The sequence below is a fragment of the Ochotona curzoniae genome, unplaced genomic scaffold, assembly GCF_017591425.1.
Source record: "Ochotona curzoniae isolate NIBS_2020 unplaced genomic scaffold, NIBS_Ocur_1.0 scaffold_4506, whole genome shotgun sequence".
Classification (NCBI taxonomy): Eukaryota; Metazoa; Chordata; class Mammalia; order Lagomorpha; family Ochotonidae; genus Ochotona; species Ochotona curzoniae.
In genome coordinates, this window is record NW_024467119.1 from 62,897,982 (window position 1) to 62,970,070 (window position 72,089).

Here is a 72,089-nt window from a genome sequence, read left to right on the forward strand (position 1 = left end):
GCATCCAGTTTCAAATATCATTATCATAACTTCCTGAAAAATAAAAACAATGTAAATTTTGTTCCACACATACTTGGCAAATAGTTCCTATTTGCTAAAAGAATTAGAAGATTCAGGAAAATCAATGCCTATAATTCTCAACAAATATTCATTTAAGAACTATCCCATTTAAACCCGATTATTAACTTAGAGTCTACTGTAAACTTGGATTTAAGTCTCACAATAACTAAACAAAGTGAATACATTATCATATTTAGCAGACATTTAAAATGACTGACACACATTCACAGGACTTTAAAGGGGTTAAGTAATTTGTCCAAGTTCAAATATTTGGAGAAGAGTGGATTTGAGCCCAATTTGGTTTAATTCCCGAATTTATGATCACTGTAATTTACTCTATCATTTCTTGCCACAGTTGGATGCTTTCAGAAATGAATAAGAAAGATGTATAACCCACCATGTAGGGCTCACATTACATATGCTTTGATTTACTGACCATACTTGTAAAGGAATTATTTTTCTCTTTTATGTCTTCTCTTTTATGTCTTCCTACAAACCTACAAACATAAATTTGCTTATAGTAAGTAAATACGATGCCATAATTATCTTCCTTTGATTTGTTGAGTTTAAAAATGATTTTTAAGTTGCATTTTCCTTGTATAAATTTGTTTAAAACTTTATAACAATTTCTTACAATTTTTCAAAGCATCACTAAGATTTTTTTAAATAGTTAAATTTCACTTTAAATACAACATCGTTTCTCCTTTTAAGAAAAAAAACAAAGTTATAAATTATTATAAAATAAACACAATGATTGCATTGTGTAAAGTAGGTTCACTTCTGGTCTTTGATTTTAATGTCTGATAAACTAGACAGAACAAGAAACAATAATTTTGATGAAGTGATGTATCTCAGGAAGGGAAGGAACAGGTGACACCCTTTTGGCCATACTTATTTAGTCAATTTCCATGTTTGTCATTAAAACCTGTGACTCTCACGAGAATATTCACATGACAAGGAAACAGATGCTTGCTCTCTCACTATCTTGTCGAAAACATTTCCAAGGTTTGGGTTTCTTACCAATCTAGTAAAAATCCCCTCATAAAGAGAAAACTTCAAATTTACTTATGAATTTCTCTATAAATCAACTCAGTGATATACTAGACACTTTTAGCCCAGATACAATTAGCATTCCTGTCAATCCCAAATCTGGATGACTGGAGTCTTTAGATTAATTCACTTTTTTTTTCTGCTACCCAAGTAAACACCATGCAGATAAGCAAAAGAAGCATTGTAGTGTAGGAAAAAAATCCGAGACAGGAGGATCTGATGACTGAGACCAATTCTTCATTAACCAGGTGAGTTACTAAATTGTCAACATCTTTAATACCATTAACTACAATGTTGAGATAATAATATTTATAGAACTGGGAAAGATCAAACCCTATAACTTCAGTAATAATTCTTGGCTATTTAAAAATTGTTAATCAACCCAACATGGTGGCATATCAAGTTAAGCTGTCACTTTTGAACCTGGCATCCCATGAGACAGCACTTGTTTGAGTTCCAGCTGCTCTCCTTCTGATACAACTTTCTGGGAAGGCAGAAAATGGGCCCAGTACTTGAGTCCCTGGCATGCACCTGGGAGTCTCAGGTGGAGTTCCTGACATTTGGCTTAAATCTGACTGCTAAAGCCATTTATGCAGGAAATCAGTATAAGGAAAACTTGTCTCTGTCTCCCACCATAACTCTAACTTTGAGAAAGAAGGAAAGAAAGAAAAGAAAAGAAAGAGGAAAGAAAAGGAAAAGAAGGGAAAGGAAAAAAAGAAATAAAAAGATTATTGTGACTTTCACTCATAGCAATACAAAATGTGTAATGAAATAAAGCGTTTTGGAATATGGCATTGCCAACCTGATTTAAAAAACATATAAATCAAACTTCTGCTGAAAGGGGGCAGTAGTAACTAAGCAATGACATTGAAAATAACAGTTCTTTTGCTCCTTATTCCAATTTATTACTGTAACACTAATTTAATTCTAATTACTAATCTGACTCCCAAGCTAGAGTTGATATTCTTTCCACAGTTTTGTCTGCAATATTACTTTTAAGCTTTTCAAAATATGGCTTCTATTTCCCTCACAATGTCAGTAATGTCATGCTGTAGCTGTAGGATTAGGGAGCATCCCCTTAAGAAAACAATTTCTAACTGTCCAACAATACTACTACGTTGCCGATTTTGTATCACTGCCAGATAAGAAGCAAAAGCACAGGGAGAGAATGACAAAAACCCAGCTGGACAACTTGTCTCTTACTCAAATAACCTTAATCAGGACTTGCAATTAAATTTTGAAATTGCTCCATATCGACCTCAACGTGTGACACTTCATTTTCCGCCTTTGGGTCCCATCAGGAAAATCCACACATCCCTCTGTTAACAAAGCAGCTGGCTTTTCAAATGTGGTGTCTTGTAGTTTTTATTTACAATCCTAATCACATCATTGATTCACTAATCTTTCAGTTAGAGGTTATTAATGTTGTCAAAAGCAGAAACTGGGATTCAATGTTTTTTTTTTCTTTTCCTTTTCTGTAAACCTGGATAATTAAGATTGAGCCAAATAATGTGACTCCAGGGGCTTGTGGGTAATTAGTAGTTTCCTGCGTTTGTACATGCAACCCAGCAAGGGCACTTCCTACCCTGAGATCCCACACTTGTCCTCACATTAAACACAATGTAAGTCATAAACAGCTAAATAAAGTTCCAGGAACAGTCACTGCTCAGAGCACAGAGGCAACTCGACTTTTATACTTATCAGTTTCAAAATACAAGTAACACATACAATTTTGCCTGATTGATTTTTCTGTCATTTAAAATAATATGTATGTTCTATTTTGTCCATTGAGGCTAAATCAAATGAAAAAGAAAAAGAAACAAAACTAAGACATGCAGTTGTTTTTACAAATTAGCTATGCTTTATCATGCTAAGGAATAAAGCAGTGTTCTGACAAAAGATATGATACAATTAATATGAAGAGGTTAAAAGATATTTCTGAGAAGTAACATTTTTCTACAGCCAGAACAATGTAGAAGAGTATGAAATGAGGTAATGCATTTTGATTTTCAGAAAAAAAGAGGTCATGAAGAAATAAAACTTGTCATTCTGACTCTCATCTATCTCGTTGCAATGTGGAAGATACCGTGGAACAAGCGTAAGTTTCAAAGCATCTGTATACAACCAATAGACAATCTCTATGTGAAGGTTTGGAAAAGACTGCATCTTCAAGGTTCATCACTCACCAGCAGCCCAGTACCCAAGGCCAACACACACACACACACACACACACACCCTGCATCAAACATCACTGCCTCATTTAAAACCATTCCTGAATCTCTTGTTGATCAATTTCTCCTACAGAAAGAATATGGGATCTGAACTGAGACAATATTATTAGAAAATGATATCGTGAGCATTAGGATGTATAATTCATGTTGGTTTCCTTTGCTTAGGCCATTGCAAAAATCCATAAATCATTTTCTTGGTCATGTATTGCTTAAGTGCAATTTGTCATTTCGCATTAGAGGGCTGCCTCAGTTCATTCAATGCTTTTAATTCACTGTTTAGAGTTTAACAAAATGTTGGCCCTGGTTAGTAAGTGCAAACACTGAGATATGAAGCCACACCAACATCAGCCAGATTAAACCAAATGGAGAAACACTTCTGTGTTGCAAATACCTAGAGAACAGTGTTCAATGGAATTTCTAATAGTCTCAGTACCAAGAACAAAGATTGGATTGTTCTCTGTTGGGGTCAAAATGTTAGCATATAGCAACTGCACGGTTGCCTGTATAGAAATCTTTCCAGGATTCCTAGCCAACGTTTATTCTTCATCATTAATGAACAAAACCTGACAGTGTCCGTGGCACTGGCTTCAAAGCCTTGCTTTCCCACCTCTTAGGTTACAGTACCACAAATAAATCTACTTTGTGGTTCCCATAAAACGTGCAGTTCAGTCCAGGCCCATTGCATTGGCTCTCAGTGCTGTGCTGGCTGGGAATTTCAAGTGCCAGGAACCATCTACCTCAATCCTAGTCTAAGCTGGCACTGGGAACACTCATTGATTAAGCATTATTTTTTCTTCCGATTCTTAAAAGAAAAAGTGGTTTCATTTATTTATTTTTTTCCATCAAGGCTTGGTCACAAGTATTAAGAGTTTGATTGATTTTCAGCCATGTCAAATCACTGTGAACACTCATTTAGAAACAAAAATAAAAACACCTAAACAAGCAAGGCCGGTTAAACTAGTTGCCTTCCTCCCATCCCTTCCCAGAGGATGGTGAGGAAGAAAGCAGTCCCGTTACTTTGTATCAAAGTTTGCAAAACACATGTGAGGGAAATGTAGTGCCCATATATCCTAATGGGCAGGGAATCCAACGAAAATGCATCATGATTCTCATGCATACATTTAAGAAAATTAATGAGAATCGATTTTGCTAAGCTCCCTCAGTGATAAGAACTTTGATCGCCTCTATCTGGGGATACAGCTTGTTGCAGCCAAGGCAGCTGTCCCTCTTGAGGCTTGAATGGGTTAGTGAGGGTTTGATGTGCTTTACACAAATCCCTCCCCACTCCCCAGAGGTCTTCATCACCATTGAGGCTTTTGCTTATGTATTCATGCCCTCCCTGGATTCTAGGGTCCTCTGGAGGGAGCATGGAATGAAGAGAACGAAAAAAGAATGGGGAAATCTGCCTCATGACCACAAAGAGGCATTTTTAAAAGGCAAATGTAAAGTGCTCTATTCTGTGGACGACTCAGTCGGTTATTGTAATGGCTCCCGGGGAAGAAGGCAGAGAAAGCTATTAATACCAATATCTAGATCTCGGCTTGCGATTGCCCTTGGCTAGAGCTACCTAGTCAGAGGTGGAGGCCAGTCTTGGTTCTGTTCTCCCCGGAAGAAGTCCCCACGGTCACCCGGCTGAGCCCTGGGCCGGCGCCGCAGAGATTATCAAGTCATAGAGGCGAGACCTCTGCAGGACCCGGCCCTGGCGTCTCTGGCCCAGACACAGGCCTCGGTGACCCGAGGAATCCCAGGAAGCTCCCAACAGGCAAGCCCTGCAGAACTACCTCTCCAAAGAGCAGAATTCTTCGCAGGCTTGCCCTATGCAGCTATCGCCGCTAGGAGACGCCGGTATCCCACGTTTGCAACGAGCGTTCCCATTCAAGCACAACCCATGCAAAAAAAAAAAAAAAAAGCGGCTCAAGTGTTACAGTGGATGTAGTGATTATTTGCAGGCAAATCTGGCCATCTCCTTGCGTTCCCATCTCCACCTCTGGAAGCTCTCTGGCTTTGAGAAAATGTCTCAAGTCGGCTCCAACTTTACGGACGCTGCGGGAGCAGACCCCCTCGTCCTCCAACAATTTCTGGATCTGCATTGTCATTCAGACTCACACCTCGCACACGCATACACGCGCGCACACACAAGTGTTGCCAGACGCACAAATGAACACGTTAGAAAATTACCGTCATTTTTAAACGGCTCCGTGTTTCTTGACGAGTCAGCTTGAAGAGCTCAAACCGTTGCCTTTAAATGTTGTGGATGTGAAGAAAAAAAAAGAAGGCTGAGAGGGGTGCGATGGTGGAAAGTGCAGAGGAAATACTGTATTAATATTCAGATACACTTGCATCTCCTTTCCATTGATCCACAGGTCGTTTGCTACGCGGCCACTTGGTGCTCAGCCGCAGACGTGACGCCAAAATCTTTTCTAACTGCAGCGGGTTTTCGCTCGGCTTGGCCGGTCGTCAATTTACTGCAGCTGGAAAGGGATTAGCCATTTTTGCTGGCATCCTTTCCTCGTGCCCGCTCAAAAGCAAGACCCATCTCCCTGAAAAAGATCTGTAGCGGGAGGGGCGTTAGACACGCAACTGGCGGCGCTGGCACGAGTCAGCTTCAGTCTACACGCGCGCCCGTGGACACTGGCCCTGCGGCATTCCCTGTCCGCGGGGAATGGCCACAAACACCCCGGGGAGCGAGGAAACCCGTCTCCTTTCCCCTGTTACCCCTGGGTCATCCATTCCCAAGAGAGCCGCCTCTGGGCCTTTCTACCCAGAGGTATAACGAAGGAAACGGACAGCAAGGCTGCTTAAGCGAAAGCACTACCTGCTCCATGCCAATCACCCCTTCGTAAATTCAAAAATGTATGTTGCTAGTGTAAGAACTGGCACGCACTCTCCAGCCTGGAGGAGTTCGCGCTGTGCGTTAACTTGCCCAATACTAGGCGCGTTGTCCCGGCGCCTCCGGAGTGGGCACTCACAGCGGGTCAAGCGCGTCCTTTGGAACGCGGCGTCGGCTCCTTGGGGGGGTTAAGAGGCCCGAGCATCCGAGCCAGAGACAGCGAAAGCAAGCACAGTGAATGTGCAAACGTGTTCCCGAAATCCTGCAGCGGTGCACACTCGGGACCGGCTCCTGTGCAGGGGCCCCCGCGTGTCGTCCGCCCTCCTCCCGAACCCTCCTTCCTGGCTGTGCTTCTCAACCACACCGCTGATTACTAGGCTGGATAGGAGCAAGTGCCCACTGGCCAGGGAGGGGATCTCTCTCTCTCGCTCGCTCTCTCTCTCTCTCTCTCTCTCTCTCAGAAAATAGCCGGTGCTCCCCGCCGCAGCTGCGTGGCAATCGGCCAGCAGAGGCGCAGGGATATGGGAAGCGCCTTGCAGCTTACACCGTAGCCCGAGAGCAGGCGTTTAGGAGGGCGGGCTCCCAGGCAGCAGCAGCTCAGAGGAAACTTCAGTCCTTGATCAAGGCACCTACAGCACTCAGCCAAGCGCGTCCAACGAATGAACCCGTGTGGAAACATTTTGTAGACATATTTTTCGAGGAGGAACAAGCACGTCTAATGTCTGTGCACGTCCACGGGAGCTGCCAGCCGCATCCCTTAGCGCGAATCCCTCCGCTTTGGAAGAGCCACCTCCCCCCTCCCAACCGCGACCACTTCGCCACCAGTTCCACACTGACCCTCCAGGCCCTCATATTTACTGACACATGCCGCTCCACCTTACTGCCACTCTCCCCTCCCCTGAAAAATGCCCTACTAATCTCCGATCTGTGCTAGAAGCCCTTAATTGGGTAACCCCGACCAATTATTAGGCTTCCGGGCAACTTTTTCCACTTTTTCACCCATTTGTTTCCATGAGCTGAATAGCAAGGAAAAAATGCCTTAAAGGAAAAAAAGAATGTGTTAGCATCATTGGAAATCCCGCTCCTAGGAGAGGATACCACGGCCGTTGCTAGGTTTTTCGCATTCGCTGATGCAAACAGGGGAACCTCTTTATTCCCTCCCCTATTACCTGCGGCTGGGGACTGGGGAACTTTCCGCGGCAGAGTCCCCAGCCAGCGCCTCGGGACCTGCCGGGCTGTTCTCGCTCTCACACTCACACTCACCCCGGCAGCCCGGGCGCGGGTTCGGTGCGCCCCGCCCGGCTGCCGCGTGACGCGCCTGTGTGACGGCCGGGTGCGCCAGCCGGCAGCAGCCTGGTGGGTGGTGCTCCCGGGCGATTGGTTGGCAGAACGAGGGCGCTGCGCAAAAACAGAGAAGCCGAGCGCAAGGAGCTCAGAAACTGCCAGCCGAGATCACAGGCTCAGAGGCTGGAGCAGGAGGAAGGACTGGAAAGAAAAGAGGTTAGAGGGAAAGCGGGGGAAGGAACCAGCGGAGCAGCAACTGCTCGTTACACTGAAAGGCAAGAAACCGTGGCGTTGAGGACAGAAGGCAACGAGATGATGAGAGCCAAAACCTACCAGTAGAGCCAAAGAGGGAGAGAAATGTCAAGAACATTCATCCGGAGAGATGAAGAGAATGAAAGTTTTATGCTGCAGAGCCGTTCTGTGCTGTTCCGGCACCAAATGCTCTCGCTGTTTCTAAGCCCTCTCGCGTTTGCCAGCCGTTGACATTACGAGGCATGTTGAGCGGCACCAGCAGCGTCTCTTCTTCCTTCTCCTCTTCATCTTCCTCCTCCTTTTCCTCCTTCTCCTCCCATCAGCAAGAAGACAACCCGAGGACAGTCTTGAAACATCGACATCTCCTTGGGATTTGCCATCGCCGCGTTGCGCCAAGACTGTCGGGATAAAGGACGCTGACTATTGTATTATTGTTATTTTATTAATTGGTCAGCTAGAAGATTACAGATGAGGATAGGGTACGCCGGTCACCCTTCCTGCGCTGAGCCTGAAAAATGAGGCTGGACTGGGGGAAGATCTAAAATGATGCAGAAGGAATCAGATTTTTAAAGACAGAAAATCATTCCACTGTAGCGCACTTTTATTTGTAATATCATAGCTGTTATTATTGGGGGGGTGATTTTTTCCCTTTCTTTTTTCCTGTGGTGGTGGGGGAGGTGATCGGGTGGCTGAGTAGCTACGGGAAGCTGCTTCCTTCCCATTTGGAGATGATTGTGCTATTCTTCTTTGCTTTGCTCTGGATGGTGGAAGGAGTCTTTTCCCAGCTTCATTACACGGTACAGGAGGAGCAAGAACATGGTACTTTCGTGGGGAATATCGCTGAGGATCTGGGCTTGGACATTACAAAACTTTCGGCTCGCAGGTTTCAAACGGTGCCCAACTCACGAACCCCTTATTTGGACCTCAACCTGGAGACCGGGGTGCTGTACGTGAACGAGAAGATTGACCGCGAGCAAATCTGCAAGCAGAGCCCCTCCTGCGTCCTGCACCTGGAAGTCTTCCTGGAGAACCCCCTGGAGCTGTTCCGAGTGGAGATCGAAGTGCTGGACATCAATGACAACCCTCCCGCCTTCCCGGAGCCGGACCTGACGGTGGAAATCTCCGAAAGCGCCACACCAGGCACTCGGTTTCCCTTGGAGAGCGCCTTCGACCCAGACGTAGGCACCAACTCCTTGCGCGACTACGAGATCACCCCCAACAGCTACTTCTCCCTGGACGTGCAGACCCAGGGGGATGGCAACCGATTCGCCGAGCTGGTGCTGGAGAAACCCCTAGACCGAGAACAGCAAGCGGTGCACCGCTACGTGCTGACCGCGGTCGATGGGGGAGGAGGAGGAGGGAAGGGAGGAGGAGGAGGAGGAGAAGAAGGAGGGGGAGGCCCCGGGGGAGCGGGCCTGCCACCCCAGCAACAGCGCACCGGCACGGCCCTACTCACCATCCGAGTGCTGGACTCCAACGACAATGTCCCCGCATTCGACCAACCCGTCTACACTGTGTCCCTCCCAGAGAATTCCCCCCCGGGTACGCTCGTTATTCAGCTCAATGCCACAGACCCAGATGAAGGCCAGAATGGAGAGGTCGTGTACTCCTTCAGCAGCCACATTTCGCCCCGGGCTAGGGAGCTTTTCGGACTCTCCCCGCGCACTGGAAGGCTGGAGGTGAGCGGTGAGCTGGACTTTGAAGAAAGCCCGGTGTACCAGGTGTACGTGCAAGCCAAGGACCTGGGCCCCAACGCCGTGCCTGCTCACTGCAAGGTGCTAGTACGAGTGCTGGATGCCAACGACAATGCGCCAGAGATCAGCTTCAGTACCGTGAAGGAGGCGGTGAGCGAGGGCGCGGCACCCGGCACGGTGGTGGCCCTGTTCAGCGTGACCGACCGCGACTCTGAAGAGAACGGGCAGGTGCAATGCGAGCTGCTGGGGGACGTGCCGTTCCGCCTCAAGTCTTCCTTCAAGAATTACTACACCATCGTGACTGAGGCCCCCCTGGACCGAGAGTCCGGAGACTCCTACACCCTGACTGTGGTGGCCCGGGACCAGGGCGAGCCCTCTCTCTCCACCAGTAAGTCGATCCAGGTCCAAGTGTCAGATGTTAATGACAACGCGCCGCGCTTCAGCCAGCCTGTCTACGACGTGTATGTGACCGAAAACAACGTGCCGGGAGCCTATATCTACGCTGTAAGTGCCACTGACCGCGACGAGGGCGCCAATGCCCAACTGGCTTACTCCATCCTTGAGTGCCAGATTCAAGGCATGAGCGTCTTCACCTATGTGTCCATCAACTCCGAGAACGGCTACTTGTACGCGCTACGCTCCTTTGACTATGAGCAGCTCAAGGACTTCAGCTTTCAGGTGGAAGCCCGAGACGCCGGTAGCCCCCAGGCGCTGGCGGGCAACGCCACGGTCAACATCCTCATAGTGGATCAGAATGACAACGCCCCTGCCATAGTGGCGCCCCTACCAGGGCGCAACGGGACTCCGGCGCGCGAGGTTCTGCCCCGCTCCGCCGAGCCGGGCTACCTGCTCACCCGCGTGGCTGCAGTAGACGCGGACGACGGTGAGAACGCGCGGCTCACCTACAGCATCGTGCGGGGCAATGAAATGAACCTATTTCGCATGGACTGGCGCACCGGGGAGCTCCGCACCGCGCGCAGGGTTCCGGCCAAGCGCGACCCCCAGCGGCCTTACGAGCTGGTGATCGAAGTGCGCGACCACGGGCAGCCGCCCCTGTCCTCCACCGCCACCCTGGTGGTGCAGCTGGTGGACGGCGCCGTGGAGCCCCAGGGCGGAGCCGGGACAGGAGGCGGAGGAGCCGGTGAACACCAGCGGCCAAGCCGCTCTGGCAGCGGGGAGACCTCGCTAGACCTCACCCTCATCCTCATCATCGCGCTCGGGTCGGTGTCCTTCATCTTCCTGCTGGCCATGATCGTGCTGGCCGTGCGCTGCCAGAAAGAGAAGAAGCTAAACATCTACACGTGTTTGGCCAGCGACTGCTGCCTCTGTTGCTGCTGCTGCGGCGGTGGGGGCGCGACCTGCTGTGGCCGCCAAGCACGGGCGCGCAAAAAGAAACTCAGCAAGTCGGACATCATGCTGGTGCAAAGCTCCAACGTGCCCAGCAACCCGGCTCAGGTGCCGGTGGAGGAGTCCAGCGGCTTCGGCTCCCACCACCACAACCAGAATTACTGCTACCAGGTCTGCCTGACCCCGGAGTCCGCCAAGACCGACCTGATGTTCCTGAAGCCCTGCAGCCCCTCGCGGAGCACGGACACTGAGCACAACCCCTGCGGGGCCATAGTCACCGGGTACACCGACCAGCAGCCCGACATAATCTCCAATGGAAGCATTTTGTCCAACGAGGTAAGGCTGAAGCGAAAGGACCACCATCTCTCATCTCCTCCATCCGAAAGCCTCCTCTAGCTCGGCCCTTGAATCTCTGGTGCGCTGTATATTTATTTTTAGGATGTTAGCTACTTTGTATCATTTTGGGGGGGCAGGGATGGGGCGGGTCACCCTCATGCATCCCTTCTTATGTAACCTCACTTTCCTGTGGTCCCTAATTTTCCTTGCCCCAAATCCCTCCACATTTATTCACATTCCTCCCACCGTGCTGGCCTTGGCTCCTTGCCTTCTGGATGCTCTCTGCTTTCTCCCCCCACCTTTCCTTGGCAATCTGAACTGCCCTCCCTGTAAGTTCTTTCCTTTTGCAGAAACCTGAGGTTAAAAGGGAAAGTGCTCAGAGAGAAAAGGGATTGTGTGTGTTTGTGTGTGTGTGTGTGTGTGTGTGTGTGTGTGTGTGTGTGTGTGTTGAAGGGAGGGTGTAAAGGCAGGACTTTCTAGCACTGGCAAAGAAAAAATTTCCCTCTCTATGCGTCTGTCCCAGGCGTGAATAAAGTTGATTTTATTTTGTTTCGTTTATTGATGCTGCTTTCAGTCGCCTGTACAAGTAAGCTCTAGATTGCTGAACTTCACAAAGTTGTCTATACTCACAAAGTTGTCTATGCATGTTCTAGCAAACAAGTTATCAGATCCTTGTCCTCTGAACTCGGGTAAAAAAAAAAAAAAAGAAAGAAAGAAAGAAAAAGAAAGAAAGCCTTCAGTTCTACTTGGACAGCATTTACAGAAGCTCTTGAAACCGAATGCCCACACGGTGTGAATTTGAATGAAGTTGCCTTGGCACAAACCCCTGTAAGAGTAAAGTAAGGGAAGGCTCAAACAATCCTTGTCTTTAGCATATCTCCTGAGCTACCAGCCACCTTCTTGCCACTGTTATTGATAAATCACTGCTGTCGGCTTTCTTTATCAGATCAAATGCCTTGTCAATTTTGATTTCATTATAAAGGATGGAGAAGTGGCAACACTGGAGGGTGGGGGTTGGGCGAATACAGTTGGTTTATGTAAAAGAAAGTTTGGACTGGAAAGGGTATGGGTGGTGGAGGCTGGGAGCAAATAGAGGGCATTTGGAGGGGAGGAGGATCTTAAACTCCTTTCTTGACAGGTAATCATTTTATTTATTAGATATCATTGACTTTCATGGATATTTGTACAGCTCATTTGTATCTTAAACACATTTTGAAAATAAACAACAAAATAATTCCATAAAATATCCAAACCTTTTGCTTATTGAGCGTGATGTTTTTCTTGTGTCAACCAGTATGCACCTAAACACTTTTTTAGGCCACGAAAGGAGAAGCTCTATAGCAGAACCAGGCTGTCCCCGTTAGAGAAAGTGGTTTCCGAAAGTTAGCTGTCAGATGAGGGCATTTGCATCCTTTCTCTAACACACTTACATTTGGGTGGTTTTCTTTCTTTCACTTTCTTCTTCTTCTTTTTTAGCCTTAACAACTGATTGAAAGAAATATAAACCCAATTATCTCTGAATAGTATCATCCTTGCCCTCCCCAGACATCACTAATTGATGTCTTAGGCCAGATTGCAAATTCCTGAAAACGTACACAATTCCTTAGGCTAGACATAGTTTCTCACCATAGAAGTAAACTGGGAGTTAAGCCCTTAGCCTTCAAGTACTTTTGATTGATTTATTTTTTTCCTAGACTAAACACCAGCGAGCAGAGCTCAGCTATCTAGTTGACAGACCTCGACGAGTTAACAGGTATGCACTCTTTTATTGCCTATCTTGGTGTATGGACAGTTTACCTAGTAGAAGCAGGAAGATGGTGTGTTATTTGGTTTCAAAACATAAAATACACCAAAATATTTCCATTTAGAGCAGGGCATACATATTTATTATATTGTGTTCCCCAGACAGCACATTTGAAGTGTTGTATTTCTATACAAATTAAGGAACATATTTGAGTATTTTATCAGTTTACACTCCTACAGGGCCTCCAGATGAGTACTTGGGTCTGTCTTATGAAAATACTGTAAACACATACTTTGCTGTGCTCACAGAATAGTGCATAAACTTAACATTTCTGGGGTGCTCGTATTGACTATTAATGTCCAGGTTTTAAAGAGTTAGATGAAGAAAATTAGCTTTATGCAGAGAAAAAGCCAACTGGGAGGTTTGAAAGTCTGCATCACCATCTGTGTCCATGTGGTGGCAGAAGAATGTTTTCTGTGTTGCTGTGCCTTTTTAATCCTAATATTGCAATTTTTGTACTTGTAGTTCTGCATTCCAGGAAGCCGACATAGTAAGCTCTAAGGACAGTGGTCATGGAGACAGTGAGCAGGGAGATAGCGATCATGATGCCACCAACCGCGGCCAGTCGGCTGGTAAGTGTGAAAAAAGGGCAAATGAATGCTCACTGTTACCTTTTTTTTCTCTTCTAATACAGAAAGAATGGTGTCCTAGATAATTTTCTGTTAATTCAGTGTTAGTAATGCTACCAAATTATAGTACATCTGTGTTGGTCATCTCACGCTCAAATAGGATTGTATGACTATAAAATTCCTTTGCAGAGTTAAAGTTAGAAATACATGGTAGAATATCATAGTATGAAATCTATCTCCCTTGTGTAATATTCTTTACTGACATTTTATTGCATACAAAATCCATAGATCTTTTGCTTGGGAAAGTCCGCAGTTTTTAACCATTTTGTGTGTGTGTTATGAAATGTACGTATCAGTAAGGTAAGTGAGAATGAATGAAATTGACTTACGCAAGGTTACAAGACTATAAACGGATGCTAGGAGGTAGTGGTGGTGGCTACAATGCAAATTTGAACTTCTAAGGCAGTGCCTTTAGTCCACCTTCAGGTACTGAATGAGAGAAGCAATGCAGGTTAACAGTTACTAATAAGAAAAGGGCAGTTTTCCATTCTTAGGCCCCTTGGCCTTCATGATCTTAGCAAACTTGTAATAAGGGGTCTTCTCAGTGACTCCAGGTTCCATCCCACTTTCAACAGGGCTCATGGTCCCAGTGTGACCTGCGTGTGTATTGTATGAGGGCTTCACAGTTGTCGCTGATGAAGTTTGCAGCATAACATGCTTGGTTTTATTTATTTAGTTGTTTACCTTAGCTTTCTTTTATCTATAGACATTTACCTTTTACATTTTGTAAGATCCTGATAATCCTAAGTACAGATACTCGCAGGATGTTCTTACAAGAAACGCACTATGTAAATTATTTCCTAAATATCTGTTTTTTCAGTCTCATTTGGATTTCATCCAAAATGGATGCTTATTGAATGTTTTACCTTTCTATTCCACTTTCTGGAGAGAGAAAGGTCACTCAACTTTCACAACTGTGAAAACATACATCATTAGTTTGTTTGTTGCTGGGTTCAACTTTGTTCACACAAAAATTTGACCTTGTGGCTAATAACATACCATGGAGTGCTGGGTTTCTCATTTTCAAGGTAAAATTCACCGTTGTGTGCATTGTTCATAACACACTTGGTAGACCTCTGGGTAGTGCTAAGGCAGTGTGTCAAAGGGCAGTGTACACCCCGCGGTGGCCTGGCAGCAGTGGATGCTACAAGCCTCTCACTTGGCTCATGTGTGCTGCGTTTGTGGCTGCCTTAGCCTTGGGAAACCCAGGCAGGAGGGGAAAAAAAAAAGGCTGCTCAAGGGTCTCTTTATATTGCTGCAAGTCATTAATATGCAGACCTAATGAGACTTGAGAACTGCCAAGAATCCCCGGAGGTCCCTGCCCCTTGCGGGCCTTCACGCTAAGTGAACAGAGCATCTATTTAGTGTCTGGGAACCTGACAACAAACCAGATCTTGCCAGGAGTTTATATGTGAGTACAAAGTCCCTTTCATTTTTGTCCTATATATGGCATATGATTTATTGTTATCTGTTTTAAAACTGTACGTTTAGAATTATCCATTCTTTAGAAGTTCAGATTTAACCATGAGCATTTTAAAAGTTTTAATGGAAAACATTGAATATTGAAAGTCTCTCCTCCATGCAGTTGGTTTGAATGCATTTTATCCCTTTCCCACCCCCAAGCTTTTTGGTTTGGTTTGGCTTGGTTTTGGTTTTCTTTTCTTTTCTTTTACCTTTCTAATATCACTTAACATTTCAATTAGGTTAGTCCCTGAGAGTTAATGATACATAAAACCTAAGGAAAGAAAGAGACATGAGCAAACATCTCCAATAGAGCTAAATTTGGAAGATAGATGGAAGTCTTTTCCTATCAATGTTTGTTTCCAGTAGCTACATTATTTCATAATCACTGGAAGTTTCCATGTTGATATAGTGTCTTTCAAATTATTTGACATGTCAACGTATCTGAAAGGGATTTAAAACTGCAAAAAAAAAAATGGATTCTGGAGAGCAGTTCTTAAGCAAGACAATTTCTAATTTTTGGATCAAAAATGTTAATTTTTTTGCTGTGTTTAAGTTCTTAAGCATATGAAATTATTTTAGAATGCTTATTCATTTTTGTGTCTCACCAGTACAGAAGTCACAATGCAGTGACCACAATGAATAGCTCGTGGGGTTTACATTAAAACATTTGCACTTAGAAGTAACTGCACTTTGGTATGTTCAATTATAACCAGATTAAGCTAATTTTATTATAAAAAATATGTTTGAAGTATTTATTTAAGCATGAAACACTAAATGCAGAGAATTAAAATTTATTTATTTTAAGGAGTTTTTTTTTTCAGTCCCAGCTGACAACTGATTTGGTGTATTAAAAACCTCATATCAAATATGTAGAATATGCCAAAAAGTTATGCCTCCTGTTTTTCTTTGGTTTGAAGCCAGGTGTTAGTTCTGTTCAATTTTGAAAAAGGAAACCATAGTTTTAACATCTATCTGAGTGTTTCCAGGCTTAGACTATATTTTAAAAATCATCATAACAAGTAAGCCACAGTAAACTAAGGTTTTAGAAGAAAAAAAGCCAAATCATCACTAACAAGTCGCCACGGAAAGAAGCATTCTGAACTCCTTGTTTCAGTTTGCAGCTAGTTCCAGGCTCTGTTACACACATGGTAGCTCCGGCACTTCACTCTGTTTCAACTTGTTCATTCTCTTTATTCTCACTTTCTTCTTTTAATTGTTTTTATTTGTTTAGATATGACTTCTGTTTATTCGTCGGTGATTAGTTTTCCTTTTATTCGTTCTTTTTTTTCCCCCTTCTTGCTTTCCTCCCTTCTAAGCCTGTTGCAGGCACCAATCTTATTCACAGAAGGGCTTTAACCATGAAGGCAGCTGCACAGAGAAGCACATAGGCTTTTTCAGTCTCCACTGCACCTGGCTCCATGTGTGGCCCCTTGGCTCCCCCACTGCTCTCAGCACTCCTTTCTGTGGCCTTGTCAAGGTGCTTTCCGTTGTTCTCTTGGCGCACTATTGATGCGTCGGTTAGATATGGCAGAAGTCCAGGGAGATGGGATAAATGTGCCCAGAAACCACCACAAAAACAAAAGCTGACCAACCCCAGCCCTAACAGCTACAAAAATTGCCTTAAGGAAATATGTTTTCAATTGTATTTATTATGACATTCAAATAAAACATAAAATTACATTTTCAGCCTTGAAGTGTAGATACATTTTCAGATATGTACTCTTAAACATTTTAAATATTGGTGGGATGAAAATAAGGTTAGTGATACTTTCCAATTATTAAAATATAATGTTTATACAATAGTAATGCAGTTAATTTTTGTTTGTTTTTAATAAGTTGTTTCTTTTAAAAATACAGAGAACACAAAAGTGATTTTTCTTTATTTTACCTGAAAATTGTTAAAATCTGCTTTTGTTTTTAACAAAATTTGTCTTAAATAAGGTTACTTTTCAATCACTATGAGCATTATGTCATAAATCACTAAAATTTGGCAAAATTATTTGAATTGTCAGTATTTTCCAAATGAATAGATGCAATGCGCTGTAGAATTCCATAAATCTTTTTTCTAAAGCTGCAGCCAGTTATGTGATTACAGCTCATGTGCCTCAATCTTCTAGGAGCTGAAGGAAGACTAAACATTTCCTTCAAAAAATGCAGAGTTTAGTTAATTTGTGGTATTTGGAAAAATGAAATCTTGTACGAAGACATATTTCCTAAAGAGAAATGTCCATTTAGTTTCTTATTATCCTATCCATCAGAAAATGGCACACTTTTAATACAGTTCTAATATTTCAGAATCAGTTTTCAAAGGAACCATCAAGAGTTTCTTAGTATAAGGGATAAGTTACTTGCCAGTTCAAAAATATGTACTTTAAAATTTATCTAAATATATCTTTGCATAACAAGCAGTCTATCACGTCAGCTGTCATGCCTTTCAGAACAGATTATTTTGGGGAAGGGGAAATATTAAATAAACAGAATAAAAGATTCCAAGTAGAAATACGCATATAAACATTGCTAAGACATTACCAATGTTTTAAAAATGGTCTTTGGTCTGTATTCTCCCACTGTCCAAATTCCACAAGGTCTATAGCAAGGACGCTTAAATGATACACAAATAAATAAATAAATAAAACTTATTAACGCTCATGGCTTCGAATGAGACATTAAAAACTTGTTAGAATGATGTGAAAGGCATGTATTCTGGTAGGTCAAAGGTTCCACACTTTCTGGCTTTCCTCTAAATAATGTGGACACTTATCACATTAAAATTAAAATATAACTCTGCTTGGTGGTTATAGTAATGTATTCAGTGAGACCGATGATTAATAAGAAAAGATTTAGTGATATCAGCAAAAAATGGCTACTTAAGGTGAGGACTAGCTAGAGATGAATTTTCTTGAATTTGAAGTCACACATCTACCCCACCCACAAAATAATGAAACCATTCACTTTCAATTAATTTGACTGTTACTTGACGTTTAATCTTTTAAAACTTTTCACTTCTGTCAAACATTTCTACTTATGAAATAGGTTTACTCATTTTATCATTAAAATTAGTGAAAATTTAAAAGCAATTTATGTCATATCACATTTGTTTGTGGATGCTTACAGCTATGCATTGCTACCAAGTGAATTCTACCTTGAAGTTAACTCATGCATTAATAAGAACATCATTTACAAGGCTTTCTGCTTTTGTCAAGTTACGTTATTATTTCACTATATAACATTTCTATAGGCCTCACATTTTTGTTAAGCATATGATAAGTAATTTTAGACAAATTCTTATATTATCTATGGAAATTTTAATCTGACTTGAATAGTTAAGAGAAGCAGAAAAACAATTGCAAGAGACTGTAAGTGACCCACAATCAAAACCAAAAGCACCTTTTAAAATATTTTTTTGAATTTTCATGTCGACATACCAGTAGATTAAAATGTTCTAGCTGAGATAATCTTATTTGTGATTCAAAATGTAGTTTTAGCATAGGTGCAGGAAAAAAAATTGACAGTTTTACACAAACCTAGTTAGTGTATTTAAAATGACATTTATTTGCCATGTGAAGAAAAACTGTACTAATTATTGTGTTAGTGTCTATGTTATATCAGAATCTATTAAAGCAATCCTACCTTAACATCTCACCATAATCCCATCAACTGTTCACATTTTATATACCACACATTTATTGATAACTTAATAACTGATATAATTTTACATGTGAAGTCACTTTCTTATATAAAAACAAATGCCTTTTTCCATCCCTCACAGTATTAAATAGGTAGCATTTGTAGTACAGTGTGTTAAAATATGGACCCGCCCTCTGGGTTCCTGGCCTCTACCTGTGCAATATCACGGACATTGTCACTTATTTTGTATTTTTGTTTAGACATAGCTTCTTGCAAAGCCAAAATATGCAGACTGTGCTTCTCTGATGTCTAATGAACCACTTATATGTTTTATATGCTATTCTCAGTCTAATTCCTTCATCCCAGCATCAGCTCACACTTTCATTCTCCAATAGTTCACCGATCATTACTTTATTGTCTGGTTTTTGTATGACAATTATCAATGAAATGTTGTCATTGACATCAGACTTAGCATTATATATAGTTGCATTGAAAATATATATAACATCTGATATAAGACATTATTCTTTTAAAATGATTTACATAAATGTTTTTAATTTCTAGATGCTTGAGTACTATCTACAAGGTTTGTAACTTTCAAAAATATTTTTAACATATATATATGCTAATGTGGATGTACAAACACACATAAATCAAGGAATTTAAAAAGGAAAGCTTGGTCCAGAGCCCACATCACACATCACATTTGTAGAAGTAACAACCAAATGCGTTCATTAATTAGTGTTGCTTTAAGGAAAACTCTCGGGGGAGCAGTTGCTTACTGTAATTGCCAGGATGCCCCATCCCATATTGGAACACATGAATTTGATTCATAGTCCATGCTCTCGCCCTACTTTTCTGCTAATTCTGATGCTAGGGAGCCTAGGTGACTTTTCCCTGAGTTCTGGCCACGCATGTGGGAGACTTTCATTGACTGCCTGGCTCTTTGCTTCAAGCTGAGGATTGGTTATCACGGGGCATGTGAGAGGCGAACCATCTGATGGCCATGTGCTGTTTCAGGCGCTTCATTTTTGTCTCTCCACCGCTGTGTCTCATTCATGCGTTTGTGTCCCAGTGCTTTTGGTTTCTCAAAGAAATAGATAACATTTTTAAAAGATGTAAGTTTTCCCAATTGTGTACACTTTTAAGAGCTTTATTTTTTTCCTTTTTTTGGTGCAGGCTTAATCATACTTTGCATTTTTTCATATTGATCCTGTCTTAAATCACATTCAATAAATGTTACTATGACTAGAAAAATATTAAAATGTGATTTTGTTTTTACACTTGCTTTCTGTGTAGTGCTATAAATTAAAGTGAATATCAAATAGCGTTCTGAAATACTTAAAAATTCTTGCATTTTAAGAATTGAATGAACATTCATGAATCTAATCAGAAAATTTAAGAAAGACAGTGAAAATGGAAGTCTTATGAATTCTTCATATTTTCACAAAAAGTTCTGTGTTGGTTAGTATCACTGGTTTCCAATATAGGTCAAGTAATCAAGTTTTTGTCAATAGCATCTGCAGTTGAATAACGCTGCATTTGACTTCTTTGGATGCAATAATTGCAGTCATTTGTTCTGGATTTGTTTGAGGTGGCAAAGGATAAGCAGTATGTCTCAGTATAGGCTACCAGAGAGTCAGTGAGAAATAGCGTTGGGAGTTTGCTTCGTAGCACTCTAAGTCATCATAATTCATGATGATTTGATTCCTTTGTGTTATTTACTGCTTTGCAATATGGATAGCATATTTCTGTTGAATTCTGTTTTATTTCATATTCAAATTCCATAATCTGAATATCATTTTTGGAGCTTGGCATACTTATTCAATTTTTGTCTCTAAGGTAATTTACCTTTGTTCCAGATTGTGGAGTATGATACCTTTATACCTAGTATCTTTCTCTGTTAGAAATTTCTGCAGTGAATTTTCAAAGTATTTGTTCTTTTTCTCTCCATCATTTAAAAATGTGGAGACAACTTTTTTTCTCTCTCCATACCCTGAGTGGTTTACACACGAACGTCTTTAGCTAGGGAAGTCACAATTGCAGTTCATTTATATTTTGAAATGCTGAACAAAGGCATGGGAAGATGCTTAGGTTAGAGCTGAAGTTGTTGAAGACGGGTCACCCTATAGTTCTTCCCCCCATTGAGTCGGCAATGGTGCTGGTGAGGCCCACATCTGTAGTTTCTCTTGCTGCTTGCAGGTATGGATCTCTTCTCCAACTGCACCGAGGAATGTAAAGCACTGGGCCACTCAGATCGGTGCTGGATGCCTTCTTTTGTCCCCTCTGATGGACGCCAGGCTGCTGATTATCGCAGCAATCTTCATGTTCCCGGCATGGACTCTGTTCCAGACACTGAGGTGTTTGAAACTCCAGAAGCTCAGCCCGGAGCAGAGCGGTCCTTCTCAACCTTTGGAAAAGAGAAGGCCCTGCATAGCACGCTGGAGAGGAAGGAGCTGGATGGACTGCTGACTAATACACGAGCGCCTTACAAACCACCATATTTGAGTAAGTATTACAGAAAAGGCTGTATGAAAATGTTCTCTTTGAGGAAATAAAGTCCAAAGTGGTGTTGTTCTCGGTAAAAATGACATCAAGGTTGTCTTTAGAAACAAGGATAAAAGCAACTTTTGGATGCAGGCAGCACTAAAGCTTGGGATAATGAAAATATTTAATAGGAATACAAGTTTCTGTGTTAAGACGTCAGTGTTGGTAACAAAACATGACTTATTTTGGAGAAAACGGTTTTCAAATGTTCTTCAGCTTTTCATTAAGTATTGTGAGTTTGCTTGCTTGATTTCCATATGTTTTGAAGGATTGAATTAAGGAAGAAGATACCACTTGACAGTTAAATCATTGAACAGTATCATATTTCTTTCTTCTCTCAGCCTTATTGCCAAGTCACTTTTTAACTATAGTGGTGATAAACACTTCATGTCTTATCCAAGCGGCAGTGTAACCATGATCGTTGCCATTCAGTGTGATTATTAATATTTTGGGGGATATTCAAATCTATCATCAGAGTTATGGGAACCCTGCCACTGAAGCTGCGTCAGTAGAGTAGATACAGTAGAAAAAAACAACTCACCATCTTTGCACCTGGTGAGAGCTCATGGTGGAATAGCACTTGCATATAGAACTAGCATTTATTTATTACTATAGTTGCTAAATAAGTTAGAGGTTTTTGTAACATTGAGACATTGGCAATTACACTCAACTCTTTTGATATTGGAATGATCTCCTCTAAGTGAATTGTCTTATACAGTCATTGTGAGAAATAAAAATGCTTTATGATTCTGCACAGTATTTTCTTTGGAGATCTTGGCAATGCCATTTTCTCATTTATCTCCTACATAGGAACATTTTTAATTTTAGTTAATTAATAAATATTACTGACAATTCATTGTTTCAGTGTTCATAAAATGTATGATAGAGTGCATTTCTCACAACTCACTGAAATAATGACTTCATGTCTTGTGCTCAAGTCCACACTATGCGATGCTTTCATTTATCTGCTAAGGCTAAAAATTGTGGAACCAGAAATAGAAACAAAAAGCTAATACAGATTGTACTCCACCCCTTTCTTTCATGACTATTGAAATGGGAAGAAAGCAAGCTCTCTTAGAAACTTAAAGGAAAAGGCTGAGGCGCATCTGCTAGCCCAATGAATGTTAAACATGAATAACCCTGGTTGGGTACATTGAGGTGTCATTACGAGTCTGGACATTGACAAAGAGATCAGAACGTATGAGTTGTTAGATTCATACTTTGAGATGGCAATAGTGATCACATATTGTTTCATGAAAGTTTGTGTTCAGCTCCTAAAATTGTTTAGAAATATCATTACTACAGTAATGCACTTAGCGTTTGAAACTCACTTTTCTTACCCTGAAAACCATAGATATTTGTGTTTTTTTGAAGGTCATAATAAACAGTGCACAAATATCTAATGAAAGTAATCTTAAAATATCTATAACATAATGTGGCTGCTAATGTTCCGAAATTTTATGAAAATACATGAATATTAGTATTAGTGATTAGCTCTTCAAACTGAACTCTGGACTTAAAATTTTATTATTGAAGATAACATTTTTACAAATTTGAAATGCCTTATTTCACTGTTGTTTCACCTAAATATCAAATATATATTGTAGGAGTGAATTTTCAATGATCTCAAAAAAAATTTAAAAGGGCACATGATTCATAGTAACAATTTGCATTTTTAAAGAAATGCAGATATTTGCTGTTAGCACTTATTAACAGGTAAATATGGAGTAGAAGAATCAATTTGGTGCTTTTGTATTTTATTTATTATTTTTTATGTGTTACATTTTTCATGATACTGTTTTATAGGCACAGGGATCCCCCTTCTGCCCTCTCATAGGTCTCCTCTCTTTTCCCTTGCTATTACAATAGTAAAGTTTTTCAGCAGCAGTCACTCGATACCTTTGCACTATGCATTTCTACTTCTGAATAAAAGGAAGACTCCCAATGAAGCTGTTAAATAGAGCCTGACAATAGTATACTAGACTTTCTACTATTATCCATACCTATAATGTCATGATGCACCCAACCTGCAGAATGTGGAACTCGTGAATGTAACTTGGCCTTTTTTACACTTACCACTAATTATTGTGAAAAAAAAAATTTACAAACAGAACTGAAACTTTAAATCCCCACAAGCCTCCGTCGATTTTTCTTGTAATTCTAAGGATCAGTATATTTAATTAATCAAATATTGTTACTACAAATGTTTTAGTAACAATACCTCTACTTCTTAACAACCATTAGAAATTGGATTTAGGAATTTGATTTCAGAAATTATGAAGTTTGATTTCAGTGATTATGAAGTTAATAGGCAGGTTTTTGTGATGCTAGACATCACAGAATATATGTATTTTTTTTCATAACAGGAAATTTAAATTTGGTTGTGTATCTTCTACTTGCATGTTTTGGGAAAAAATGGGTTTTAATAAATTTTTAGGTGTGTTTTAATGAGCTCACACTATCTAAAATTCAAATTTGCTAATGTGACATAGATGGGAAATCATAAAAAAAATAGCTGATGTGCTATGTTAGGTCCTCATACAGTTTCGATTATGACAAGCTACATTTTTTTAAATCAATATTCAGCATCTCAGACCCATACACTCATCTTTAAAATTACACCATCATTTTGACCTAATAGGCATAGTCAATTTTGTGGTTAAGCTAACAGTAGAAATTATAAGCCAAAACTATTCCTGATTATTCTCCCCTAGCAAATACATATGGTGGTAGTTTTAATACTTATGTCATTTATCATCAGGAATGGAAATATTCTCATCTTCTAAATTAAAAAGCAAAGCCCTTACGTAATTAAAGAAGCTAAAAATTGACACTAATTGCTTGCTTTTAATCAGAATGTTTAAATAATTATTGAGATTGCGGTAGTTCTTTTGCTAAACATGTATTTATTTTTAAAATGAACAGAATGTACCTTTTAATGTTCTGATAAGTAGCTATATATTTAGTTATTTTTGTGAAGACCTGTAAAATGTACACAGTCTTCCAGTGTCATTTATGCAATTATGAAACAAGGAAAGGGAGATGTGGCTAAAACTGCAAATGTAATCAGTGTCTTTACCGAGAGTTCTCAAGTTCTGTACCTGTCATATTTTTTGAGAATGAAAGCTGTAGCACACCAGCTTTATACAAAGCTTTGTATATACATACTTCCAAAAATCATGAGTTATGCATTTTAAAAATATGTGTGGTCACTTTTTTCTTGTTGGTTTATAAGACTCATGGAAGTGAAACACCATAAGTTTTATGAAATGAAACTTCCTGGTTTAAATCAATAATAATTTTGACGTTCTCAGTACTTGCAAAAATGGCCATTATTACCCTTTATGATATTGCTTTTCCTTATTTTTGTTAAGATAGTATTGCTTATTAATACTTAACAAGAAACAAAATGATGGAAAAGTCAAAGAAATATAACTAAACATGTGATAGATATAATCTATTTTAAATCCATATTTAAATTTAGCATATTTAGATTTTTGGTTTACACTAATTTTTATTCGTATATTAAAATATTAATACACTTTAAATGTATTGCTTTAAACACTTCACAGAGAATATTAAACAGAAAACTACACAGGAATTAAATGGAAAATCCTCCTGCATTTAAAAATAGCATTATGTTTTTTACCATGAAAATTTATCATGAAGATAGCAAAGAATCTATTAAAAATTATAGGCACATAATTTGGCTTTTCAAAATCATAATATCTGCAAAAAGAAAAAAGTAATTTGAGTAAAATAACTTATTTGAAAAAGGTTATATGATTATTGCAATTTAGATAATCTCCTCTATTGTGGTTTTTGTCTTTACATTTTGAACATCGTCTGTTAAGATATTTGTCAGTGAATCAGTTTGTCATTCAGGTCCAATCAGCTTAAGCAACGCAGTCATAAAAGCATGAGCATTTACTATTTGGAAACTTGCTTTTGTGCCAATAACATAATCACTCCTACAAAACTGAGGATAATTTTGATAAGTAATGAATGACATTTTAGCTAAAAAATATTCATGAATTTTTTATTTGTTCAAGCTATCATAAATAAAACAGTGTAGAAAGTGAACAATCTACTGATGTAATATTTTTTTTTTATTAATTACGCTGCATTATGTGACAGTTTCATAGGCTCTGGGATTTTCCCAGCCCCTGCCAGTGCTCTCCCCCCACAGTGTAGTAATGTTTTAAAAGTGCTACATCCATGGAATTTTCTAGAATCATCAGATCGAAGAGAAAAATGTCTGAAAATATAATATGGTCCATTCTGCCCATCACATCATGTTGCATTCAGATAGTCTGTGCAAAGGAGAAGATCACTCTGGCCACCTCATAGCCTCAATTTACTTCTACCAAATTTGGATTCCTTTTGAAATTTCAGCTCAACTCAAACATGTATCATAACAAAATAAAAGACGTCAAGGTTTTGAAACACTTTACTTAGAACTCTTCTCAGTAAGTCTCATTTTGGGAAAAACTCTGAGGCATCTCCATTATGTCTATGAACATTGCAAGTTGTTAGTTGATTGAAATTGTAGAACATGTTTTGTTTGGTAACATTTCTTCCAATCCCTTCATTATCTTAGTCTGCCTTCTGTGAGTTTTCATAATTTGTTGAACTCAATAATGTGGTAAGAGCAAATATAGAATTCAAAATTAAATGGCTTTTCTTATTGGTATAGATCACTCTTGTACTTAAGCAGTCCTATGCAATGCTTTCTCTACGATCTGTGTATTTCTGTAATGTTATAAACAATGCCACTACATTTAAGGTCGATGATATTCATTTTGATAGGAAATCTTTTGAAAGTTTCTATAATACAAGCCCATTCAATGAATGGACACCTTATTTAGGATTTGTTTTTTGCTAGTTGTGTTGATTTCTGTTTATTTTTCGTTCCATATTATGTTACTTATTTATAAACTCTTGTTCTTGAGTTCTTTTTTTTCCCCATCATTCTTCCTTAGTAGTTTCTAGATTTGTGAACCTAAGTTTCTAGCATTTTTACTTTATGTATTTGTGGCCATAATATATTCTCAGAATCATAGTAGGCATTCCATTTTTCCATTAAATAATTTAATTTAGAAGTATGACCTCATCTCTCATCAGAATAGGTTACCATCCTAAACTCTCCAAGCAAGAAATAAGTGGCAAATCAGAATCAGAAAAAATCCCATCCTCTTTAATATTCTGTATAGCCATTCTTCAAATTTGATCTTTAATACTTTTTGTATTCTTCTGCTTATTGGAAAAAGATTGTAGCCTATGAAAGTTTGTGTTATTATTCCAGTTAGAATATGTGTTTTTTGACCATAACCTCTGGTAAAGGAGATGGTGTAATACTATTTTGATTCTTTAGGTGATAGGCTATCACAACTAATATGACATAAAGTGAAAGTTACCAAAATCCTCCTGAGTTCTGGGTATCAAACAGCAATTCTGTTTATATCCATTTATCTTTTCATTTTTATTCAGTATTTTTTCCTGTTTTTCAGATATCAGTGTTTTTCTGTGGTTTACCTCCTTTCATTTGAGCTTTTGCATTATTTAAAGTTAGTTAATATTCAAAAAACTTCCCTTTATTGAAGAAGGGTTTCTTTTATCAGAAGACTTACTATCTCCATATTCTAAAAAGACTAAAATGTTCATCACAATGTGCTATGTTTGCAAATACTTTCCCACTGTTTCTTAACTGATAAAATCTACTTCTGTTCTAATATGATTTATCTCAATACAATCACATTCTTGACATATTTAGACTCATTATCCAGCTATGCATATTATGAATTCTAAATAGTTATGTGATTTTTAGAATTTTTATTATTTTTGCATACCCAGTCTTCAAGATCACCTTTCTCATATATGATTACTAGTGTGTTTATGTCTCACCTTCTAACAGAGCCATATATCTTCCTTTGGTTTCATCACGTTTTTCTTAACTATATGTTTTAATTAACACATACATTATTTAACTAAAGTGCTGAAATTTGAGGATATAATCACCAAATTTGGTCAATAAGTCATCATTATTCAAAATTTTATAGTTCTTCAGCATAGGTTTTGTCTATTCAAATATGCTTATTTCATGAATACTTTGCATTTTATTGAGTGAGCATTTATAGTAATATTAATATTTTTATACATCAGTTTATATTACAAATGCTTTCTAGCCTATTTGTTATTTTGTTCATTTGAAGTAAGCCCATGTAAGATTTTTTCCTCGTTAAAACTTAATACAAAGAAGTCTACAAATTAAAACATAAATAAAATTATTCACTGAAAAGGAATATCTACCAGGGAACATTTTATTTTCTATTTCCTCATATTAAGATTTAGAAGTCAAAATTTAAACGCATTTAAGTTAAGAAAATATTGTAGATAAGTCAGGAATATACAACTGCAAATGCCTGTATTATCCTTGAACGTTATTCAACACTTAATGTGCCAGACTCTTGTTGGGTGAGCCAGTGTCTTCTGGAATGTTTTCAAAAGGAATCAGATAGTGTCATTTAGATTATATAGCTTGGAAACTGGTTCAAACTGAGCAATTCATTGTTCAAGATTAAATAGTATTACTGAATGAAGCTTAAATTCAGTGTAATGTGAGTCATTTTAATTTTCCTATGTAATACAAGACTTTTGGAATTTTAGACTAATATCCAGTAAAATTCATTAGCCATTGCAAAGTTTCATCTACTTCAGTTTAAGTGGAGAGACTGTAAATGATTTGTAAACAATGCATATCAAAATGTAAGACCAAAGGATATATGTAGATAAAAATTGTTAGGTTTATACTCCAGAAGTAAAGATCATCATTTTATTTAAAATTTTGTAATTGACACAAAATATGACTTCATACATGTATATACCATGTATGTAAATAGCAAGGCACTTATATTTGCTAAGACATATACTTATGAATTAAGGAAATAATTTTGATAAGATTTCTATGTATCCGCAAAGTATTAATTGTCAATGATAGCTTTAGGTGACTAATATCAGGAAGGACTTATGAATATATTTTCTATTTTCATGATTCAGTTGTTTTGGATATATCAGTATACATATTATGGGATATAGAAGCTTTGCATTTGTAATCAATTAGACTTAATTTTTAATTAATCTATATGTTACCACAGGGGAAAAAAGTCATGACAAAGTTTAAGACAAAAATAAATATATTTAATTTGTGACTATGTCATGATTCCAAGTTATTTACGTGAAAATATGGTGCTCATATGGAAACAAAAATTCAGTTCATTTTAGTCTGTTCTTTTGGATTAAAGGAACTTATATGTTTTTTGGGAACCAAACAACAGAGTTTCAGTATAGCTAAATTAATCATTCTAATGTAGAGCAAATAGTTTTCAGGTTGCAGTACTTATGTATTATAATGAGTACATTATTTTTTACTGCCAGTGAAAATGTGGTCAGTAGGAGTTCTGCCTTCTCCCCCATTAAGGTTAAAATTAACAAAAATATTACTTTGAATCTACATTATCTGTATTAGATAGTTAATTATTATACATTTTATACAAAGTGGGAAATGTTTAATTTATTATCAAAAGCTTTAAGACCTATGTGTATGTGCCAATAAATATATTTGAGACACTGTTCTGTTTCATAACATTTGTATATGCTTTATTTCAGCTTCAACTAAGTGTTTTTTTCAAAATATTAGTTATATAAATGATTCATGATTTAAATAAACAAAAAATACATATTTTTGATGGTTTTTAAGTCACTGGATAAGGAGTAGGAGAGTTTTTCTCTTATACCTTACTAAAGGGTAATGGGAGTTTTTAACTCTTTCACTTTACTAAAGTTTACTGAACTTCTTTCTTTAAGTAGTGCACATAGAGTTTTGTATTGGCAATGGCACAGTAACCATGGTATATAGAATAAATGTAACCTGTGACAGGTCAGGTAAACTAAAATGTTTCATGTGTCAGCCTCACCTCCATATAGTGGGGATAGTGCCATGGTCATGACAGTCTTTGCAATAGTTTGAAGTTCCACTCATTGTATGCTTAGAAAATGTTTAGAAAATCTGGACTAGCTACATCCAGATTCTCATCTCAACTTTTGTAATGAGAACAGTGGTAATAAACAAATACGTTATACAGCATCTTTGGAGTTCAATGTAATTATGTCCTCATTCAAAAGTAAAAATGATTTCAAAAAATGCAAAGTTACATTAAAGCAGCATGTCAAGTCTTCCATGTTTCCCAGCACTTAGTTTACCCAGTTATCAATGCCTAGCCAGGTTTGATTTCTTCAACACGAACACTAACCCAAGTGCTGCGTTAATGGGATACCTTAACACGAATCTAGAGAGTGTACTGTCAATCCTTTCATGTTTCATTCGCATGTATTAAGGCCTACTTAAGATACCAATAAGAACAGTGTTTCTTCTTGAAAAGTTGATTTCTTAGTGTCACCTTTTAATTATTGTCCAAATTTTGATAACTTTTCACACATATCTTTCAATATACAGTTAGTTGATTTGATTCTGGTTAAATTAGGCTTTCAGAGAGAAATTGATTTTTTTTGTATTGTTCTTTTTAAAATTTTCAAATACACTGAGGTATAATATATAAGTAGAAATGTGATATTATTAGGATTATTATTCTGTAAACATGGGCAACACCATGAACAGAGTAATAGCTATTGGAATGTAAACCAAAAAATGTAGCATGTATTTCCTAGTACATAATTTCTCTTACTATCTATCTCCGGAGGTTTTTTTTGTTTGTTCATTTATTTGTTTTCATGATCAGTGAATCAAAAATGCTTGAAACATGACCAATGAACTTCCTAGTTGTAGAAAAATTACAATTCAAATATACTAACATGAATACCAGCTGATAACAAGAGTAGAAACACTGAAGTGTCTCAAATTCATATTTATTTAAATCCCAGATTAAAGAATTGTAGACTACGCTGTTTAAAGAAGAAAAAGAGTTTATCATTTCGGAAAATGGTGTATCTAAGGGAAGTTGAAAGCTATTGAGGAATTTAGAGAAGAAAAAAAAAATGGAGAGCTGACATAATAAATGTGAGGCATTTAAACAAATGCTTAACCGGTAGGATGGGGATCAGCTCATCTGTTTTCCTGGAGAGAGGAAGGAGGATATGCACTTGCCTTGAATTCTGAGAGACTGAAGGTGAGCTTAGGGCTCCTAACCCTGACTCTGGTACGTGCTGCCTAGGGATGTGGGAACAGTTCATCTGGAAAACCTTACAAACTCTAAATGTATGCATATGCCATCTGTAATTTGGTGGAATAACACATTTGAGACCTTTGACGTAGTTCTTGCAACATGTTCTTCTCAAGATGGTTCTGGCAAAGGAACAATGGGGACACAGTTTATAGGAGGGACAAAGGCAGTTGAGACAGCCTTGGTTTCGCCAGCTTCTCCTCCTTCCAGTTTCTCTGTGGGTACCCTCTTTCTGTGCAATTTTGAAGAAGAAATAATGTGATTTTTTAAAGCCTCCCTCTCCCCTTTCATTTCACACAATGAATTATAATATTACAAGGAGAAAGAAAGGGAGGAATAGAGAGAGTGGCAGAGAGAAAGAGAGAGAGAGAGATTTTAATAAAGTCATTTAGAAAGCGATTTGGGTAGCTTTGTAGGGTGTTAATTTAAGTATGAAAATATCACTTCACACACACAGACTGCATGCAATGAATAATTCAAACATTTTTAATGTTAAAATTGATCACCAGAACTTCAAGTTTAAGATTTCTTGTTCTATAAAATGATACTTTGTGGTGATAAAAAAAAGCTCCTTTTTTAAAAATAACTTACTTTTGCAAATATAAATCTTGTCTTACAATGAATACCTTCCCTTTTTCCATTGTCCTGTCCTGAATTTAAGGAAAACTCAATGTGACAGTGTGAAGTAACTGACAATGAAATAAAACTGAGAAATCCACAATCAATGGTTGAAGGTCAAGTTGTCTAGTATCTTTAAACGTTGGAGCAATGCATGCTTTTTCTTTATTTTTAGTGAATATAACAATCAAATCATATATGCTACATGTGCGATATTTTGTATTTTGAGTTAATATTTCATAGATCAAATCAAAAGGTGATGACAGCTTTCTAATGGCAAAGCAATGATTAATCACATATCTAAGCATAAAATAAAAGGGAAACTAAACAAAGGGAAATTTTGGAAACGGAACATTAATGGTAAATTTAACAAGAGTAACAACTTACTGAGTGTTCTTATGGGGCACAAGTAGAACAAACAAAATGTGATAAAGATACTAGTGTCATCACTTGTTACAGAGTGACAGTTCTTATTAGTCAAGTATCACCGAACAAGTTCTGTGAAACTCAGGATACAGCACATAATTTTGGAATTGGATAAATGTGTGTTTATGAGTATATAAACACAATTAATGTATGCAGGCCAAATAATTATTTGTATCAGGAAATGTTGAAATGCATGTTGTTGACAGATCAGGAGAAAATTGTAGTGCTTGAGCATTTGAGTTAAACTAAAAATATAGGAAAATTCAAGTTTTAAATTATGGGATGAAGTAGAGATTATTTATCAAATTATACTATCAAAATACTGACTTTTACTAACGTAAATGGAAAAGTTATGTTTCTAATTCAAGCTTCCGATGGTATGAATTTTTAGGAAGTATTTGACAATGAATGAATTAATTTTCACCTCTCAGTTAAATTTGAGATTGTAACACAATTATTAGTGGTTTAAATCAGTGACTATACAGTAAATCTTCATAGAAATTATCTTTTTATAACATAGAGTATGTGCTAGACTAACATGGACTAAAAGAGAAGTATCACATTCTCTTTAAATGAAAACATTTAAACAAGTGACAAAAGGCATTTCATACCTGTTTGAAAGTAATTTTAAGACTGTATCCTTTAATTTCAGAAGGCTTTCAATAGTATATATGTATATCTATATATATATATATTTTTTTTTGCTACTATTTATTCTAAAGGAACACCATGACAACTTGAAAATATTTTTGAGAAAAGAAACTCTTTTGAACAGCTGCTTTGGAAAGATTGTCCCAAACTTTTGACCAGTATCTGATCTCATTATTACTGAGGAAGACTATATTTCTGTCTCTATACTTTTCCATTTTGAAAATCAAGAGCTAAAAATTATTCATGTAGTTTGTGAAATCCAAGTGGTTAGGAAAAGTCACTATAGGTGAAGTACTTACCACTTACTGATGTTTAAAAAGATCAATAGCTTGATCTAAAATACAAACATATAACCCTACCAGCTGAAATGCTTCTGAGAGATCTAGAAAAAAATCAATCGAAAATCAGATTAAAAATGTAAAGGGAATAGTATCAACTTAATTAGCAATTGTCAGGTGAGATTGTATCCCTATTACACGGAAGTGATCTATTTTTACTGCCCCAGATCAAAACACTCCAGTCTATTCATCTCACTGTCAGCTACTCTGGTTTATCCTGGGAACTTACAAAAGCATTTTTAATGATTTCGCTACCCTCCTTTCTTGCAAACCTCATGGCAACCACAAACATGCCTTTGAGATTTTTTTTCATAAATGAATAAACCAACTCTGCACATTTTACAGTACCCGTACAATGTTTACAACTTTCTTTAGAAACACAATCTGGTCATTTAGTTGGATTTCGGTAATTCTTTGTAACATTTTCTTTAAAATGTTGTACGTGAATAGTTTTCACATTAGGTTATTGTAACTTATTAATGTTAGCCACCTTGTTCTTATTATAACTTGGAATTTCTAATATGAGAAGTTCATCATTTTTGAAACTTTCTTTCCAAAACACTCACTGACTTTTTTCAGATTCAGAGACTACTGTGGATTTCCCTCAGGTGTCTTTGCTCGCAAGCTATGTCAGAGAAGTACTGTAGCACAGTTGCAATCTCCCATTACAGGGCTAGTCTGCTATGGTTCAGACAGTAAGCCAGCCAGATAGTAGCTTTGTGACCTCTGTAATTTCTTTAACTGTCTTTTACCGGATTTCCCTCGTCTTTAAAATTGATCCTCAAAAGCTCACTGAAGAGATTATATCATTTAAAATATTTCAAATGGTGAGTGCCTCATCCAAAGGAAATATTAATTGTTTAAGGCAACTGTATATCCAGCTTAAATTGGAACAGTGACATCAGGCTAAGTATGAACAGAGACAAAATTCTGAACTTAAATAGACCTAATTATGCTCTCATTTATTTTCAAAGAAAAAGCACCCTGCAAACGTTCTACTCACCACACATCATGATCTTACATCTAATATACATACTTTCACATAATGGATGTTTCAAAAGTACAGCAGCAAATGATTTTTATTTATATTACACTAATGGAACAAATTTACAGAAACCAACATCGAAAGCTCATTCATTTCATAAAATATTTTATTCATTTATGCTCATGTTAGTCTTAAAGCATGATTATACATTCTGGAATTTCCTATTTACATTATTGTATTTAATATTCTCAGTGAATGAAGATACTTGATTATTTGCAACAAACTGAAAATAATGTGAACAGGATTACTCATCTTTGAAGCAGCACATTTTAATTTCAGTTTTGGGTAAAACATATTCATTGTTCAATGTGGGAAAAGATTCTAGCACAGCAGGTTAAGCTAAAACTTTCCATGTAAGCATCCAGTATGGGAGCACCAGATAAAATACCAGCAAGTCTGGTTTCCATCCAGCTCCCTGCTGTTGCACCTGGAAAAGAAGTAGTTAATGATCCAAGTACTTGGGTCTGTGCCACAAACATGGGAGATTTAGGTGAGGTTCCAGGCTCCTGGCTTCAGAGTGGTCAGGTTCTGGCCTTTGTGGCCATTCAGGGTGTAAATCAGAGGATGAAAAGTCTCATCATGTATCTCTCTGTCTTAGCCACTCTGATTTTCAATAAATAAATAATCTTCAAAAAATCTTTTGCAAAATAGTTAAAGGATTTATATTTCTGCATTCCAAAAATTGAAGTATCACTAGTCCATGTTCCTATGCAAATTGATGTATTTGCATTTTGACAATTGTACTTGCCTGTTGTTATAAATTCTGGCCTTGGACCTTTATTACCTCAAAATGTTCTGATATTGTTGTGTGAGAAACACACATAATCTGAAATCATCCAAGTATGTAAAAAAAAGTCTATTGGAGTGGGCAGCTGTGTGCTTCTGTAGCATATCAAAATACCTAAGTCTGCCATAGACCAGCATTTGAGTATACAAAAACAACAACAACAACAAAAACTCACCTCTTTTTCTTCACTTAAACTTTATTGTCTGGTAAACAAGATTCTCTGTCAGCTTTATACTTACATATTTGTATCTTTGTCTTCCCAAATCAAATAGAGGTTAGCAAATGATGTCACCAGCGTATTTGAAAAACATTTAAGAAACCGCACAATAACATTTTGCTTATGGTTTATTCCTCAGACTCTCTGCAATTGTCACAATTTTATGTTTCTGTGCAGTTTCTGTTTTCCACTTCCTGTGTCAATTTTACATGTATGTCGCTCTTTTGCCTTCAAAAAGGGGCTTAACAACAAGATTCCTATGTCCAATTTCATTTCAAAAGCACAATGTGCTCCTCTCTTTTTATAATCATTACTCATAGGAAAAGAAAGTTCTCTCTCTCTCTTTTTCTTATGAAATTGCAAAACTTCTTGCATCTAATACTGCTGGAGTGAGCTTTAAAGTAAACTAAATTTAGGATAGATTTTGTAAATGTGCTTGTGAATGAAAGTTCTATTGTCCACTGCAGTTAAGCAGCTCACCACTTATCCAAAATCCAATAGTCTCGAAATTTCATTTCTCATTAACAGAGGGAAAATGTACACACTTTATTAGAAAAAAGAATGTCTTTAGGTATCTTTGGGAAGATAATGTTACACTGTGCTCAAGAATGGATTTGTAGAGCTAACTTTAGATCCCTATGTGAGCAGCATCTTTGTGAGTTTAGCTTTTTAAGACAAAGGACATTCTAGGAATAAGCAACTATATGAAGAGAAATGCAGAATTAGAGAAAATGATACATATGCAAAAGTGATTGTTTTAGATTTACAAGTCTCTAAAACAAATTCAAACATACAGTGGGTATTAAAAATTTGAAGTTACCCCTTGGGTAAATTGTGATATGTTACGAATAAAAGTAATAGAAATAATAGCATCTAACAGACGTTGGGAATGTATAAGGTTAATACTACCCCATGCATTTTTCACATTTGAGTGATTTTAACTCTTATCCAATGAAGTAGATATTCTTAAGACCCTCAATTCGTGGATTTCAAAAGTATGATACTGACAGATTTAGTAATTTATGCTACATTCTCACTGTTACGCAGGAGCTTTATACTTTTCAGTTATGAGCAACTAATCCAAGAGTGAACTTGTTATAACTGACTCAATGCTTGAATCTAGGCTGAAGAAATGACACACTATTCAGAAAGTAGTCAACAAAGATTCATTGTTTGGGTTGTATTTTCTACTGTATTCACTGAATATTGAAATTGCTGAGTTTTGTGGCAATAAAACATGAATATGAATGCTTCCAGTGGCAAATTGAAATGACACAATTTCCACAAGAAAATTCATTTTAAAGAAAGGATATAAAGTGACATGTAGTAATAAAAAATAAAGAAGGTGGTTATCAAGGCTAGTTCTCCATTCCTAAGACTGGATGATTAAAAGAAGATTATAAAAATAAAAATATAATTATATAATTTCTTGTGCAGAGAGGAAGTGCATTTTAATTAGAAAATTAGCGTATTTTAATTTTAATTAGCCCATTTGGAAGACAATGCAAAGGCCTTTAGGGGCAATGGAGAAGGTTAGCTGTGTGATAATGTCTGATTTTGTGTGTGTGGTATGTGACCCAGGGTCAGAAGCAGGTGTACTGTCTGTAAGATTTGTGCAAGTGAAAACTAGACAAGAAGAAAGATTGCAGTTGGAGATTCTGTTAGAATGAGATAGAGTAGGGGTTACTTTTGCTTAGAAAACGTGGATGAAAAGTATGTAGTATTTTCAATCATTGAAAATGTTATCTAAAGTAGATGATTCAAGTAGTCCCAATGTCTTCTGTAACTTCAAGTAACAGGGCAGATATTTCTTGGCTAAGATACACTTGTGAGTGTTTGCCTATGAAAGAATAAACCCAGAAGCAGTTTATATATATATATATATATATATAATGTATAACTTATGCACAGTATATAATATTGTGCAAATATAAAAGGATTCTGTTTCACAGTTACAAAGTGAATATAATATTAGCATATGATCATTATGGCCCTTTTTTTGGTGTTAAAGTATATGGATAAAATGTCAATGCTTTCCTATAGATTCCCAGCTTTTTATTGCTACTGATATCATGCAAGGGCTGGAGATTGCATGATAGAATTGTTTCTTTGAACAACTAATTTCACTTTTACAATTTTGATTTCACAATTAGACTTGAATTAGCCAGGCATTCTTTTTGCAGAATGTGCTATTATGTTTCGGAGAGTTAGACTGCTAGATTGCAGCCTGTTTGCAGGTGTGTATTTTCTGCTGGGCTCTTCCAAGGTCCATGGATATTTTCATTTCTGTTCTACACACTCAGTTCTTTCAAACTAGCTCAACAGAATCATTGAAGATTCATCTACTTTCTATATATCTTCTCCTGGCAACCATTTTCAATATTTCTCTAAAATATTTGCTTATAATAGTGACTTACAATATTCTCAGTTTTAACAAATTTTAAGAGCTCTTCATTACAACAGTACAGTTCAAATTCATACCTATGTGTATTTTAAGTATGCAAAATTGACTGTATTATTTTTAAATGTTTTATTTACAAGCTCAACTTTTCCACTTATTTTCATTGCTCAATATGATAAAATTGTGGTTAAATTATTTTGAAAACAGCCTTGATTAAATAGGCTGCTGGAGGTTAATAAATATTGCAGGTGACTACATATTTTAAGAGTGAAGGCTTTACATATTTATTCATGCTTTTCCATTGTACATTACTGATGGTTATGATTGGATTTCACCTAAAACCTAAAGTTGTGCATGTCATGAATATTTGGGGTAAATATTGTGATGTGGGGATGTTTGCTGTGAATAAGGGTATGCTGGCAAATGTCCCTGTATTTGCAACAGTGACCTATGATCCTTCAGGCATTTTCATGCCTCTGCTTTGAAATTTAATGTTCATTTCAACCTTACATGGAAGAAGCTAGATGTTTTCCTAGAAGCCACTTGGAAAATAAGGATCCAATGGCAGTAAATATTATTAGCTCCATAATTCTCAAAAGTAAATGGTAACCATTTACGCTTTAAAGGAATATGCAAATATCTTGTTAGAATGTCAGATGTACCAAGTACAGGTATTCATGAAGCTTAAATTTTCCTTTGTTATTAAGACAATTGAATCGTCTTCATAGAAATTTGAAGTCAATTTCTTTATTGAAAGGGAAGGATACTATTTCCAATATTTCCGGAGCAATTTGAGACATCTATTTTTAGTAGATTATAATAAAGGTTTCAGAAAATTTTCAACACATTATAAACATGAGGAAAAATACATGCTAGATTGACTTTCTTACTGTATACTTTACACAGAGAGGTTCAGAGTGTAATATCTGAAATGAGTTGTGTGAAGGACTTAATATACTAATATCAAATATTGTTATACTTCAAAAATATCAAATAACTGTTTTTAATTCTGCAAAATTATTTTGATTTTCATTTAAGTGTTTGAAAGTTGCTTTTAAACCAAACAAAACAATTATTACAACTGCCTCTATCCTGTTAGTAATAATAATGGTAATTAATGCCACTGTGGTCACACAAAATGCAGGAGACACATAGTAAGCTTGTTGTAAATGTACTGTCACTTCTGTGAGAAGCTCTTTGACATGGACATACAGCTTATGCACATGTATTCATGTGACGTCTATCTGTATTATCTATCTATCTATCTATCTATCTATCTATCTATCTATCTATCTATCTCTACTTTCTACTTTCTAAATGTCATTGCCCACACTATATAGAATTACTCTAGGATAGCTCAAGGGATTCACTTCAGAGAAAGCTGTGTGTCAATCCTGGCGAACCACTGCGCTTTTGACAAGTAGAAACTTCTAATTTAAAACTGTTTAGTCCTTTTTATAGAAGGAGCACATGATTGAACAATAAGGGTTGGAAAATTTTGAGTTTTTGTAACTTTCACTGACACTAAATTCACTATTTTCTGTTTTCAACTCCTCTGGATTAGGTGGGTGTGTTCTGAATATCTGGCAAATTGTCTTCAGTGTACATAGTGTACCAGGTCAACTGAAACTTAATTGATTTTTTAAGATATATTTATTTTTATTGCAAAGTCAGATATGCAGAGAGAATGAGAGACAGAGGAAAATATTCCATCCAATGATTCACTCTCCAAGCAGGTGTCACGGTCACAGTTGTGAAGATTTGATGCCAGGAACCTGGAGCCTCTTCCGGTCTCCCAAGCAGGTATAGGGTCCCAAGGCTTTGGGCCGTCCTCTACTGCTTTCCCAGGCCACAAGCAGGGAGCTGGATGGGAAGCGGGCCACTGGGATTAGATCTAGCACCCATATTGGATTCCTGCACTTACAAGGCGAGGACTTTAGCTGCTAGGATATTGTACAGGGCCCAATGAAGCCTAGTTGAACCTTAATCCGTATCCATAAATTGGAAGCCAGTGTGTCACAGAGAACACGAGAACATTGCAAACTATATTGTAAGCAGTACACACTTTACTAAATGAAAGGAGAAACACTTTACTTTGTTTTTCTTCTTTTTTTGTTTTTTTTAAATTATATGAATTTTATTTTTGATAATGTTTACATATTTGATTAGTGTGAGAAGGGTCAAGGGATAGAGGAAAGTGGGTGAGATCATTGTTTTGACATTCTTTTTTTCTTTCTGTATCTGGGGGAGGGGAGAGATAAGGGAAGACACCCATATTTCTTTTCTTTTCTTTTTAAAGATTTATTTATTTTTTATTGCAAAGGAAGATATACAGAGAGGAAGATCTTCCTTCCGATGGTTCACTCCTCAAGTGACTGCAACAGCTTGAGCTGGGCCAATCAGGAGCTTCATTCCTGTCTCCCATGCAGGTGCAGGGTCCCAAGGCTTTGGGCTGTCCTCTACTGCTTTCCCAGGCCACAGGCAGGGAGCTGGATGGGAAGTGGAGCTGCCGGGATTAGAACCTGCACCCATATGGGATCCCGGCATGTGCAAGGCGAGAATTTTAGCTGTTAGGCCACAGCACCGGGCCCAAAGTCCATATTTCTTACATGACTTGTCTAAAGAAGTATTTGAGTCACACATAGTATCCTTTATAATTATTATGGGACTGTCACTGTGTCATAGCAAGTAAAGCCCAGGCTTGCCTCGCCAGCATCTAGGCTCTGGATTGGATCCAAGACTTCTGATCCTGCTCACTGCTCGTGTTTATAGGAAATTAGTGGAAGATAGTCCAAGTATTGGGGACCCTGTATGCATGTGGGAGTCCTGGATGAAGCTACTGACTCCTAGTTTGGGCCTAGTTCATTGCCAACCATTGTGGCCATCTGGTTGAGCAGACGGAAGGTTTCTTTTTTTCTTTCTTTCTCTCTGTCTTTCAAACAACAACAACAACAACAACAGCCACAAATTAAAAAGAAAAAGTCAGCAGTGCAGGTGATGTTTGAGATGCCTGTGTCCTCTGTCAGCGGGACTGGGTTCCATACCTAGGTCCTGCTTCTCGCTCCAGTTTCCTACAGTTCCTGGGAGTCAGTGATGGTGGTTCTTGCCTCCCATGTGGGAGACCAGGGTGTAGTTCCTCTCTGCTTTAGCTTGGGCATTTGGATAATGAGACTATGGATGTTTTCACTTTAAAAAGTGAAACAGTAATTAAGATTAAATGTATTGCATATCACTATCACTCTCAAACTCCAATTTTCTATGTACATTTTGCAATTATTTATCTTGTCATTATAGAGTAGGAAAGCATACTATTTATAAGAGGAAAGAGATGAATATAGCAAGATAATAAAATTAACATACCAAATGAAAAATAAGAGCCAGAATACAATACATTTTATAGACCAAAAACTTTGTCTTTGCATGACCCATACCAAGCCATAGTAATTAATCATGTACTCAACCATACACATACACACATAAGTTTGTATACATATAAATGTATCAATAAATTTTAAATCTATATTTAATTTTTATGGGAACAGAAACATGATTTATAATCTGAAAAATGTAAAGTTTTTTTTTTTATTCTCAAAGCAAGCACATAGAAAAATGTTTAAATTGGAAAATAAAATAAAAATAATCTTGGCACCGTTCTTTAATAGTCAATACATTTCTGCTGTTCTCTAGATAAAGGATTAAATAACAAAAATGTCTTTAGAAAGATTTGAAAAAGACTTACCTTAAGTCTTCAAGGGCAAGACAGAGGAAAGTTAAAAGAACCAATTATTCAACTGGGCACATATTTAATAGAGGCTTTCTGTTAAACTGCTAGTTAGCAATGTATTGTTACTCAGAGAGGAAAGGACAGGGGCTTCAGATTTCTACAGGGGACAACGGGCACAAATTCCTCCGTGCTGCATTTACTTTACGTATGAAGTGTGCCAACCATGAGATTCATTAAAGATGCCAGTGAGCACTTGAGCTCTCAGATTGAAAATATTCACTGGAGCGTAGTGTCAGTCAATGAAGACTTTTGTATGCTCTCCTTTCCTTCACTTAGAGAAATATGTTTGGTAACTTCACAAGCCTAATTTATTGATTTGCCTTGGGATTTATAGTGTCATAAAGTGGAAAGGTGGTTTGTTTCCTGCTAAATGAATATGCAAACATGAGCATTTCAAATAAATTATCTGACCGTTGACATGCACTGTATGAAATTGATCTTATCAGAAAATCCACAGTTTATTATAGTATACTATAATAATTATATTTAAGGATTATTTTATAACACATACATCATATTATTAATTGCACTAATGTCATATATTTTGATTTTTAAATTCCTGAATTTTCCTCCACAGTTTAATTCCACGCTTTGCAAATTATAAGCAATAGGATAGCACAGCATTAAAACTACATTATGTAGTTTTACGAACATATATATTTGTGCTAAATTATAAGAAAATGACCATTTGACTACTTTTCTTTGATTAAAGTATTTTTTGGTTTGTATTGCAGAAAAAAATTGCATCCATATCGTATGTTGTAACCCACAGAAAAGCATAAACACAATAAAGAAGCAGAATTACAGAGGAACACAATCCCTTTCCTGTTACTCTTGATTTGATTGAAAACCTTAATGCATACAGTTAGCAATATCTTCCTTATGCTGACATATAGTAGGTAGATGCAATTTAAAATGCAACAGACAGAAATTAAAAATATACTTTAGTAATTTCAAAGCACGTATATAGTGCATCAATTAGTACTCCGTTTTAATGTGTTTGACTCATTCTCTGTAGCTTGAAATGCTTCTGCAAATTGGTAGCTATAAACCTAACTCTGGAAAAATTTTCTTTAGCTCTGCTTGTAAACTACAGTCACATTAAAAAAGAATAACATGAACTTGCAACTTGGCTGGTATTAATGCATACAGTTCTGAAAGAAATTATGCATTTAGTATACGGATGATAGTGAAAATAAGCACTTTCCAAATAAACAGGATGTGACTATAATTTTAGAGGTTGTGTAAACTATTTCTAGCAGGTAGTAGATGTGAGGGATCTCTCTCCAGATGTTTTATTATGGATTTTAGTATCTGCTCTTCAGTTTTTTTCTATCTGGATTTGGATGATTGCATTAGAAGGCTGGTGGGAGGTGTGTATAATCACAGATGATGCAGTTATTCAGACAAGGACAGGGATGGGTGGCTTTTAAAGCGACTCATTCATAACTTGAGGGAGCAAGAAATACATGTTGTTTAAGCATCTCTATTTCAGATATTTAGTACAAACTGTGCAAATGGTTGTGTTATTTCAGTTGGACCATTTAAATACTACACTTTATATCTTGAGTAAGTCAAATGAATATAAATGACCCTTAGCTTTCCTTCATATTTTTCTTTTACATAATGGTAGCTTATTAAAATAAACAGGGGACTAATTTGACTCCTTTCTGTATTTATACTAAGAGGTAACATAACTTTCCATGGTGTTAAGCTTTTTTTTTTCACAGAATGATCTAGTTTGTGCGCAAATGTAGTCACTTTTTTTTGCTGAAACTACTACAAATGGCCTTTCAAATAAATCAATACTTTCTGATTTATGCCATTAAATGTTTTCAATTTGTAAGTAATATTCCTATATTTGGAAAAGAATTCATACAACTCGAAGGGCAACCATATTTCTTGGGGGCTAAGCAGACCACAGATCTGTTGTATATTATTAACAATGATCCTTTTTACTTATTAAATTGTCCAGTTCGGACTTTATTTTGGAACAAAATAATTATTTGTCAAATTTCATTTTGCAAACTTTAATTCTATGGTTGTTAACATTCCAGCTTAATGAATAATTTTGAATTCTGAATTCAAAAACATATTTGAATTTTTATATTCAAGTTTTTCATGAAATTAAATTGAAAGGTAGGATATTATTCTATATATTATTCTATTTTAAAAGGAGAGTTTCTGCTTGTTCATAAAATATTCTATGCAGTATTATGATCAGGTAAGTTGTAATAACTACCTATGGTAGCCAAATCATATTTTCATTCATAATATTATATCACAAAAGAAAATATAGTTTGGTTATTTTCAAACAGATTTGTAAATTTTAAATATTTAATTTCCCTTCAATTTCTGTCAGTTTTAATGCTTGGCTTTTTAAAAAGATTTATTTATTTGAAAGAATTACAGTGAGAGGGAGAGACAGAATTTTCCATTTTATGTCTCACTCCCCTAATGAACCCAATACTAGGGTCATACAGGGCCAAAAACAGGTTCCAGAAGCTTCATTTTGTTGCTGCTTGTGGGTGCAGGAAGACAAGGACTTGGGCCATCCTTTGGAGCCTTCCTAGGTGCACTAGCAGAGAGCAGTATCAGCAGTGGAGATCCCAGGACTGGAATCAATGCCAAGATGGATTGCAGGCAGTTGCTCCATGTGCTGTGCCACAGCACTGGCTCTGGCTTTCTCAGCTGCAATTGATATGGCAAGTAACTGGTGAATAGTGCAGAGATACTTCATTTTTTAAAATCTGAGATTACATGCTGGTATCGTATATCGGTTAGACCCACTTTCTGTTATGCTGGCATCTCAAACAGGCACTAGTTTGAGTCCTGGCTTCTCCACTTTGAATCCAGTTCCTTGCTTATGGCCTGGGAAAAGCACCAGATGACTGAACCATCTGGACCATGCCAACCACATAAAAGACGGAGATCAAGCACCTGACTCCTATTACTTGTCCCGGCACTGGTCTTTGATCTGTGGATTAAATATTAAGATGCAAGACCTCCCTCTTCCTCCCGCTCTTAGTGTACGGCTTTAAATAAATCAATATTTTGAAAATTAGCTCAAATAAGCCAAGATCATATGAGTAATGTTTAAGTTTATAAAATGTCCTGAGCATTTTCTGGCATAATTTATTATTTCAGTGTACAATATTTAGAGTTTGTTGTGTATACAAGGATTTTCTAAGTGCTGATATCTATAATATAAGGATCACTTTTTTATACTTTGATCATATATGAATAGTAAAGTAGAACACATTTTGTATTCCCATATAATCATCATTTAGTATGTAAATATACATATCTCATGCAAAAATTATTTGTAAAAGTGTCAAACTGTAATTTTCATAAAAACAAACAATATGAAGATTGTAATCAATAGAAATCAAAGTAGCACTGAAATATTTTGACACAGACCTGGTTTGGATGGGGACATGACTAACTTGTAATCGTTTTTTGTGTGCTTGTTTTGCAATAATATGCAATAAAATTTTTTGAAAATCAAAAGCTTTTTCTTAGAATATGTTTCTTTCTTTTCACAGCACGAAAAAGGATATGCTAGTCAATTCTACAGAACTTACCTGAAGCAGCATGATTTGCACAAACTCGACCAACAAAAGCATCAACTTTTCAACTTCATTATCTTGGCCATTCAGTTAGTTACGTGTAACTGAGTATTAGATTTCCAACGGAGTCATCGTGGCCAATTATAGGACCTAATTGCTCTCAGCAGGCCTGAGAAATGAGTTGAAATGTGCAGAACTGTAGAAACTTTGGAGGCAACTGATTTTTGCCTCTCCGATCAGTGTGTGCCTGTTTACAGCACTATATATCTTTCTCTCTCCAAATGTCACTGAGCCCTTTAGATGTTTATATTCACCACGAGAAGCCAGTCATAAAGATAAAGGAAATTTGTGCATTATAAATGCAATATCACTGTTTTAAACTTGACTGTTTTATATTATTTTTGTGTGATCAAGTGTTCCCCAAACTATTCCAACTTTACAAGAGATTGTGACTATGTTTTCACCTGTGGGTTATAAAAAAAATTGTATTCTGAAGACCCACAAAATATCAAAGACATTCTGTAGTTTATACACCGTGTTGCAAAGTGTTTACTGTACTATTTCAAAGCTTCTAAATAAATATAAAATATATATATTATATTATATAATTTTCCTAAAATGTGGTACAACTCAGTTGGTTTTTAAATGGATTCATACAGTCCACAGCATACAATAAAGTTAAAGGTAATTCAGGGTCCCAAAGATAAACTTATTAAGACAAAAGTCATCAATAGTGTCCTCCCAGTTTTCATATCTTACTCAACCCTGTTTTTCCTTGTTTGAAAGAAAATGAAGCTCTGAGCTACAAAATTTTGTCAAGAACTCATACAAATTTTCAATGCCAAAGATGTAGCTATCAATGTTATCAGAAAGAGCACTGAATATGTACTATCAAAGTATCTAACAGTCTACATGGTTCCAATTCTATTTCTATGGGTTTGAATTTAGAATCACTTAAAAACTTTTATAAAGAATCTATAAATTCACCTGTATTTGTTGTTAGAAAAAACTGGGTGTCTGTACATTTTGTGGTGTAAAATACATATTTGAAGATGACTATTTTAAAAAGTCCTTAACCATTTAACTCATGTGGAATTTTATTTTAGGTAGTTTTATGTAGTTTTGTGACTTTTAATTATACATAAACATAAAATCTATTTATAACTCTATATGAACATATAGAGATACAAAAATACCTGAATTGGTGAAGAGTAACTATGTGACATAGCAGGTGTCTAAATTTACAACAGGTGAAATAAGCTTGGCGAGAGAAACATTCTTTCTGAATCAACCTTAAAAATTGTTTGCCTTTCACTTTTATGTTATATTATAGGAATAATTATTAAATTCAATGAGGTGCATTTTTCTTTCACATATTTTTTCAACTGTTGTTTATTGCTTATTGAAATATTATTCAGAGAGGAAAAATTAGAGAACATATGATTTTTCAAACAAAAACAGAATTGTTAAGCTACCCTCTACCGGAGTTTTCAATATTTTGTTGAAATGTTTGCCTGCTTCCAATTAGAAGCCTCTTTTGAAATACTTCCCTTAATTTTGAACTGCTTTTATGTTTAATGATAGATTGAGCTGTGCTATTTTATTGAAGAATATACTAACATTTAGCACAACCAGATTTTACATTAATTTTATGGATTGTAAATAAGCCTTTTTCCTTAGGTTTGACATTCAATCGCATACATATATTCATAGATCCTTGCTGTATATGTTCAGGGTGTTATGTCCTTCATTTGACTGTTATCAAATTAGATATTAATATGTCACAATCCTGATCAGTTTATATGTCAAATTATTGTGTGTGATGTTCTGGTGTTTTTGGGATCCTTTAAAAATATATAAAGCTAATCAACCATAATAATACAAAAAGCACATATATTCACTAAGTGCAGTAGTAACATTTTCTCAAACTCTCGGCATTACTGGGTTAATATTTTGAGGAATAGAGTATTTTAGTAAGGAAATGTTTATATATAATTTAACAGGAGAAAAAATTCTGTTCTAGTTGCTTTTTAAACAAGAAAACACTTTTCTTGTTGAATCAGTCTACTTTAATTAAAACCTACCATGCATCATTTTTCCTGGGGCAAAGTCTGCATCCTTTTTCGTTATACCAGGCACTGAAAAGTAAACTATATTCATTTCATAGAAGATAGATATATCATTTCAACAGGTCCAAAATTCATTTAGTAAATGATGTTTTTTTTCTGATGTTACTTCACTTATATAAATCTTCTTTAATTATCTGACATTTAACATCATTGTATATAATCTCCCGTGAACTCCCTTTTCAGGTTAAATATTTGTGAATTACTGTTCTTACATCTCATAGTGATGAGTTCCAATAATGGGAAATTCATTTTTAAATTATGTATTTAATGTGTAGAAAAAAACAAACTAATTGCAAAATTACCCAATCCATGGAACAAATTCTTATAAAAATAAAATGCTAAATGAATGCATCATCAGTGATATTTAATCCAGAACATATGCAGAGTTCCAACAGAGTTAGGATATGATTTTAGAAAACTGGGTAAAAATATTACTGACCAATGAAGGAATATGTAAAAGGGAAAGTGCAGTCAACCAAAAGTGAAGGTTTCCAATAAGAATTTAGTAGATTTGTATGTCACGGAATTTTATAGTAGGTTTTGTATTTCATCAGATCATATTAATATCTACCCTTCCATAATTTTTATACACAGCAATGGGAAAAAAATACCCAGAAGATTAGGTAGTATATGGTCAGTAAACCATTCCATAAATGAAGAATTGTTGCAGTTACTTCTTGTTTACATCAATAATTTTAGAACAGTAAAAATTTAAAAAAATTTCCTGTGGAAACAGTGTTTTTAATGTTGCAAACGTATGTCAAATTTCAATTTGTAGAAGTAGTTCATCCATATGTAAAATTATAATTTTTAACTTGTGAACATGATTTGCAGTTAATCATTTTAATCAAACATTTTACTATCACATCAGAATTATTCACGGATACAATGCTGTTAATAATATTTCATCTTTTGTGATAATATTAAGGAAATATGTAGATTTTATTTTATGAAGATATTAAATGCAATGCCTTTATCAAACATTGCAAATGAAGAACTTTACTGGAAGACTTAAGTATTTGAATTCATCACTCTCATTTTAATTTCTGCATTGTGTTACAATTTGCCGTGAGATGCTCTGTCATGTAGAAGTGCTCCTGCTTCTGTAACAAGAAGGGGTGCACGGACAGAGCGTCTTTACAATTTTCACCATAAATTTATACATTTGGGTAATTGTGTATTTATTGTACAATGTTACCTTTCACAGATTATTATTGAAGTTCAATTAATTTTATATAATTTCTTGGCTAGAATGTGGCAAACATTAAGATAAAGACAAAATTTGTGTTATTTATTTATAATAACATTTTTCCATGTGCTTTCCTCCCACCCACACACATATTTCTAAGTGTGCTATTAACATCTGAGGAATTAAAACAAACTTAAGATAGTGGTATACTTGATGATTTTATTGGAAATCTTATATTTTTCACAATACAATTTCTTGGGTTCTTTATCTTTTGCAACTCTAATATTTTGTAGTGGTAAAGGCTTTGCACTTAACATCCTTTATGCGTTTCCTTTTTAACAAGGAAAAACAGAAAATGATAAAAATTCCATATTTTTTACTCCATGAAGTAGTAAAATTATTTTATATATTGTTAGAAGTTCAAGAAATATCCATCTGCGAAGGCAAATGAAACCTTATACAGTAATTTGTGAAGCTGTTTAGAATATTTTTTCTTTGAAAACTTGGAATAGGTTCTAGATTCTTGCATTCCCTAAGAATGCTAATAGATGGGTGTCTCCAGAGTATTGCAGGCAATAATATGACTAAAACTCTAATACCTTTAGTATGCATGCGTGTATTTCTAATCACTGTTATTTTATAAGCATTTGTAAAATTAGAAACATTGCTTTTCTTTCTTGGAGTCTTGTCACATTCTCAGTTTGAAGTTTAACTCTCCAGATGTTTTTGAGTTGTGTGAAAATTTTGCATTCCTAATGCAAAAATACTAAGTTTTCACTGGACTCAAAGATTTCTGTATGATAGAACATGGACTTCTAAAACATCCTCCCATTCTTGAGCTGAGAGTAAGCAGGGAATTTCAGCTCTACACATTTTTGAGACAGTTATCTGTGAGTGAAAACAGGGTATTAAAAGATGAGTTTTAATCTTAACTATAGTGTTTGTTACTGTGAATGCTATAATAATACATAAGTAAAATGAGTGTAAATGTAATATATTATTTTATACTGCTGTATACATGAATAAATAAAACTAGGATACATATCATGACATTTTTCCATGCATGGATCTTCCACTGATGCCTGTGGGAGCTTTGAATATAAATTAGTGACAAAACATGGTCTTAGGTCTAAAGACAATTAATGGTGACTTAGTGATTTCAGTATTAATATAACAGGACTAAGAAGACATCTCTTTCAAACTTAGTCTAATCTATGCTGGATTTTAAGGGAATCCACTGTACTTATGTTTAAAAGTAGGAATTTAGCTTCATATGATTCCCATGTGAACAACAAACCGTGTAAGTATATATTCTTACCTGATAGTGTTTTAATTTGTTTTTGTTTTATTTATATTAATATCAAGGGTCCATAAAATTACTGCAGAGATTAAGCATCAGATGGTGGTGTGTTCAAACAATAACATGGAAATATTTTATCTCATTTATATAATCATATCATTTCATGTTTGAAATCGATAGATACAAAGGAGAAAACATAACATCTGCCTAGGTACAATTTTCCAGGAAGAAAGTGTGAAATGATGTGTAGACATTATAAAACATTAAAATATTCAGAATTGACTGCATATAAATTTGGATTCTGAAGTAACCAAAGACTAGTAGGCAAGAAGTTGTGCTTCTCAATCTCATCTGTGAGTTGTGTAAATAATTTTTCTGTGCTCAGACTACACTATCTTGACTGAGGTTCATTTTACAAGGAAATGGGGGAGTACTGAGGAGTCTTCCTTTGAAGAGTAACGACTCTATAATGGAAAAGGGCTGAATCAAATCTGTAAGAATAAGAGTTAACAATGAAACCTTTTCAGGTATGAATATGAATTTTTTCTGATTGTGCTGTAGATCTCTACCTCTTATTCCTTGCTATTATTCTCCTGGGAAATCATTCACTTTTCCACTTAAGGTCATTATTTTAAGAGGTTAAAAATAAACTTTGTTAGATTGTACACATCACTGAGACCTTTTGAGAAATATCTGCCTTCAAGAAAATTGTAAGTTTTTTTTTTTTTTGAGGGGAGCCAGTGTAACTACAGGAAACTATCTAAAAATTAGATGAGCAAATAATAAAATATTAACATTTGCCATAGAAATCCACCAGTGAATCATGACATAAATTTCAAGTATTAAGATGATAGTATTTTAAAAAGTAAATAGGAAAGGAAATAGTAAAGTATTAACACATCATTAGTGTAAAAGTGATAGCTCTTTGTAAATTTTTTTTTGAGATAAGTGTGAAATAGGTCACAATGTGAAATATATTTCTTACTGTGAATCATTTTCCAAAATGTTTGAAAAGCTTGCACCATATGATCGCAATTTCAAATTTAAACTTATTTAATGCTGTGGAAAGTCAGACAAGATATTTTTGAAAAGTTATTTCACATCTGAATCTTAATCTTTACCCTTTCTAAAATATAGATAAGTGCAACTAGCTGTAGGATTTTTTTTGAGAACCACTTGAGCTGGTTGGCCTATGGGAATACATAGCCCCTTGCTAAATCCAGTAAGTGGTATATGTTCTTGCTCATATAAATTTGTAGCACTTTACCACTATTTCTGGTTACTGAAAGTTATATAATAAATTTTACACACAGAAATAATCTTTTTCAAAACTTACAGACTGATAAGATTGTATCTGAACAGTGTTAATCTCAAAATCTCCTGATGAATGAAGTCTCACGTTTGAGATTCTCTTCTCAGCTTTGCTTTCCTATCAATCACCAGTAAAAACTCCAGGAAATTAAACTGACATCTGACTGAGTGCTAGTCATCCCCCTTGACTCCCTCTTCCAGCTTTCACTTAGCCAGCCTTCAGCACTCATGTTGAAAAACACACATCTCAGATTGTACCGGTACACATGTATCTGACTTTTTTCACTGTCCGTTCTGAATATCTTCTTCCACACAGGTACATGTTTGTGGAACATGCTAGTACTTCACAGACCCATAATTTTGGCATATCATTATTTTTCAAGTGAATTTGTCCAATATTCAGTATGATTTGAATCCACCTGAATTGCTTTAAGTTTTCTAATTGTAGGCTTCTTAGAATCAAAATTCCCTAGTTTGATAAACTCTAACTCTTAGAGATAAGCATTGGCTTTTGAAAATTTTATAATTTTATCTTTTCTTTTGAATCTATTAAACATGTAGATCCTTGTAATGAAAACTAGGTTTTAGATTTCCTGATTAAAATGGTTTACGGCATTCTTTCATTCAATTGATGCTTTTAAGCAAACATTCATATTTTATAAGAAATGTATTCATTCATATGTGAGCTTCTGGGAAAAACCATATCAGTGAAGATATATTTTCTTTTGTTTGGCTCATTAAAAAAATTGTGAGCCATTGATAACCACTGGGCAATTCTTCAACCAATCTGTCTTGGAGTAAGCAGCTCTCAATTATCATTGCATAGGGCAGGTATAAAGCCCTGACACCTGTGTAGCTGGTTGTTGTCAGAAATGCTTCTTGATCATCAAAAGGAAAGAAAAACAACACTGCCATGATAAATGATGCAAGCAAATACCTGTGGTTAGGATTAGGGCTGCATTTTATTACAACTGGCTGAGAATTTTCATATTCTTAGTTGTTTTTTTTTTTCCCCTCAAGGTAATAATGCAGTTAGTGGCCAATTTCAAAGTTTGCTGGCATTATTTCTTTCTGAAAACATTCGAGTTTGTGTAATGGAATGGATATTAATAGGAAAAAGAGAAATTCAAGCGAAGAGGTATTCAAAGAGTAACAATTACCCCATAGGCAAAACCCTACACTTTATACCCCTCTGTTAATGAGACGTTAAAAATGTCAAGGTATGTTCAAAAAGTAGAGAAAAATACGGACAGACGTGGAGATAAGTAGAGGGTGGGTGGGAGACATGCAGAGGTTGTGGAAACGGAAGGAGAGAGGAAGGGAACATCATTACGGTGTCAGAATTTTGTCTACAAATCATATTGAATCTGTGAAAAATAATTAAAAATTAAAATAAAATGCCAAAAATAAAGGAATTTCAAAATGTCTAGTTGGAATGCAACACTACTTGATAGCAGGCAGTCTTGGATTTTTTTAGCACTTTGAAATAAATGATTGATTTCTTCTGAAATTGTGGAAAAACCACCCACATTTATGACAAAGCTACAAAAATTGTATGGAGACTACATAACAGCTATAATAATGAAACATCTCTGGTGAGGTTTAATTTCAGGAAAGGAAATGTGAAGTTTCATGTGATAAAGGGAGAATTACATTTAGTTAGAATTATAGAGAAAATAGTGAAAATAAATAGGAGCTGGATGAGTCTATTTAAAATTTGAAGAATTAAGTACAGTATGTCATACAGAAAATGAAAGTAGAAGGAAAACAGTAATTTTAAAAGATGTCTTTATTTTTGTTGGACATATATACAGAGAGAATGAGAGACAGAGAAAGATCTTCCATCCACTGGTTCACTCGCTAAGTGGCCACAAGGGTTGGAGCTGAGATGATTCAAATCAGGATCCATGAGCTTCCTCCAGGTCTCCCATGTGGGTGCAGGGTCGAAGGCTTTGGGCCGTCCTCAACTGCTTTCCCCAGCCGCAAGCAGGAGCCGAATGGGAAAGGGAGCAGCAGGGACATGAACCAGCGACCATGTTGGATCCCAGCCGAAGCAAGGAAAGGATGTCACCATTGAGCCGTTCTTCTGGGTCCACAAATCATGTTTGTAAACATGTTAAGAATAAATTGGGATGTTTTCATAGATGACTATGTTTTTCATTGTTTTCTTTCACAAAGATACACAGACTCAGATGAGAATGTTAGCAAGTATACCAAGCTCTGTGGTGTCACGCTGATCCGATGCAAAGAAACTTGTAATTTCAGGATTCACAACAGGAAAAAATGCTCAATACCATGAAGTAGTATGTGACATCGGCATAACATTTCATAAAGCTATAGGACAAAGTTACAACCCTGTGATTATTAAAGACATTGCTTACTGAGGTGGGAAAAACATTTCCCACTGAAAGTTAAATGTGTGGAGTGTAAAGGGTATATCATAGTTTGCAATAAATATATTTAACATGCTTTCTGTCAAGCCACTTTTAACACTTTCTGGAGAAGCTAGCGTGTGTGTGTGTGTGTGTGTGTGTGTGTGTGTGTGTGTGTGCACGCCTTATCGGGATTTGGGTTTAGTAAGATAAGGCATAATACCAAACATTTTAAAAGTAATAATAATAAAGGAATGCAAAGAAATTGAAATGAAGTGGTTGTCTTAGTTGTTTAAAGCTTCATTAGGGATGATTCCTGAAAATCCTGTGAGGTTCTCTGTTGGAGTTGCAGCTTTGCTTCTGATCTGTTTCTTAACAATTGCACTTTAGGATACAACAAGTCACTGTATCCCTACCACACAAACTGCACACCTGGACTGAGTTCCCAGGTCCTAGTTTCGCCTGGCAAGGCCCCCACTGGCACGCTCATAATCTGGCTAGTAAACCAACTGATAGGAAGAATCTTTCCCTCACTTTCTGTCTCTTTCTCTATTTGTCAAAGAAACAAATGAATACATTTTTAAAATAAGGAGTTAGGTAAATAAGGATTGTCATGGACCTTAGCTAGGGAACAAATATGCAAGACTACAGACAGGAATAGTAACAATGAGAAGAAGGACATAAATGAGACACATTTGTGAATAGGAGTAGACTATCCTACTCACAGATTATTTCATCAGCTGACAAAAGGAGGATTTGAGTAAAGAGGCGTTTTCTTTTTCTGGATCTTTGATCTTGCTACATTTAAACAACACAATCCAAAAGGAATGGTGAAAGTGTAGGGGGAGGTACCTTATTTGCAGAAGGCTAGTGAAAATAATTTCTCTGAGTTACTTATGTTACATGCTTGCAATTAGAGTAGGACTTGAACTGCATTAAAGTTAAACTGTTGAGAGAATCTTAGATTCGTATCCTAGTGTTAATATTATTTGCACTATAGATTGTTTCATTTTCTGTATAGTAATTGATGACTATTATTACAACCCAATTTTATCTCACATTAATTTTTTTCATTAATTATGCTTGGGAATAATTTTGTAAATATAGAACATTCAGCTGATAAATACTTCTCCAGTTTTCTTTTCTTTTTTTTTTATTTGGTGCAAGCTTGCCTTAGTGTATTTGACAAATCAACAAATTAAAAAGGGTACATATTAAGTCACCTTTTTTGACAATGACATCATGACATGTAAGACAATATATAGTGAAGATGAACAAATTTTAACATAAATAAAGTACATGAAAACTGAAACTCACAGAAGCAACCTTATTTTCTCACTTTTCCTTTTATATCTTTGTTTCAATTGTGTTTTCTGTATATAGTTTTGAAAAAGTCATTACACTTTTTTGTGTGTGTCAACTTTATTCCGCAAATATCATCTAACTTCAGCTTATGATTAATCATTTCTATTTTTAATTAAGGCATGTTGAATCACAGATTCTTAATCCAGAACAGGATCTTAAAAATATATTGGTCTTAATCCTTCCTGTAAAAGAGATGAGACAAATAGATGCCAAGTTGTGGTAGATTTGAAGGTTAACCCTAACCCTTAACTTAGCCCTTTCTCTTCCATTTCAGCTTTCAACCTGTGCCGTGCTACGTCATCATCCTCTCTGTCTTATTTAAACTTGAAATCTTAACAACGATTGCAATTTAAAAGATATGGGTTAGATACAAGAACCTCTCTAGGACTTGAAATAAAGGCTAGAGCAGGGGAATAAACACTGGACCAGGCCAGATATTGATGTGCTTATCAAAATATGTCTCCCTATATCCAATGAGATTGAGTGACATGTAGATATTGGTATAGACAGAGCATACACCATGAGATGTGGTTTTACTCTAATTCATGGATATCTGCTTTTCCCTTTTGAATCTAGCATTCTTCAAAGAGATCATTTATACTTTTCACAATGGTGGGTGTTGCCTGTGTATTTTTCCATATCTATTACTTTTTCATTCTAGATAGCTTCTAATAATTATGAAGGTTGAGTTTCCTCTCTGAGGCAATGGGTACCTTCTATGATTTAAGAACTAAACATTAGTTGGATTTCAATGGATGCTCTCACGATGCCGTGAGGATTGTTCAAGTGCTTTTTCCTGTTGTGTGAGAATCAAGCTCCGTAGTGCAATGCAGAAACAGGCAACAGACTTTTGCAAAAGAAGGATTTGAATTCCATATCATCAAGATCAGTTCTGTCAAACTATCACTCTGAAATACTCTGTGACTGTCCAGTTTGTTAAAGCATCCCTACTTTTTTCTTTTCTTTGTTTTTTTTTTCCCTATTCAGATTTTCAGAAAATCATTCTGATTTCTAGACATTTGTAGTAGTCCGAGTTTTCAGTGTGTCTTCTGATCATCTTTGGTGCAGACTTTCTTGGTAATTGGTAATTAAATATTCAGGTAAGCCAGTGTTCATAGCAGTGAGGCCAATTTGCCTTTCGTACGATGAGGCAGTGAAGCCTTCTTGCAAGTTGATAAGCAGCAATGCTCTGAAAATTGTAAGGACATTGGGTAGCAGTTTGTCAACAATGTAATACTGGGGTTATTTCATTCTGTTGTGAGGGCCTCATACCAGTTGCTCCATAACTTTGTCTTAATCCTTCATTAGAGCTTGGGCCATGGGATGTGCATCTTCATACACTTGGGAATCAGGAAAATGTTTGTGACAGCAGCATGTGAAACAAGAGTGCAGAAAAAAAAAAAATAAGGTCGCTCTCTTTGCCTGAGCAATTACTCTTGTTGGGTTACTTTCGTGTCATGTTTTAGTCTCCCTAGAGTATCTGTCTTTTTACTTTGTGCAAAATTCATAATACATCATCCTTAGGTTTCTCTTGGACTACAAAATTCAGTTCATATTCATTGGATGACCAAAGCCATTATTTGGTGGTCACCCATATAGAAGGTTCATATGTGGGACTCAAGATCAAACCTACGGTTAAAGCACTACACTGTGCCCAATCCAGATTGAAACTGAGAATAAGTCACACCAACTATAGACAGTTAATGCTTTTTCTATTTGGAACAAAACTATTTTAGGGAGAAAATAAAGGAAAACACATAATACAGATAACATCATTCTGCACAGGCCAATGTGCCAGTCCATCAACAATTTTGAATGATGGTTTATCTTCCTCTGTATTATGAAATCATTTACCACATTGATACATGAATGTATGATGTAAAGATGCCCACACATCCCAGATCAGGAATGAACTGTCTTCTAAGTGGTTACTTTTTTACTTGCTGTGCATTGACACTACTGAGGGAGAGATTCCTGCATTAGCGTTATGGGAATGGAGTACACAACAACAGACACTGGGAAGATAGAGAGAAATGTATTAGTTATGTATTTTCATAACCTGGAAAAATAGGACACCGTACTTCGATGAAGATCCTGTGAAAATTGTATGTGGAAATTGAGGATATACCTAGAGAGTGTGGGAGACAGGGTTTGTATTATTGAGAGACAGGGATGCTCTTTGATGTGGTGGGTGGGAGGACGATTGCCTTGCCCATATAATTTTGAATGCCGTCCAAAATCTGAAGGCGTCTACTCCAGAAAGCAGGACCTGCTCTGGTCCATTTGAAATGGAGGGTTGTCTGTCTAGGGAAATTTATGTTCTGTAGCAGAGTGGGAGGGGAACTTGGAGTTAAGCTATTCAAGGTCTTCTGAGTAATGCCAGATGTCAAGGCAACACATGACATTGAGCCTTAGTTTTAGGTGTTTTTTTTTTATATATCAAGGATGAGCAATATGTAGTGAGAGAACATTTGAAGTCAGCAGGAACACTCAAGGAATTGAAGTTTTACCCAGGCTTGAGTCAAGCCAAATTTTTCACATTAAGCTGATATTCCCTGGAAAGTTTTCATGCTATCTTCCAAAGTAGAGTTTTTACATGAAGATATATATATATATTTAATACAAATAAGCCCTCCAAATCCTTTGTAAACCAATAGGAGGCACTTGATCACTATATTTTGAAATTTTCTAATATCATGTGACCCTGTATGGATCTATTTTCATCTGTGTTGTAGGTATTTAGTAATGTCTTTTAAGTCTTAAAAGCAAACCTTTAAGCTTTCGCAATCTTTCTTGAATTATTACTTTCATCATTTCTTCCCTATTTTTTCCTTGCATTTGTCTTTTATTAGTTGTCTATCTCCCTCCTTTATTGAACCACTATAGGGCCTCAATTCATTTTTCATAGTTTCCTGTATATATTAAATATATGTATATATATATATACACATATATATAATTTTACATTTTGCTCTTCTTTATTCATTCATTTAAATTGTGCTAGAATGAAAGATAAAGTACACTATGCATCATTACTCCTGAATAATAGATGGATGCTCAGTGAAAATTTAATTAAATGGATCTTGACAATAGGATGCTGGACTCTCTACCATGGTCTATACATATGAAGTCATATTACACTTAAGTAGAACAATGATGGGCTTGTGACTGTTGCTGAAAGACTATATTATTAAAATGTAGGGGAAAAGAGTGGAGAGGAGGGTGAGTGCGGAGAGTGGAAGAGGAAATCCTGAGCCTATGGATGTATATCATAGGAAATACAATTTAAAAAAATTAAATTGTGCTTGAAATGCATGTAGATGTAGAAACAGAGATATTTACATCTGGTTATAAATTTCCCAAATACATACGACTTTGAGGACTTGGTGAGGCTGCAGACAGAAGACTACAACACCATCTGAGTCTTCCTCATGGGGGGAAAGTCAAGAATCTGGGCCATCATCTACTACCTTCCAAGGCGCATTAGGAAGATACTGGATTGAAGCATAGCAGCTGGGACTCAACCATGGCGTTTGAGTGTGTCCTGAGTAGCTGTATCACATGACCGTTCTTCCATAATCGTTTAAAATTTACATTTTGAGAAATTTGTGTTTATATTATGCTTATCTGCATATCTTCTACACTGAGGGTTTTTTTTTTCAAGGTGTTTGTTTTAAGAAAAATATTTATCTGCTGAACTCCTATTGAAACTCTTCCTTCATTATTACCATTGGTAATAATTTAGTTATGAGAACTTTTTTGCTTACTAAACATTAAACCGTTTAGGTATTTTGAACTCTTTTTATGTGCACAGTATTTTTCATACTGGTCTGAGTATATGGTTGGTAGTTTGTTCTGTCTGTGACTTTCACTGCATAGCATCTTTTTCCTGGGTGTACAGTAATGGGATTTCCTGCAAAGTGTTTTGATACTTGTCAGCTTGCTCTTAATTGAGAGTGAGGATACTCTAGAATAAAAAGGAAAACTGCCTCTGTGGAGGGTGTGGTGAGGTGTGGATGTCTCCAGGGTGATCTGCCTGAGTCTTAATTGGGGAACTCCCAATTACAACATTTTTAGGTCTATTTTCCTTCTTGGTCATTACAGAGATATTTTCAGCTCTCCAACATGAAGGTATAAGCTTGAATATTGTATTCTGAAATTTAATTAGAGAAGGAAATCTTAAAAGATCAAGACACAAAATTTTCTTAGCATGAGGATCACACACACCTGCCGTTCTAATGCTCTGTGTTGGTCTCTGCTTTAATCTCCCTCAGAGAATAAATTCCTTATCATCCAAACAGAAACTCTGCTATCTTCTAGTCACCGGCATGTGCTCAGCTAGTAAGGATATCAGGGAGGCCTAATCATATTAAGGATGACATTCTTGGGGCCCGGCACGGTGGCCTAGAGGCTAAAGTCCTCACCTTGAACATGCCAGGATGCCATGTGGGCACCGGATCTAATCCCGGCAGTCCCACTTCCCATCTAGTTCCCTGCTTGTGGCTTGGGAAAGCATTCGAGGACAGCCCAAAGCCTTGGGACTCTGCACCTGCGTGGGAGACCCGGAAGAGGCTTCTGGCTCGTGGCTTTGGATAGGCGCAGTTTCGGCCCTTGCAGTCACTTGGCGAGTGAATCATCGGATGGAAGATCTTTCTCTCTCGTCTCTCCTCCTCTGTGTGTGTGTGTGTATCTGACTTTGTAATTAAAAAAAAAAAAATCTTAGAAAAAAAAAAGAATGACATTCTGATCCTTCCTGATTTTATATTCAATCTTAACACATAATTATTTTTTAAGTTTCGATTTTCTAAGATTTCCTGAGAAATAAATCAGACGGGTCCTTCATATTCTTTCTTGCCAATTGAAGAGTAAATAGTTTCAAAAGTAATTCTTTCAAAATGCTGTCATAGTTGTTTCCTCATGTTTGTCTTTTGTCTGTTCTTGTAGATTTCTCCTTACATAGTTTTCTTTGCACTTCAGTCAAGGTTTAAGATAAAGAAAGATCGCCACAAGAATTTCCCTCTCACTTCTATGATTGGAAGCTTCCAAAGGGACACTGGACACAAAAAGAAAGGGCTCAGGAATATTACTGAGATGAAAAAATCGAATCCCAATTGAATGTGGGATTGTTACTGCATCTTTATTATTGTTGTTAGGGATTTATACAAAAGCATTCAAATGTTTGGGAATGAATCACACTAAAGAATTTAAAAATTCACTTATTTTTTATTATTTATCTGTAAGTAAAATCAGATATGCTGTTTCTACCATTCTATTAGAAAAACTTATTTTCAGTTTTCTTTGTGATAACATTCTCCTTATAGAAAACAATGAAATTATAAATTAATATATTTTAAATTTTTAAAATAAATTTATTTTATTTTTGATGATCACTTAATTGAGAAGGATATACAGCCATGAGGACAACTGATTACAATGGGAGTGTTGAGGAATGGGGGAAAGTGGATGAGAAAATTACTTCCTTGTTTTTTCTTTCTGTATCTGGGGGAAAGGGATGAAAATGGGCGAGGGCCACTCCCAGCAACCCAACCACATCAGTATCCAGGATGGGGAAGGGACAATTGATGTCTTCCTATGATCCATGATGTGGAGTATGTTCTGAGGGTACTGCTTAAGTGATTTCAGTCATTCTCAGATGCTATCGATTTTTTGCTTCAAAGTTGAGGAATTACTTCCCAAATTTGACTTATTCGTTTGCCTTAGAGTCCGCATTCATCCAGATACTTGCAGTCAATGCTTGGCCAGGAGAATCTTCTAATTTGTTCTGCTTTGCAGCCTATGCCATGGTGCTAGATGTCCTCTGCAGACCTCAGCGAGCTCTCAGGTCCTCCATGTGCACCTGGGCATGCCTTCCTCTGCACAGGCTTCAACAACTGAGTAGGTCCATTCCGACACATGAATTCCATGATCAGATCACAGTGTGATTTTCTCTGTGGTAAGAGCTTTGAGTCCAGTGTACCAGCCAGCGTGGAGTCCAGCTCAGCCTATCACCCACATCAGCCTTCACATACACTACACACACACACTGCACACACTGCACACACACACACCTGGTGGTTGTAGTTGCCCAGACAGTTCTGTTCGCAGTCTCGTCTCATAAGCAAACCAACAGATGCTCTGATCCAGTCTAACCCTGTCCACTACACACTCAGCCCTCATGCGCACCAGTGGCAACTACAGCCTAGTCAACCCCAAACAACCCCGACTAGGCTTGCCCTGTCCCTGATTCCTATGCATGCGTTATGTGTAGCAGACTGATCTGGTCTGTCCCACATCCCATTCAGTTCTCATACACTAATGGGTGCTGCCATGTAGCTCCGCCTGAACAATCCCTGTATCCATCTTATACTGGCAGGTGCTACTGCCTCATAGAGCCAGTTTGTCCCAGCTCTGGTGCTCATGCTCATCAGAGGAGTCTTGTGTTTTCCAGGTGGCATTGTGCTCTAGTCTGAAAGGTTTTTTAAATCACTTCTCTTAAAATCAAACTTGTGTTTTGCATTATGATGTTATGGATTAAAATAGTGATTTTTAAAATTTAGTTGTTTTGTTATATTCAAACACAAAAATCTAATTTAAAACTCAGCTTAGTTTTTCTCTCATTTTGTTGGTTTATTATCCAAATTACTTCATTTTGAATAATGTCTGACATTGGTGTCCACATAGTATCAAACAACCAGCATGCTTAGTACTTGAGGTCAATTTAATTACACTGTGCATGACAGAAACTAGGCCATTTGGGTATTGCCTTTGCCACCAGCAATTGACACCTGAGTGTTAATGAGGTGGTAATTAAGAATTGGCACATACAGCCACATTTTACTGTTTGGGACTAAGATAACCATATGCTACATCACTTCTGTGCTAAGTATTTTGTTAGCTCCAGCATTTACACTATTGCATTTGTGACAGGTTTTTCTTTATCTTAATTTTCTATAAGAGAAGAAACTAAAAATTATTACCCTAAAAACTTAGGTGACTTTCCTCATATTTTATTTCAGTGATAAGCAAGAATAAATTTGCAGAGCAATATGGTTGGAAGAAAAAAACAAACAAACAAGAATTTATGTAACAATTTTGTTGTCAGTTTAAAACACTGTGGTTATAGGACTAGCATTTGTAGAATACCTTGTAATATAAAAGATACCAAAACAGCTTAACACAAATACTTTTACATAGGGTAGATAGATTCTGTGACGATTTCCACCTTTCGAGATTCATACCCTCGGGTGTAGGTGGCATATAGCTACCCACCTTTAAAAAGTTTTCATGCTAGAAGGGATATGGATGTCACCTCACAGATTTTTTTTAAAAAAGGTTGTCTTTTCCCTTGAAAGGCTTTCTTATGCACTCACATACCTGGATGCCTTGCAGACACTCTGTACGGTAGCCATGTGGAGAGTCCCCTGTGCAAGATATGGAGTCAGATAACACAACCACATGTTTGCTTGGATACAGGCTCCCAGGCTGAGCATCAGACGGGAAGTACAATCCTGCAAATGGCTTGACATTAGCCTCAAGAAAGACTTTAGCCAAAGGTGTCCAGCTAAACTGCATCACAATGTTTCACTCACACAGATCGTGAGATAATGCTAGTACGTTTAAGCTGCTATGTTTTGGTGCATATTGTACAGTAGTAGAAGACTACTGCAATATGGAAAGGAGGATCCTATTTTGTTGTTGTTGTTGAGCAATAGGAAGTGCTGATATTTCTGGTATGATGTGGCCATTTTAACAAAAAAAAGATGTATTTAGTGTGCATGCACTTATGCTTTGCTTTCCTTTTTAATTTTTGCTCCTCCTTCATTCCTCTTCTCCCTACCTCACAAAAAAATTCCTTACTATTTTCTGAATTCATCTTCTTTTTGCCTGGGTAAAAAAAAATGTTATCAGATGAAAAATGTATTAATGTTAGTGAATTTTAGTTATGGGAATTACTTCCAATTTTCTTCTTTGAAACAGTTTGCTTTTCCATGGAACCCTCTGTAGGACATATATCCTTTTATATGCAGATTGGTATAATTACACTTTGAAATAGCTTTGAATTCCCTGTAGCTTAAGCTGAGAACATGAAAGGCCAAATGTTACATCGAACTGAAGAATATAAAAGTGCACACACATCAATCCAAAATGAGATATAGAAATGAGCAGCTCTTTGCACAGTGATGTCGGGTTTTGACAGGTTATTGAAGGATCTCCAGACTGAGGAGTCTGCTTTTGGTAGCGTGAAAATCCTGCCTGGGGATAGCCTATTCAGTTTGCACTTTGTATTCTTTGGACACCAAAGGGTGAGTAAATGTTAAATGAAATGAGTGAAATGCTTTCTGACCAAATGTATGCCTCTTTCCTCTGTAATGACACCTGGCTCCACATGAAAAACACACCTTGTGATCTAATGATGGGATCGCTTGTCCATTCTCTCTCCAGAGACAGACAATGAGAGAAGTAGGGTACCTGCTACGAGGGCTGCAGAAAATTCCATGACAGCTTTTATCTCTACAGAAGTCTTAGTATTAGACAAGGATCCTTACACACTCATGGGGAGTTCTTTGCTGCTGGTGACAGACATGTCAACGGTATTAAAAGCATGTATATACTTTTTTTTATCACTTACAGAAATATAAGAGAACAACAAATCGGATTTTGTATGGTAAAAAAAATAAGTACTATGCTTTTTAAAAACCAATCGCAAAAACGAGAAGGCGGCAGAGGAAGCCTCCATGGTTCGGACCCTGCCATACATATGGGAAATAAGGATATATACCTTAACTCCTGATTTTAACTGGACACTGACCTTCTGTGGAAATCATTTAGGGAGTGAATCAGAATATGCAGCATCTCTCTCTCTCTCTCTCTCTCTCTCTCTCTCTCTACCTCTCCCTGTTTATCTGACTTTCAAATATATAAGTTAATAAACACACTTCCAAAATAAAAAAATGATTATTTGACACTCTATACTAACTAAGCATGTATTTTTAAGTTTTAATGCCTAATGATGACCCTCATTGTTTTTGAAGGATGTAAAATAAACCATAGAATTGTACTTTTGCATCCAGTACACATAATCAATTTTCTCTTGAAATTATATTCCCAACAAAGAATGTAATATTTGCTTAATCTGCATTCAACAGGAAGTAAATAAATTTTAAGTATGTCTTAACATTTAAGATTAAAAAGGGACAATACTGTGACACAATGGGTTAAGCCAGTTCTGAGATGCTTGAATCCTGTACTGGTGCATTGATTTAAATTCCTGCTGTTTGCTTCTTACCCAACTTACTGCTTATGTGACTAGGAGAGGAGTAACAATGACCCAGCTACCTGGGTATTTACCACGTTGGTAAGAGAAGGTGATGATGCTCTTTGCTCCTGGATTTAGCCTGCCCTGGACCTGATTGTTGAGGTCACTGGAGAAATAAACAAGTGAGTGGGAGATTTTTTTTTTCCTCTCTCTGTCTCTCCCACACTCTACATTTCAAATAAATACACAAATACATATTTAAAAAATTCTTCTTTTAAGATTTTTTTTTTTTTTGGAAAGGCAGATTTACAGAGAGAAAGAGATACAGAGAGAAAGATATTCCATCATCTATTTCACTCCCCAAGTAGTTGCAAGGGCTGGAGCTGAGTCGATTTGAATCCAGTTCATCCACTTAGATGCAGGGTCTTAAAGCTTTAGGTCATCCTCCACTGCCCTCCCAGCCCACACGCAGAGAGCTGGTTGGGAAGTGGAGTAGCCCAGACATGAACCCATATGGGACCCCAGTACATGCAAGGTAAGGATTTAGCCACTGAGCCGTTACACTAGGCCCCAAAAATTTTTAAGAAAAACATTTTTAAAATATTTTGTTACTTCTAAAACGTAGGTATTAAATTGGTAAAATGACATCTATAAAATGGGTTATACATTTTAAAACAGGATTTACTCTTGAAAGTTAACACAGATTCAAGCCAAATTGGGCTCATTGTAATACTCTCTTACGTATTTAATGTAGGCCATAAGCCCAATATATATGTGACACTTTACAGAGCTTATGACTTATTAATCTGTAGCTTAAATGTGGGAGGAAATTATGATAATTTAAATGGTGATTGAAAAACAGAGAATTCATAATTAGCATTAATACCACAACTCTTTTGAAAATATCTGTATTTTAAGCATTTTTCCTGAAATTATTGATATTAATTCAATATGATTCAAAGGTTTAAAACTGCCCACATCATTAGTAATAAAAATGACTTAGTAATTAGTGATTAGAAACGGTACTTTCTGGTTATATTGGAAGGTGTGAGCTTAATCTGTTTTATTAAAGGGAGTGAAAGTGAATATCTATTGAGAGGTTTTTTTTAAAGATTTATTTTATTTTTTTATTGGAAAAGCGGATATACAGAGAGGAGAGACAGAGAGGAAGATCTTCCGTCCGATGATTCACTCCCCAAGTGAGCGCAACGGGCCGATGCTATGCCAATCCGAAGCCAGGAGCCTCTTCCGGGTCTCCCATGCAGGTGCAGGGTCCCAAAGCTTTGGGCTGTCCTCAACTGCTTTCCCGGGCCACAGGCAGGGAGCTGGATGGGAAGAGGGGCCACCTGGATTAGAACCGGCACCCATATGGGATCCTGGGCGTGCAAGGTGAGGACCTTAACCACTGCGCCACCACGCCGGGCCCTATTGAGAGTTTTTATACAACTCCAAACTATGGCATAAATGAAGGCAATCTGATGAGTCACTTAATATTAATTACCTGAGTGCTTTAAGTTCCTGTGAAAGCAATGTTCCTTGAATTCTCCCTCAGTGATAAATACTTCTTAGTCTTCACAATTCTTATATGAAAAAGAGAGTTTTAACATATTCACAGGTGATCATGCTATGGGACAATCATAAACATTATTTCTTAATGCTAAAGCTAGTAAGTGTTGAAACTGAGAGGTATCTGTGACCTATGAACCGCCACAAATAGTTACCCTAAATAATATGGGGAAGAAACTAAAATAAAATAAAGTACTTCATCAAATAATATTTCATTAGAAAGGTAAAAAAAAAAGAATTTTAAAGAGAAACTATTCTTAGATATGAAAATTTCTTCTACATTTGTACCATGGCTGTGCTATTAAAGAAGAGCTTATGGTGTAAGTAATAGATATGTCATAAAAGACATCGAGGATTGATGATAAGTTGTGTGTTTTGTCGTACATGTCAAACTATGCAAATACTTCTCGCCATATGCAGTGTGTGTGTGTGAAGTGACATGTGAGCAGCGCTATTGTGGTGCAGGGTGCTAATCCACTCTGCTCAATACAGGTTTCCCTTCTCAGAGTGCTAATTCCAGCCCCACTTGATTCAGTTTGACTCCCTGATATTCATCCAATAAGAAGCAAAATATGATCCATTTGTTTGGGTCCTTGTCACCTATACTGCAGACCTACTTGGAGTTCCTGGTACTGGACTTCAACCTGGCCCAGAACTTACTGCTGCCATTCAGAACTGAGAACTGTTGGCATTTCAGGGACTTAACCAGAAAACACAAGTCTCTCTCTCTCTCTCTTTCTCCGTGTGTTTCTCTTTCTCTCTGTCTTACCTCTGACTATGGCTCTGTGTTTCAAATAGCAAATCATATATTTAAAAAAATAAAATAAGGTAAGAAAGTTAACTATATTTGGAGTCAGTAGAATAATCTGAAACAAATCACAGTTCAATATATTAAAATGAAATTTAGAGAGCCCTACATTTTTGAAGATGTATTCCTAAATCCTTAGTTCCACTTGTTTGAGCGTGAATGGAGAAAGGGGAATCAGAAGAATTCTTTTCATTTTCATACGAATGGTGCAGGCTAAGTCAATTCGTGAAAGTTTTACAATATTTCAAAAATATTAAAAGTCTCTCAGGAGTCCATCCATCAATTAAAAGAAAGGTTATCCAATTTTAGCTTATTATTGATACCAAAGTGTACCAGCTTAGTTATATATATATGTACATATTAGCTATGTGTATATATATGAATTTTTAAAATAAATAGGGGCAAACACCAGCACACTAGCAGACAATGTCTGGCAACCCGCACACAGGTGTGTATGGAACCTGAGCAGTGGACAGGTACATCTACTGCTGGCAGACTGAGCTGGGGAAACTGCATGCTCATAGGTGTTGGGGCTGTGGATTGCTCAAGAAATGGGGTATTTCGATGTGTGTGAGTGAAGACACCTGACATAGATAGTGGCAGGTGATGAGTGATTTCTGAATGACTTTTACTAAACAGGCTATTACTGTATTTGCAGGTAAAAGAGGTGGCTGAGACCAGATGATTTGGAGAAGGAAAACTGGAGAACCTTTCTGGGACAGACCAATATACTTCCCAAAATGGGACACTGCACTGGGCTAGTTGGTATTGTCCACTACCCACTGGTACACATGAAAACTAACTGCTGAGGGGTTGGCCTGTAGAACTTGATCACAGTACATGTCAGGGAGTGTTGGAACAGGGGATGGGTTGTGTTAAGCTTGGCCATGGCACTAATCAGCATGTGAGAAAACCTGGTCAAGGGGAAGATTTTGGGGGACATGTGGGCTCACACCTGTAGCACTGCAATACCTTCTGGTTTGCTCAAGAGCTAGGGGTGATGACTTCCAACCTGGGCTTGACCATGGAACTTATTGATTCTCATGGGTACTGGAGTTGGAAACAGGGTAGACTGGTCAAGGCTGCAGCACCCATAGGTACAACCAAGAATTGGGTATGAGACAGGCTGGATCACAATATCAATCAGAACACAGAAAGGCTGAAATTGGGGGAGGGGATTATGTTGGGTAAGTCTAGGCATGTGTGAGATTTAGGTATGGGAGTGGTCTGATAAAAGAACATGGGGAACTCTCATAGTGGTCCATAGCTTCTGCTAGTGATCATGTGAGTCAGGGAAGGTGTTAGTCAGGTCAAGCAGTGATGCTCCAATTAGCAGGTACATGGGAGGCATGAGGTGTTAGATTGGGCAGGGCTGGGCCAAACAATATCACACTGACAAACACAGGAACCAGGATGGAGTGGGGCCATGCCAGGCAAACTATCACACCTATTAAGTTTGCATGAAAACCAGGGATGGGGATAGGCTGGGCAGGGCTAAGCTGCACCATCCAATGTAAAAGCCCAATATGGAGGATGAGCTATGCCAGACTAGGTCTGAATAATCACTCACAATTGCAAAATCTGTGACTGGGAACAAGCCTGGTAGAGGAACTAAGGGGACTGCCCCCTAAGCTGGGTTTTACACTGGTTGAGTGCAGAAATGGGGGTGTTGGACATGGCTGCAGGATCCTTTGGCATGGATTCAGACTTTGTCTAGGGTGCACTAGACTGGTCTACACTTGGCCCACAAGAGCCAGATGGTGCAGAGGCTAGTGTGTGGAGGTTGAGCTAGATCTTGGCACCCGCTACACTATGTGAGAGCTGGATCTGGAGCTCAGCTAGATGGAGCTATGTCATAATACCTCTAGCGTAGGAGCCAGAATGGTGTGGGTTGGCTGGGGAAGACCACAAAACGTACCAGTGAGTGCCAGAACAGAAGGTGGGTAAAGTGTGGCTGGGCTAAGCACCTTCCAATGTGTGCAAGATTTGAGACTGTGAGGTAGCCACATGGAGGGACTTGGGTAACTCCTTTGGCAGACACAGTCCTTGCTGGTATGTGCAAGAACCGAGGCTGGGAACTGCCCAGACCAGGCCAGGTTACAGTATCTGCCAACATATGTATGGCTCAGAACTGAGGATAGACCAGTAGCATATACTGACAGATGTCAGAATCAGGATGGAGAGACAGGCTGGGTTGGGCCTCAACACCAGCCAGTTCAACATTATGTGTGTGACTGGACTGTAGCACCTGCCATTAATGGCCTGGCATTGGGGGAAGGCCTAGAGGAACCAGGTTACAGTAACCATCTCTGAATGGTGAGATGGCATGGCCCCATGCCAGACTGGAATGCAGCATGCACCAGCACATGTAAAACATGGTACTGGGATGCTGAATCCAACAGGAGGCTTCAGGGACTCCCCTGCTGGGCCAGTGGTCTTGCTGGTGACCAAGAAAGTGGAAACTTGGGGCAGACAAGGCTGGTCAGGAATACAAAAGCCATTGACCTGCATGTTAGCCATGTTAAGGGGAGAGTCAGGTTGGGCCATGCAACCATATCAAATGGTATATGCATGAGCCAGAGTAAGTGCAGGCTGGTCAGGCTCTGTTGCAGCACTAGCTGGCAAGTGCCACAACTAGGGGCAAGTTTTGTAACGATTCATGGAAGTACCACATGGATGGTACAAGATCCAGGATTGGGAGTGGGTCTACTAAGGAAATTGTGGGCACCCCTCCTATGGGCTATAGTTCCCACTGGTGGGTATGAGAACCAGATCTAGGGGCTGGACTGGCTGGAGAGGTGGTAACACCCACTGGAATAAGCATGGTCTGGATACAGTTCTGGGTTGGATTGACCCACACTGCAGAACCCATTGGAGTGTATGAGAGCCAAATAGGATGTGGATGGGATGAACTGGACCAGTCTGCTGTACATAAATTATGCATAGGAATCAGGGCCATGGGCAGGCCAGGTTTTGGGTTATTTGGCATCCTTCTGACTAAGCTACAGTTCCCACTGGTGTGCATGAGGGTTGATTGTGTAGTGGACAGGGTTAAACTGGGCCAAAACATCTGGTGGTTTGCTTATGAGATGGGGCTATAGCCAGAACTGACAGGGCAGCTACAACCACCAGTGTGTGTATTTGTGTAGGCTGATGTGGTTGAAGAGCTGACCTGGATCCTGTGAGCACACACAGGATTCAGGTCTGGGGTCATCTCAAGAAGTGTTTCTTTGGGGACTAACCCACCCCTGTCCCCAGTTGGAACACTGGACTCAAACACTGACCGCAGAGTAAATTACAAGATCTGAGGTCTGACTGTGGAGTTCATGTGTCAGAATGGGCCTACTCAGTTGTTGAAGTCCGCACAGTGGAAGACACGTCCAGGTGCACATGGGGAACATGGCAGCTTGGTGAAGCCTGCAGAGGACATCTAGTACCATGGCAGAAGATGGAAAGCAGAACAAACTGGACAATTCTCATGACCAAGCTTTTTTTAATGATTTTTTTTTTATTGTAAGGTCAGATACACAGATAGGAGGAGAGGCAGACAGGGACATATTCCGTGTGTTGATTCATTCCCCAAGTGGCTGCAATAGTCTGAGCTGAGTCGATCTGAAGTCAGGAGCCTGGAGCTTGTTTCAGGTCTTGCTTGTGGGTGCAGGGTTCCAAGGGTTTGGGCCATCCATGATTGCTTTCCCAGGCCACTGGCTGGGAGCTGGATGGGAAGTGGGGCTGCTGGGACATGAACTGGTATCCAGATAAGATCTCAGTGCATTTAAGATGAGGATTTTAGCTGCTACATTACAGATCATGGCCTTCCTGGCCAAACTTTGACTGCAAGTATCTGGATGAGTGGGGACTCTAAGGTAGACTATGTTATCCAAACCTTGCAAGTATTTCTTCAACTTTGGAGCAACAAAATCAATAGCATCTGAGAATGATTGAAACCACTTAAGCAGTCCCCTAAGAACATACTCCACGATTTGGAACCTAGGATGACATCATGCGGCCCTTTCCCATCCCTGGATACTGATGTGGTTGGGTTGCTGGGAGTGGCCCTCCTCCCTTCTCTCCCCAATTCTTCTGGATACAAGGGAAAGAGAAAAAAAAAAGTAATTGTCCCATGTACTTTTCCCCATCTTGATCCTTCCCACCCTGATCAGCGGTGCATGTGTGCGTGTACATTCTTGGCAGTGTAAACATCATCAAAAGTAAAATAATTTTAAAAACTCATGTGACAAATAGCTAACAAAATTGCAACTGAATGTCCAGACAAAATATTAATAAGTTTTTCCCAGGATGTGAAGTTATCCTGTGTTACTATCTATAACCTAAATGTGTAACATTATTAAAATAACCAAACTGTGTGCTAGCTTTCTTTATTTCTTTTTTGTTTGCTTGATAACCAATATTTTAGTACCCTTAAATGAATTATTGACACATTTCATGGAGTAATGTGGGTTACACATATAATAAGAATGCCATATAGAATGACGATTGTTTTTATTCCTGGGCTTAATGTATTTTACATGTTTAAATGAAAAGAAAGAACAAAATCTACAAGTTCTGTATTTTTGTTTTTACCTAAGTTATCGAACATGTAATGTCATCTGTCTATTTTTAGGAAGTAAAACAAAATTATGTTGAAATTGTGATATAAGAAAAGTAAGCTCTTTTGTTAATATTATGAGAATTGTATGTGTAACTGTGGGAAATAATTAAAACCATGACGTAGCATTGCCATCCATGCAAATTCATTCCATTTCTTGCTAAGTTTGGGAAGATCACTGGTGGCAGTAGCCACCATATCCATCAGGCTGTGGGAGAACTGTGTGAGTTCCTTAGCAAACTGCAGGATTTAATAAGATGCTAAAAATGGTGTTTTTTTTTTTTTTCATGCCCCTCACTACACCCTGCAATGATTTATCTTCCAGGAGTCAAAACTAATCAGATAATTTATCATGAACTCAATGATGTCAGTGATATTTTGTATTTCTTATTTGAAGTCTTTCTTAGAGAATAATAGTGAAGAGAAAGAGATGGACTGTTAAATCTACATGAAGATAACACAAATAGTTTATCAGTTAAAATTTTACTGTAGATGAGAATACTAATTAATTTTAATTACCTTGTTAATGTTCTATAAGTTTCTCTAAAAATGTATAAAAAGAAAAGAAGAATCTACTTAGAATGTTTTACTGTAAATAAATGTTAACAGCTTACTCTGATTGGATCTTATGCACTTTACAGACATATACAAACATGACAATCATCAATGATTCAAGCTAAAAGAAGACAAAAATAGGGATTGTTGTTTGGTTTTGTGATTAAGCTACCAGTCGAGTTTCCCCATACTATATTGAAACATCTTTGAGTCATAGCTCTACTTATTGCTTTTTTCTTTTTTAAGATTTATTGATTGTTTATTGGAAAGTCCATGCTGGTTCAGTCCCCACGTGGTCACAATAGCTGGAGCTGATCTGAAGCCAGAAGTCAGCAGTTTCTTCTAGGTCTCCCATGAGTGTGCAGGTTCCCAAGAGCTTGGGCTATTATTGATTGCTTTCCCAGGCCACAAGCAAGGAGCTAGATGGGAAGTGGCGCTGCTGGTATTAGATCCAGCGCCCATGTGGGTGCGTTCAAGGTGAGGACTTAGCAACTAGGTTGCAGCGCTGGGCCCAACCAAACATTTTGCAAATTAACTTTGGTAAATGAATTAACTTTTGCAAATTAATTTTGCTAAAGTTGGAAACTGAAAAAATAATTTCAACTCTTTTTTTTTTACTGTAGCATAGACACAAATAAAACTAAATTCCTCTTATCTGTCTTTTGTTGTTTGTGAATAGAACATTTTATTGATATTTTGTGTTATAGAAACTTATTTTGGGATCATTTTTTTTTATCTGCAAATACAAGAAAAATGCGGGCCTGGTGCTATAGTGTAGTGGTTAAGGTCTTTGCCTATGAAAGCAGTCAAGGACGACCCAAAGCTATGGGACCCTGAAACTGCATGGGAGACCTGGAAGAGCTCCTGGCTCCTGGCTTCGGACTGGCTCAGCTCCAGCCGTTGCAGCCATCACACAGAAGATCTTCCTCTCTGCCTCTCCACCTTTTCAATAAAAATAAATAAATATTAAAAAAAGAAATATAAAAACTGCTGGAGTCCAGCTCCAGCTGAGTTCGGAACTCGCGAAGGGTGCGTGGATGAGGCGCAAAGAAAGAAAAAGAAAGAGACGGACCACTAGTAACTCTTCATCATCATAATGGACCACGCACAAAAGCTGTCCGCTTTATACAAAATCAGTCAAACTCTGGCTCAGACTTTTTACGTCATGGTCAAGCGGGTGTTTCCAAAGATAACTCTGCCATTTGTTTCACCTAAGGCTAGAATGTTAACCACCTGGTGCCTGGCTAGGAAAAGGTTCTCAATAGATGGTGCATATCAGTCACTAACACATTCCTACCACAATTACTTTACAGCTTGGTCTTAAGATAGTCAAGGAAGGAAGGGACCTAAAAGATCAAAGAAAGAGGGAAAGAATAGATTCCCACTACACCTGAAGACAGAA

General features: G+C 37.3%; 1 protein-coding gene across 1 annotated transcript; it reads left to right on the plus strand.

Moving 5' to 3' along the window:
- Positions 1-7,598: 7,598 nt before the first annotated feature.
- Positions 7,599-44,830, plus strand: PCDH10 (protocadherin 10). The gene is made up of 5 exons (XM_040966965.1): positions 7,599-11,084; positions 12,779-12,837; positions 13,354-13,460; positions 20,811-21,116; positions 44,204-44,830. The coding sequence occupies exons 1-5, from the start codon at positions 8,436-8,438 to the stop codon at positions 44,221-44,223; spliced, it is 3,141 nt and encodes a 1,046-aa protein (XP_040822899.1). The 5' UTR covers positions 7,599-8,435; the 3' UTR covers positions 44,224-44,830.
- Positions 44,831-72,089: the final 27,259 nt, after the last annotated feature.

Coding starts and splice junctions, on each gene's coding strand:
- PCDH10 (XM_040966965.1), top strand. CDS start 8,436: ATGATTGTGCTATTCTTCTTTGCTTTGCTCTGGATGGTGGAAGGAGTC. Junction 13,461..20,810: donor CAACCGCGGCCAGTCGGCTG/GTAAGTGTGAAA, acceptor TGCTGCTTGCAG/GTATGGATCTCTTCTCCAAC. Junction 21,117..44,203: donor TTACAAACCACCATATTTGA/GTAAGTATTACA, acceptor TTCTTTTCACAG/CACGAAAAAGGATATGCTAG.